The 72,089-nt window shown below is 41.5% G+C and overlaps 2 protein-coding genes and 1 long non-coding RNA gene across 3 annotated transcripts; 1 reads left to right on the forward strand and 2 right to left on the reverse strand.

Annotated features, from left to right (window-relative positions):
* Positions 1–25,496: 25,496 nt before the first annotated feature.
* On the reverse strand, positions 25,497–26,808 carry LOC148018421 (uncharacterized). Its single transcript, XR_015687688.1, has 2 exons — positions 26,534–26,808; positions 25,497–26,165 (listed from the first exon to the last, which is right to left on the reverse strand). It is a non-coding gene; the product is annotated as an uncharacterized LOC148018421 (long non-coding RNA).
* Positions 26,809–29,481: 2,673 nt separating this feature from the next.
* On the forward strand, positions 29,482–31,330 carry LOC148018422 (uncharacterized). Its single transcript, XM_087662068.1, has one exon. It carries the CDS (start codon positions 29,859–29,861, stop codon positions 31,239–31,241), a length of 1,383 nt encoding a protein of 460 aa, XP_087518194.1. The 5' UTR covers positions 29,482–29,858; the 3' UTR covers positions 31,242–31,330.
* Positions 31,331–60,466: 29,136 nt separating this feature from the next.
* On the reverse strand, positions 60,467–60,820 carry LOC148018423 (uncharacterized). The gene has a single exon (XM_087661571.1). The coding sequence runs from the start codon at positions 60,818–60,820 to the stop codon at positions 60,467–60,469; it is 354 nt and encodes a 117-aa protein (XP_087517697.1).
* Between the last annotated feature and the right edge of the window lie 11,269 nt (positions 60,821–72,089).

The raw sequence follows: 72,089 nt of genomic DNA on the forward strand, positions 1-72,089 counted from the left end.
CATGAAATCATTATGGAAACTTTTCAATGCAAATCCCACATCCTTCATGAATTGAGTCTGAGCATCAAATTGTGTACGTTTGCATGCACCTTTGAAACTAGAATGGCCACCAAGCACCGAAGATTTTCTAGGAAAGTCATTGGTGTTTGATAGGTCTACGAGACCAAGTAAGGTTGGGTACCTTGGACAAGCACAAATCCACGGCTTTTTGCCGTTGATGCCTGGGCTGCCTATCACCAGTAGCCCATTTATTTGATGAATGTGAAGTCAATCTCCTCCAATCAGCAATGGTGTTCTTAGAAGGAGAATTGTGGAGTAGACACCAAGTTTCAGGATCCTAGAAGTAACGGATCATGTCTAGTGCTTATAGAAGCCTGTTATCATTTATGGCATAAAGTACGTATTGTGAGCTTGGTAATAGAAAATATGACTGCTCCTTTCTTGGGCAATGGGTTTTCCTTACAAAGGTTAGGTATAACTTTCACTTCTACATAGTGGCAAATACTATGGTCACTTTCATAATACTTCATGTGAATGATTTGATCATCACGAGGAGTGAAAGTGAGCTCACAGCATACAATTAGAAAGTGTTTGAGCAGGGAGTTCAAGAGGACAAATCATGGCCATTTCATGAATTCAAGATGACGGATCATTTCATTTTTTCTTGAAGCTTGAGATATTTCAATGATTGAGGGACATTTTTCTCTTTTAAATAAGATAGAGAATAACTTTTAGCTTTTTGCATGGCCAATAGGGCTATTTCTTGCTCTACAGACTTAGTGCAAATTGTTCCGATGGGCACACAATGAGTTTGTAGATGCCCAACTTAACTTTCAAAGGCAATCCTAATGATTGGTTTACCTTGCAATAGACAATGTGAGGTGATCCGGATATTGATTCTCTTTTGCTGAGAGCGATGCGTGTTGATGCCTCTATCCATAAGTTAAAGTCTCAACTCTAACCCCTTGAAACGACATTGGTTGGATCGTAATGATGACGCACTAAGATAGTCAATGTTCGGCCCTTCCTAGCCTTGCCTAATCTAACGTTTGAGTTGTGATGGAAGCCTCTTGGCTAACCGTGACCACCGTGCCATTGGAAAGGCTCATCAAGGATCTCTAAACATCCACTTGTTGAGCTAACATAAGCATTACATTCTGAATTAGCCGTTTAAATAGCCCTAAAAATGCTTAATGAAAATCCTAAAATGATGCATGGGTTGAGAGAGTTTTAAAACGGTGCGCGGTACAAGGTCTCGAAACTTTCTATAAATATGTAGGCTTGACTCCATTCATTCCCATATCGTTTTTTCAAGTTTCAAGCCCTCCAGCTTCGCTGCCCACACCTTCTTTGTTGAGGACATCCCATTTGAAGTTGCGCATTGGTGTCTACATCAATTTGGCATTTGTTTCTAGTCTCCATCGCATAGTGCATTGATTTCAGCTACGTTTGCTGATTAGCCACATCGTTTATAGTTGTTGAATTACTAAACTTCAGTATTTATGATTGCCATGTCATCATACTTGCATTTTTGTTGCTGTCAGTCTGCTATGTCATCATACTTGCGTTTTTGCTACTCTCAGCTTGTCGTGCCATCATCAGCCTGTCGCAGTTTTTCTCTCCTCTGTTACTTGCCTTTTAGTATTTCTCTCTTCTCACTGCTCGTCTATATCAGAATCATCTTCCACAATTGTGTTTGCTAGTGTTCGATCCTTGGAGGTTGCCTTGCTGTGTTTTCGATTGGAGTAGAACACTCTTTCAACTCATTATCTTTGCTTTGGTCCTTAGACATTGGATTTCAAGGTTCAGTATTCATTCATTACATAGTGTGTTTGTTGCATGAGCATTGTATTTTCAATAGGCATTAACTTCAATATTCTCTGTGTTCATTGTCTCTCAGTTATCCTAACTCTATCCTGTGTTCTATGTTATTAGTATGTGCTTTGTTGTATGATTGGTTTTGTGTTTTTAATGTTTAGAGCATTTCTTCACATTGTGTAAGAGCCAAGTTCACTTTGAGATACCTAGGACTTTGATAGGAAAGCTCATTTGCAGAAATAGGAATAACATAAGGATTAGTAGATGACTTTGAACACTTCCACACCACATCAGTCTCCATAGCCAAACGTGTTCAAACACAATTAAGAGTGGGTCTCCTAGCTTGCCATTGATAGATCGGGTATGGCTATAGAGACTTCAGACTACAATGGAGTTCACCGACCATACGAGATTTCAACTGTGGACTATGATCTCATACTTATGTATAGGGCTCAATAGTAGATTGAAGGTAAGACAGTTTTGTCCTTTAGTTTCGATGCATAGAACTAATGACCATGTAGGAAAGACAAAATATCCATTGTAGATTGGCTATCCGCAAGTGGAAACTGGCATGGAGAGAGGAGTTTTGAGAGAAAAAGAGGGTGTGAAGCTTGAGAGAGAGAGGGAGAGAGAGGCTTGGGGGAGAGAGAAAGAAAGAAAGAAAGAAAGAAAGAAAGAAAGTTGTAGCCTTGGGGAAGAGTGGCCAAAAGCGCTAGTTTTTTTGTACTAAATCATACGAATAGGTACAACATGGTATCATACGGATAGTTTTTGTACTAAAACATATAGATAGGTACAGTACGGTATCGTACGGATTGTACCATACAAATCAATTTGCACGTACAAAGGTAACTATGCTAAGGGCAAACATAATGCATCAAGGCATGGCTAACGCCAAGCACATCCCGATGGATGGTTGGAACAACCAAGTCTCGAACCCTTGCATATCACGGTGCCAAATGCCTTATCAAGGGTTGACATACCTAATGAGAAAAATCATCCCTTAGAGCCTTGCACCATGAAGTAAGCCACAAAGAGAATCGATAAGTAGAGCCTCTATAGTAGGATACTTATAGCCCTCTATTGCACTTGCATAATCCACTTAGAAGATAGTCGCAAAACATAGGTATACATAGCATAAGCATGCTGGAAAATACAAAATCAGACAATAGTACAAGAGGCCCTCACGAGTTGTGAGGCTCATGAGCATCATGAGAATCAGTGATGGAATGTTCTTGTGCTTGTTGCTTATGTGATACAAAATGCATAACATCACCTTCATGAAGTCTAGCAAAGGTAAGTTCCCTTATCTTTACTTGCTTCTCACTGATATCCAGCATCACTTTATTAATATCAACTTTCAAAGCATCATAATGCGATGATTGATTTTCACCAAATCATGCTGCTTGATACTTTGCAACTTAGTAATCATACCCAAAAGTCTCATATTCAATCTGCATTCCTTGAAGCTTCTTCTTAAGAGCATCCTTCTCATGTATCAAGGTCTCCAAATTTTCTGAAATAAAAGACTTGCAAAATCACATATGGCCAAGAGATCACTTGAAACATTCTCCCTACAATGGCAATCCAGTGATTACACATAACTTTTACCAAGGCATTCTTCTTCATGGTGGTAACATCAATCTGCATAAACACTGATCTATCAAGATCTATATCCAAATCTAGTAACATTTGAACCTCTTCATCGATATGTTGACTTTATTATGTGGTAATAATGGTTACTTGCTCCAAATAGCTACTTTCTTGTATTAGGTCATTGTTCACCTATATCAGGTTAATTGTCACGTGTAATGGTGAACTTGCTGTCTATAGTGGTAAACTTGCCACTTGCAACGGTAACCTTGTTGTTTGTAGCAGTGAACTTGCCACTTGCAATGGTAACCTTATTTTTTGTTACAGTAACATTGTTTCTTACAGCAATAGCCCTTTTTCTTGCAACAATGTTGCGGTCTCCCATAGCAGGGTTGCAATTACCCCATAGCAAGGCTGCAATTACCTTCATTAGGATTGTGGTTTCCTATAACAGGAAAGACATTTGTTTTGCCCATTCAAGACAAATAATTACTAGTGCCAATACTAAAATGTCACCAACATAAGTGCAATGAAGTATTGTCAAAGTTTGAAAACTATTTATCTCAGAAAATTGGCAAATGATCATAATAGCCATAGAATTTTGCATTGCTGCTTCACACACTATAGCAATAACTTACACAAAATTGATTCCCACTACTTGCTGAACTAGTGAATCCTTCTGTGGCTCATTATAGTTAACTTGAATTAGTATTCAAAGCCTAATTTTATTAATTGTAGGTTTAATAATGCCTCCTTGCATTATAGCTAGAATGAAAGTGTCTTCAACTGCTCACAAGTAATGAGCCATAGTTGTATAGTACAATCATTTCAATGCAATATACCACGACTGAGAACTCATCATATACAATGGCATCCATGATATATCATAGAGAATGAAGATATAGAACCATAACAAAATAAATAGATTATCACTCAAACTGCAAAGAATAACCACATTGACTCGAAAATATGTTGATGATGCTCTAGCATTTTCAACATAATAAATGTATGGCAATGTACCACACAATTTGGGTCTTAAATAAGACATTGCATTTTAAGAAAAGTATGTAAGATAATCCACAATAACTTGTATCTACTAATTTTTAAGTTCTTGAAACCAGTGATCATCATGGTATTGTTATATTTGTTGTTTTTGAGGTTGCTACAGCACTTCTTTGTTGTTTTTTAGCTTGTTGTAGGTATAGGAAGAATGCCAAGTTGCTGCTGCAGGAAGTTTGGTTGCTGTTGTAGGAATTTAGAGTCTTGCTATAGGAATTGCTAAAATTTAGGTTCTTGTAGATCATTCTATAGAAATCTAGGTTCTTGCATTCCATTCTATAATCCTCTTGACATTTTCAGTAGACTTGAATACTCATGATATGCTGAAATCTCTTGCAAACTTGAAAAATCACTTTGCATGTAAAAGAATGGAGCACTTCTTGATATAGAAAATTATAACATACTCTTGCTACAAGCATCCACATCATATAGAATCAATACTTTCATGCAAATAACATCAACAATTACTGCTATAACATAAATTGCATAAATATCCAGTGTAGATAGTTGCATACTTTCAGATGCTTCAACTTCAATGATAGATTGATCAGAGTCCTCAAACACTTCAGAAATATTGGTCTAAAGAGAAACATCAATAACTTGATCATTCAATGCATAGAGATTCTGAAGAATAACATCTTGACTTAAAGTAGGAGAAAATGCCAATTGAGTATGCATACCAACAATTTCATTATCCTTTTGCAGAATAACTCCTCAATAGCATTACTTCAAAACAATGAGAAACTTAGAAATCCATCGCATTCTTCACTTGAGAAACCTCCTATTGTAGTAATGTTTTTTCTTCTTGAAGTTGATTAATAATAGACAAAGCTTTAATTGCTGCAACGTTTTGTCACATTTCTCTCCTTTTTAAGCTCAACAGAAAGCCAATGAATCATCTTAGTTGGAGATTGAATCATAGAGTGTACCTCATGTGGAACTTCGGAAAAATCATGCAGATTGACAACATTATTCGATTCTTGATATTCACCCAACTCTTGCAAAGGAAATGTAGTGCCAATCTTGCAATCCTACTCTTTCTGCAGAGGAATGACAGTGCTAAGCTTGTAATAATGTAAATCTTATAGCGGGCAATTGACTTATTCTTCAAATTGAGCAATGCAATGACTTGAAATATTATATTGCATGATGGAAACATCGGTATTCCGAATAAATACATCCAAAGATGGTGCATTTTACACTACGGTTAATTACACTTCACGTTCTTGCAAGCTTCCTTCATTGAAATCCAACTTAATAGCTACCAATCTTCCTTATTATCAACAAGAGAACCAAGAAAATCATCCACAATGACATTTTCATTATGAAAGCTATAATCCTCAAGACTTATCATCCATGACAACATCATCTTCTTGAATACATAATTGATCTTCTTGATGACCTATCCGATTCTCTTCATTGTTGGTAATTGTTGGCTTGTTTTTTTCTTGATTAAAGTTGATTGGAGATTGATTATGATAGTTTGAAAAATACCAAAATATGAAAAATACCTTGAGATTATTGATGCAAAGTGTGTAATGATCCACAATTCCATTGGCAAGCTGCTTTGTTGGGTTTGGGGCAGTCGAGGATTCTTGGCTTCTTTGGCTCTTGTCCTCCCTCGCTCCTTTTACCTCAATCTTTGGCAAGTCCATGGGTAAAGAGAACCAATCATCATCATCATCATCACTCGAACTTGAATTGAAATATGAATCCAAAACATCTTCATATCTTTTCTTGAGCTTTTCAATTGCTATAAGAAATCTACCAATATGCTTAACACTTCAATAAAACCTGATTGTCTTGCCTTCACGATCATCATGCCATTCATAAGCATGATGAAGGATATCCTCAAAAGAATCCAACTTCTCCTATCCTTTATCCATCTTTGAACTTGAACCCTTCTTTGCTGCTGATGAAAACTTCTTGTGGATACCATCAAACTCATTACATAAATCAAACATGTAGAAATACTTGGAGGATTTTTCTTCTTCACGGGGCCCATAAACATAAAAACAATTCTTTGAAGTATGTCCAGACTCAAAATAAACATTGCACCTCTTTTTCTTCTCCTTTGATTTACCTATCACAATTAATGAGATGGAAATTTTAAACTTCAAAACTAAGAATGAAATATAAATGCTCTCTTGTTAATCTTGTATAGGTTTCCTATAGTAGGCAAAATATATCAATTCCTCTTTCTCACTAGATTTAGCTAGAGTTTGTTATAGAGAGGGTATTCTTGCAATAGTTCTTGCATTTTGAAATATCTCTATGAACAATTTGACTCTATTTTCATCCAAGATTGAAAATCTCCATGCTTCTCTTGCATTTTCCTAAAACTTCTACTATTGTTGCTTTGCTATTAGCTTCTTCAATTCTTGAGGCTTGCTTCTAGACAAAATAATAGAGTAATGGTCTATCATACAACCAGAAATGCAAAATTAACCTTGTGAACTGCATCATCCTACTTCAACTAATATATCACCGCTTCAGGCAATATGTCATTGCTTTCAAGCTTTGACAAAAAATTTCAGATTTTGGACATTAAATAAATGCATTTTTTGGTTAGGTTGTAAAATTAGAGATATAAGAGGTAGCAATGATAGAATTACATCATCTTGCTGTATGAAATGTATCATTGCTTCACACAGAAAATTCAAAATTCTACCATCAAACAAGGTCGGTTTTGCTGGTGTTTCAAACCAAAGATATAGAGAAGTAATGGCAGATTATACACATAGAAACCCTTTGAACTGCATAGAGGAAATTCGTTTTTCTTCCATAAAACAAAGTTGTTTTTCATAGAGCTTGAAACCAGAGCTTTAGGATGGCAATGGCAGGATTGCCAAAGTGTTGCAATTCCTAATCTATGCAGAATGCATAATAGGATTGTAGTGTCTCATATAGGAATACAACAGACTACTATAGGTAACTCAAAGTTGCCCTCTCCTTTGAGTACGTAGCTAGAAGCACTTGGGTCCACTTTCTCTAGAGACCATTTAGCCCAGCACATTCTGGAGCCTTCCTTCGATTCAAATCCCTTTGATACTGATTGTGATCCCTTACCACTTCCCATCTACACATCACTTGATCCTTGCAGGACACACTCTAATTTGTCTTCCCTTTTCTGTTGCACATTTCTACTTTTACTTTCTTACATTCTTCACGTGCCTACCTTTAGGTAGTAGGACTCTTTTCATATTTGTATATCGTATCTAGTTGCACTTGCTATTGAAGTTAAGGTCTGTATGTTTTGTGATCTTATGTCATTTTTGCTTCCTTTTGCAGGTTGACATTTGTTTCTACATGATCTACAGCCTAGCTTGAAGCAAAGACTTGGATTGTCTGGCACTCCTCATGGTTGCATCTTTTGGTAGTGCTTCTTTCTCAAGATTTATCATTGTCTCTTTGAAGACCACCTTGGAGGCTCTTGATTTCACATGTTTTCAGCATTTTGCTTATATAAATATGCATCTATGCATATTTATCCCTTTTCGGTCACCTTGAAGTGGTCGACTTTGGATACCCCTTATTTGCAGCATTTCATGGTAGTCTCTAAAGGCAGTTCCCTTTGCTTGTCTTACTAGCTTACCGTCCTACTTTTTTACCTCTCCACATACTCACCATATTTTATACCCTCCACTAGCCTATTTCTTTGTCATCGATATCCAATGGTGGTAGGGATAGCTTGTTTATTTTGTGAAAGACTTTGGGTTTGGCTACTAGTCTCCCATTTGTTACCTAATCGAGTGCCACCTCCCCCTTTTTTGAAACAATCATTATCACAAAAAGAAAAAAAATTCATTGTGGCTCCATCCGCCTTTGCAAGACTTGGTGGGTCATTAGATAGTCAACGTGCACCCTTTGTATGATGCCCTGGCCTCTCTGGGGTTACCACTCGGACTCTCGTGGTAATATAACCATTGCATTTGTAGCCTTGGTAGACCACTAGGCAACCATCATGCACCCTTTGTTTTTTATGCCCTGGTTGCTTTGGGTGGGACACCTTGGGATAAACACACATACAAACTAAAACACTCAAAACTTTGGATTGGCCTTCCTTTCTAGCTTAGTTTTTTGGCTTGAGAGGGGGTGTTGAGCTAGCATAGGCATTACATACTGAAATAGTTAAATAGCTCTAAAAATGCTTAATTAATGAAAACCCTAAAATGGTGCGCAGTTCGACAGATTTTTAAAACAGTGCATGATATGAGATCCCAAAACTTTCTATAAATATGTAGGTTGCTCTCCATTCGTTCCAATCTCGGTTTTGCAAGACTCAACCCCCCTAGCTTTACTATCCACAACTCGTTTGCGGAGGACATCTCATTTGAAGCTACCCATTGCTGTCTACATCAATTTGGCGCCTCTTTCTAGCCTCCATCATGCAGTCTACGTTGATTTTTATTACGTTTGCTGATCAACCACATTGTCTGCAATTTGTGAATTGTTGAACTGTTGCGTTTGTGATCTATGGCTATTGTACAGACTACCACGTTATCAGACTTGCATTTTGCTGTCGTCAGTCTGCTACATCATCAGCTTGCAATAGTTTCTCTCTCCTTAATTAAGTGTGTTTTTAGTCTTTCTCTCTTTTCACTGTCCATTTGTATCACATCTAGATTCCATAGCTGTGTTTGTTGGTATTCAACCCTTGGAGGTTGCCTTGCTACATTTTGAGATTTGTTCCGAGTATGACACACCTCCAACTCATTACCTCTACCTTGGTCCTTGAGACACATGAGTTGGAGATTCAATATTCATTCACTACAGAGTGTGTTTACTGCATGAGCATTATATTTTTAGCACACATTCACTTCGATATTCTCTATGTTCGTTGTCTTTTGAGTTACCCTAACCCCATCTTTTGTGTTATCAATTTGTTCTTTGTCATATGATTGGTTTTGTGTTTTTTGTGTTTAGAGCATTTCTTTACACTGCTTTCCTTAAGGGTTTTCTTTAGTGTTCTAATTAATCTAGCACAATTCAATTAGACATATACAAATCAACTTCATTAATTAGCCCCTTTGAACAATGTTCATTTGTGTAATTTAGGCATGAATATGAATACAAAGAAAAATAATATTTTTGAAAAGAAAATATTTATTCAAATTTTATGGTTTGTATTTCAATAACTAGTTTAGTTTGTATTTGGACTTCGCCCAAAGGCCAAAATAAACCACCACATCCGCCCTCAACTAACATCAAGGCCTTTTGGGAGATCTACTTGAGCTCGTAGGGGGTATGTTATTCCTAGTACACCCAAGGAAGTACAACTAAAGCCCCCTAGCTCCTTGGCGCCTCCTAGCCTAGGACAAGTCCCTACAAAGAGACCTCTCGTATCTTGTGTCGATCATAGCAATCTGGATTGGTAAACCAACTTCCTTGGTATAGAGGGAGCACAATATCCTTAGGGAAGGCCTACTGCACTCAACCATAAGCTCAACATGTATTTAAGTATTCTTTTTAGAAATCACAAGCATTTTCAAACAATATTTTCAGTGTAACAAACAATATGATAAATACTCTTGTATATAAGTGCCCATATAGGCCCTAAGTTTGCAAACATATGTTCCATAGTTTCAAGCCATGATTTTTGGGTCTCTTACTATGTTAACCCACTTTATGAATGAGTGATGCCTCTATTCGAGCATCAAGATTTATTCCTAGATGATCAATCCTTATGTTTTAGTCTTAGTGAAATACTTGTTAACATTTGCCCTAGTGAGGTTAAGCTAATATCCTTCTCAATTCCTTCTATGAGGTGGCTAGGTTTAAATTTAAAGATTTCACAATGAATTATCTAAACCCATAATTCATCACTAGTATGGAAAAAAGCTTTGGATTTATTTAAGGATATTGTATATAAAGATTAACATTTGCCCTAGTGAGGTTAAGCTAATATCCTTCTCAATTCCTTCTATGAGGTGGCTAGGTTTAAATTTAAAGATTTCACAATGAATTATCTAAACCCATAATTCATCACTAGTATGGAAAAAAGCTTTGGATTTATTTAAGGATATTGTATATAAAGACGAGGTGCCATCATGGGAGGACAATTCTAGTCGAATATCCTCCTACCTACCCAGTGTTTTATCCTTCTACTCGGCAGCTTGGGTATCAACAAGAATCTTGGACTATCTAGTAGTTACGATTTTTTTAGATCAATGATGTAATGATCTAGGCTTTTCTACAATTATTTAGACAAGGTCCTTTTAAAATATGAAAACATAACTTGGACTTTTTGGTTGCAGAATGGGGATGTGCTCACGTGTGCTACCTCGTATAGCTCCAATATTTATTCGCTTAGGGGCCATCTTGTCAGTATGCTCTTTGCTTTCTTCTTCAATCTTTGTTGGTTTTGTAGCCTCAAACAGAGGTAAGTAGGAGAATAAGTTCGAAGGAAGTGTAGGCGGGGTTTGAGTTGCCTTATGGGGTAGGGGCTTAGTGATAAGATTATGATGGATTTTTGAAAGGGTTTTTTGATGTATTTCCCAAATAGAGAATAAGAGGGACAACAAGGGACCACCTTGTCGGTACGCTCTTTGCTTTCTTCTTCTTGTGTCGTCATTGATCTTATAGCCTCTGATGAGTAGGAGAATGCATTCGAAGGAAGTGTAGGTGGGGTTTGAGTAATGGGAAATTTGGCTTAGGAGGGTAGGCTTAGTGATAAGATTATGATAGATTTTTGGAAGGCATTTCTTATGTATTTCCTAGATAGAGAATAAGGGGAATGACAAGGGTAAAGTGATAATGATAGGGGATAAAGAGAGAGTGGTATAGATAAATTAGATATATGAGTTTACTTTAAAGTATGTGCATGGAGACGAAGAGAGTGGCAAGGTAATTTGGGTACGATGGTAGCGACAAGCGTGAATCAACACACGACCCTTGAGCATGAACCAATTACACAACCTTTGATCTCTCACTCACTCTATGCACACTTCTCGATTTCTCTTACTATTTTCCATACTCTCTCTCTCTCTCTCTCTCTCTCTCTCTATGTGTGTCCTCTATCTCCTCTTTTACACTTTCCCCCTCTCTCCCTTTCTACTACTACCCGTCTCACTCTCCCTCTCGCTAGCTCCTTCTCTATTAGTATCTCTTGCTCACTCCCTCTTATCATGCCTGCCCCCCCCTCTCTCGCATATTACTTAGCAACACAATGCTAAAAGAAAACATTCCATAGGCTTAAGCCTCCAAGGGTTATATAGCCTTTGCCTCTCTCCATTATCTAGCATGCTTGGAGTGCCACATTCGAGCTTTGCCCAAATTGCTTGCAACATCATGTTAATTCCTAGCAAAGGAGGTTGACCTTTCTGCACTGTTAATGGCCATGGAGATCACGTTCGTGCCTTTCACATTGAAGATGATGACGTCGATTATGATGGTGGTGTTGATGACGAAGACGACGTCAGCGACAGTTCGTTCTTTGTTTGTTTTTTGTTTTAAATTTAAAAATTTGATTAAGGTTGTTACATCAAGTATCAGTTTAATTTGAATAGAGAGCATATGAATAATTAGAATTGGAAACAAACTGCATTAGTGGATGCCTCTAGGTACTAGAGCTAGTTTGGCTCATTAATACCTAACTCGAATGAATCTCTTACAATTGCAATCCTAAGCTCTATTATGTGGAGACCCCAACTTTCCCGTTGTCAATCCGTATTGAAGGTTTTGTCCTATTTATATGCTTAAATCTAGAAAGAGGGTTACATTCACGCAAAGAAGCAATTAAGATGGAGTACATAACTAAGAGGTTGTATGATTGAGGAGATTGATTGTAGAGCTTGGCTCTCTAGAGTGACAACCAACCATTTTTTGATTAAAGCTGCTTGGCCACAGCCAAACTCCCATTGTTTTATGCACAAATTGTTAGCAGTCATGTGTGTCTTGTATGGTCATCTCTTGCTTGTGAGCATCAATTTGAGTTAGATGAGGACATTAGGAGCTTTGACATAGTATTTGTTTGTCATTTTATGTGCTTTAGGCAATTTAGATGGAGGGCACATTAGTGCATTTCTTTCTTGGGCACTTTAGGTTGTCATGGGTGCCCATAATTTGGGCTTGGCCACTTTATTACCAGTTGTGGCCCTAGTTTGCCTATATAGGTAGCTTGCCCTCTCACTCTCATTATCCACTATGGATCCTTCATGATCAGCCAGCTCTCCTCATTCTCTCATCCCTATGCTGCCATATGGTACCTAGATTGATACATAGAGCTGTGTGTTGGTGCTGGCCGTTGCAACCTTGTATCCTTCAACCATTGCTGTCAGATTCTTCCTTCTCTCACCTATGTTCTCTTTCTCTCTCCTCTTCGTGTTCACTTTCCTTTCTGGTGCACACTTTCACATGGTATCAAAGCCATGCGTGGGAGACTGGGTCTATGAAGAGGAGCACTCTATTCTAGGTACCAGCCTTTTGCTTGCCATATTGGGGGACTGCAGATCCATGTTTTTACATCAGGGTGGGTGGCCTGTTTCTCATCACATCAGCTGGAAACTTTGTGTTTACAGCAGGGTGGTGTCCTCTGCTAGGTGCCTCCATTTCTGCTGGACAGGCCCTTGTTTCAGCATAGTCAGCCCTTTATACGCCTGCATTTTGGTGTCTAGGTCCTTCTCCAGGTGGCATCATACAGGCTGGGCAAACTGATTTTCAGGTGGCAAGATCTCAATATCATCTGTCTTTTGGTTTCCAAGACCTCCTCCCTTGCTGGATGGCATCCTACAAGCTGGGTGACCTAGTCATAAGGTGGACTTTCATGCACAGGAGTGTTCTACAGGTCTCTGCCTTATCTGGCGGCTGTTCTCCTCCGCAGACCCGCATTTTTTGCAAGGTCATCAGGAGCAGACCTATTCCTACTTGCATTTTGCACCAGGGCTGTTTCTTCATTCCAGGGCAGCTGCCACACAAGTTGGACGACCAGAATTCGTTATTTGCAACGTTTTATGATGGGCTGGTTCTTTCTGACCAGGGAAACCTTCTCCATGTGATGGGTGGCCGGAGACGAGTGTTCTTCCCATCTCTTCTTGGCTGGTTATCTGCAATTATTGCAAATTACTACTTCAGTGGGTACTTTGATCATTCCTATACCTTCCAACAAGCTAGATCACCCTTTGTATATCTGCATTTAGCAACCAGCCATTTTGGCCCAACATTGTGTTCCTTTCGGCATCTGATATTCCCTGTCCATCTTGCTGATGTCAGTCTTCTTTTGAACTGCAGCGCGATTGACCCCAATTACTCCTAGGGCACCTCTTATTGGTTGCTTTTCATCCTAGTGGCAACATCTTCTTTGTTTTCTTGCTAGTACTCTTGAAGGACATCTATGGCCAACTTGTATGCTTTGGGGGATTGTGTGGTTTAGGAGCGTTCAGATTGACCACCATCCTATTATTCTTTCCCTCTATATTCTTTGAGGCTTTCAGTCCCTGATTGGCATTGATGGCATCTCATGAGCAATGCCTGTTCTACCCTTTCTACTCGTATTTGAGAAGCTGGATGGGATGAATCTATTAGTAGTCATGATTGTCGTGCTTTGTAATCTCTTGCCTGTGAGCCTCAATCTGAGTCGTTAGACGAGGACTCAAGGAGCTCCGACGTGTATGTCACTTGTTTTGATGGAGGAGGTAGCTCACTCTAGAGCAGCCATTTCATTGCCTTCTTGTGCATACACTCCTTTAGTCCGGTTTTTGCACGTATTCCCCAAGTAGTATTTGCATTTTCTGGTCTGCCATCACTTGTTGCATTTTGTGCATCCTTATTGGGATTTTTTTGCCTTGTAATGCCATGTCAATATATTGCGACTACATTTAATGCAGTGGGATTGTAGGCCCACATTTTGGGCCCCTAGGTGCAGGTCCACCAAAATTTAGGGATTTAAACTAATTATAGCCTCTAGTTGTTTGGTCATCTTCATCTTCTTATCTTTCACTTGGCATGTGCACACTTTGACTTCGGTATTCTCCTTCCTCTCTTGTGCTACCTTCATCAAGAGCGTGATCTGGTGCCCCCACTAACTCTGTGGGTTGCATGTAAGGACTGGTAAGTCCTCTTCTTGTATTCAACATTCCTTCCTTGTTCAGTGCAGATTTCTTTTATTCTTTTCTTGCAAAGTTGCTCTCTTTCTTTGTCTTTGTTCCTATTCCTTCTTCATTACACACTCTCAGATAATATCATCGCATAACGAGAAAAGAGAGTGGATATTGTTGCAGATTTGACCACCCTAGGCTGGAACGCAAGTGTTTGTATTTGCATTTGTTGCTGCAAATGCAGCATCCTTTGCATTAGGTGACCCCTTGTGGCTATAGGCAACAACACTTCTACACCAAGCGACAAGATTTCTGGGTTGGGCGACAACATATCTTGGCAAGGTGGAGCGTCTATCTGTCTAGTGATTGTAGCTGATCTCTCTTGTCTATTGCAGATTTTGGGCTTTGTGGGTGTCTTGGAGGATATTGAAGATGTCTTATAACTAGTTTCAAGGCTTTGATGATTCAAAGGAGGAGCATTCTCATCACTCCTCCAAATGGCAATGAGATTATTGCGAAGGGCATATGGAGATACCGCTCAACAATGATCGTGAAGAAAGATAGAGGTCACCTAGCTTGTTTGTACATGATCCCTCTCCTCCCCGTTCTCTCCATGTTTCACCAAAGGCGCGTTCTACTGGTCTCAAAATGCCACCTATGGCACCCTCTATACAGGTGCCTATATACCCTTCTTTGCCCAAAGAAGACCCGTTCGATGGTTCAAACTATTTGCTTTGGTCATGTAAGGTAGTGCATCCTTGATATCTTTGATCTTTGGGAGTTTGTTACCCAATTCCCAATGTAGTGGAGAATTCCAAAGTGGGATCATTGATGGATTGTGCAACCCTATGGGATCCGCTCAACGCTAGAGCTCAAACTTTCCTCTTTATGCACTTGTAGAATTCTATCCTAGTGCATGTGCCCAAGTTGTGGCAAGCAACAAAGGTGTGGACAAAGCTTGTTTCTTTGTACCATCCGAAGACATTTGCCCATTGGATTACTCTCGAGACGAAATTATGAATGCTTGCTCTTGATGAGTCTTCCATGAAGGACCACATCAACAGGTTGGAGGATATGAGGGATGAGCTTGCATCTCTTGGTAGGATGATATCTTTAGAGGATATGGCCATGATTTTCTTGACTCAGTTGCCGTCTCCACTATTTGATGTCTTCTACACCAACCTTCTTGCATTGAGGACCCGTGAGAAACTTCTATGGAAGGAGCTTGCCCCACATGTTTTAGCACATGATGAGCGAGTGAAAGAGGTGGCCAATGGATCCTTCTCCACCAAAGCTTTTCTTGCCGGTTCGGGATGGGGGAAGAAGAAGAAAGGAAAGTACAAGGCTAAACAATAGGAGAATTCTTTAGGCTTTGACTCCTATTGAGAGAAGCCTAAATGTCTCTATTGTGCAAAGGGGACACATCTAGAGGAGAAATGTTTGAAGAAGTACTCTCACCTTTGTTCGGGAGTGAAGGATGGAACTACATCATCCGAGCCTTTCTCTACCTCTACACCAGTTGTTACCCATGTATCCATATTCCTTTATATCCATGCGCTTGAGGATTCTTCTTCAATGGTTGACTTGTCTTCAAAGAGCCCTTGGCTCATTGACAATGGTGGTTCGAGTCATATGAATTGACAAGGTGCTATGCCACAAGATCTTCGTCCATATGTGGGTTTAATCACTCTTGGTGACATTTGCTCGATGCCTATTAGTGGTGTTGGCACTTTGCCGTTATTGCTTGAGCGTTCCTCTAGCTTCCCTTCAGAAGTCCTACATATTTCAGACTTGGGCTTTACCACTGACGGTGTGGGCTGTGTGCAGAGGCTGATCAATCCTCTTCTTGTATTCAACATTCTTTCCTTGTTCAATGTAAACTTCTTTTCTTCTTTTCTTGCAGAGTTGCTCTCTTTCTCTGTCCTTGTTCTTGTTCCTTCTTTCATTGCGTATCCTCACAAGACCACTCTCTATGGTGTGCCGAATCAAGTGTCTCCTTTGTTGAGAAAACACTTATTTAGCACAGTCACTTCATTTAGGGTTTTGCATTGATATCCCCAAAACGGGTTGGGTGTTCATATTATGGATACTTTTTAAGTAGGGCGCCCACACAGTGGGGAGGCGCCCTAGAGTGGCAAAGGCTATGTATAGGCCACCTCTCCACACATTCATACACTTCTTTAGCCGCTCATTCTCATTCTTTTTATGACATTTTGTCACTCTCTTCCATATTCTTCTCTCCTTTCTTCATCCTCTCCACTACCATTCACACCCTGCAAGGAGGACATTACGGTTCGTGGTTTTTGCATTCATCTCCACTTGGCATTTTATTGCAGCATTCTACTACTATGTTTTATTGCGGCGTTCTACTGCTATGTTCTACTGTGATGTTTTACTATTATGTTTGGTAGCTGGCACCTTGGCAACTTTGATTGGTTCCATCAGGCACTTCTGAACATACTAGAGACTGCATTCATCTCAGCTATTTTTCAGCCTTTAACTGGCGGCTCTTGCCAAGAAATTCATAGAGATGGATTGTTGTTGTTGATCTCCTTCCTTACCTCTAACAACATTAGAGAACTACGTTCCACTCCCTCGATAGCTATCCTTGACCTTCTAGTGATTACTTTGATAGCCCATTGCTCGGAGGACTGCCTTTTGATCCCTTCATTGTGTAGTTTCCCTATAGGTGCTACTGCTTGATTCAGATAGGACAATGCAGTCATCTTCTGAGCTTCACTTCCAGTATATCAACTTTTGTTTACTTAGCTTGATTCAGTGCTTCATCAACTTCTTCTTTTGTGTCTTCTGAGTTTGTCTTCTCTCTGAGTGTTTGCCATATGCACTCTATGTTTCTCCTCATAAACCCTATTCTCTCGCTGGTATCAAAGCATATGTGTTATCTTGACATGGTTTATTTTGCATTGGCTATCAGATTTTAATGCTCAAGGCAATAAGACACATCCAATGTGCACTAAATCCTCCCAAGCACAAGGAGAATCGACTGGTGCTACAACCTCCTGGAGACCATCGCAATGCTAGTGGAGGTTTCCCCTCACCTATTTTCAAGTACAATGGCTTCCACGGTCCTCGGATCTATAGTCCGCTCCACTAAGAAATAGTGATTGTTGGATACCATCTTCTCATCAGTTGGATCCTTCAAGAGACAGTGGCTGTTTGACACCTTCCATTACTTTAGCCCCGGAGTCCACTCCATTGAGAGATAGCGGTTGTCGCCCACCCTTGGCTCAACGTGAGTCTCTCTTTTCCCCACTGTCGCCTACTCCGGTTTGAGAGGCCGCATCTAGAGTTCTTTGAAATCTTTGGCACCCCAGATACCTTCTTTGGCACAGTTGGTCGCACTTTCTTCGTCATTAGTTGTTTTGAAGTTTATGATCCATGAGTTTTTAGATTCCCCATCTCTAGCAGAGGGATCTCTAGCCTTAGAAGGGGTGTCTCCTTCTTCACCTACCATTTTCTCTTTGGGTCTTCAAGCAATCATTTCTCTTAATGATACCCAAGATCTTCAGGTACCACCTAGATCGAGACCTTGGAGGTTCAATGTGACTTGGTGATGAGGCCTTCAAATTCCTTCTAGCAGAGTTGGGGAGCTAGTGGCCTCTCTCTTGAGGTGGAGTTAAATTCTACAGCTCATCTTGTTAATTGTTGTTTACTACAAGTTAGCTTTTTGGTGAAAATTCATCACTCCTCTTTCTTCATCCCTTTTTGGACTTGAGAGGGGGTGTTGAGAAACCAATTATTCAATATAGTCAGTTCATTTAGGATGTCGCACTGACAACCCCAAAAAGAGTTGGGCATCCATATTATGGGCACTTTTCCAATGGAACACCCACATAGTGGGGAGCCACCCTGGATTGGCTAAGGCCTATTTATAGGCCACCTCTCCACACATTTATACACTTGTTCAGTCACTCTTCCTCATTGTTCTTCTGACAATGTCACTCTCTTTCATATTTCTCTCTCCTTTCTCCATCCTCTGGAGTGCCATTTACACGCCATGAGGAGGACATTATGGTTCAAAGCTTCTACATCCATCTTTACTTGGCATTTTATTGCAGCGTTCTACTACGGCATTCTACTGTTGTGTGCGTTTTATTGCGGTGTTCTACTATTGCATTTGGCAGTTGGTACCTTCTCGGCTCCTTCTAGCCCTTCTCACCATATTGGAGGCTGCAATTCGCATCAACAAGGTTTTCTCAAGCTGTTTTTCAGCCTTCAGCTGGCCGCCCTCTTGCCAAGCACTTCATAGAGATCACGATCCCCTTCCTCATCTACGATGACATCAAGAGACCGCATTCCACTCCCTCAACAACTATCCTTCACCTTCCAGTGATTACTTCGATTGTCTAGTGCCTATAGGACTGCGTTTCACTCCCTTCATTGTATTGTTTACCTTCAAGTGCTACAACGTGATTCAGACAAGATAGTGCAGTCATTTCTTAGCTTTGGCTTTGTTGTATAAGCTTTTGTTCACTTAGCTTTGATTCAATGCATTAACTTCTTCTTTTGTGCTTTCTAAGTTTCTCTTGCATCTCAATGTTTGCCGTACACACTATGTTTCTCCCTGCAAACCCTACTCTCTTTAGTTCGCTGCATATTTTGACATGATATTAGGGCATACCTGTTATTTTGACATCCTTGATACCTACGACCTTTGGGATTTTGTTATTGTCCGTATACCTCGACCTATCATGGATCCTCGTGATGGTGTGACCTTGATTCCATAGCTTTACAAGATCGGTTGAATGTTAGGACTTGCCCTTTTCTCTTTTAGAGTTGTGCTGAATTTGTGTTGATACACACAAGTCGTATTCGCACTGTTGCAAAGGTTTGGAAGAGATTGGCATCTTTTTACTCAATCCAAACATTTGGGCATCAAATCTCTCTCAAGTTGAAGTTACGATAGCTTTCTATTTTCGCAAATTTCCCTACAACGAGGGATCACATTCTCAAGTGGAGGAGATTCGAGATGAGCTTGCATCCCTTGGTCAAGACATTTCTTTGGAAGACCTAGCTATGACACTTCTCTCACATCTGCCGTCGTTGACATATGATGTCCTCTATACTAGTGTTCTCACTTCTCATAGTCGAAAGACTCACTTGGAAGGAGCTAGTCCCAATGGTGCTTGAGTAGAATCACGGTGTTTTTTGTGGAGCCCATGTGCATAGTTGTGCTTTTGTGACCTTACCTATAAGTACAAGACAAAGCAAAAGAAAGGAAAGAAGAATAAGTCAGAGTCCCTTTTTGACTTTAATACAGATTTTGAGGGAAAGCATTGTGGTCCGTGGATATCCTACATGCCCTCATTATGGGAAGACATCACGCCCCAAGGAGAAGTATTGGAGGATATACCCTCACCTTCATTTAGGAGCGAAGGATGGATCTACATCAGAGCCTTTGTCTACCTCTACTTCATCACCTGCTATTACCATTGAGTCCTTGGTTCTACACATTCATAAGGTGTAGAATCCTTCTTCGATTGCCTTGACTTTTGAGTAGCCTTCACTCATTGACAGTGGTGCTTTGAGTCATATGACTCCCCAAGGTGATTTGTTGCAGGATCTTCGTCTGTCATAGGTATCGTCACTGTTAGTGACGTCTGTTCCATACCTATAGTAGTGTTAGCACCTTCTCCTTATTGTTTGACCGTCCCTTGAGCTCTGTTTTAAAGGCCCTACGTGTTCAGAACTTGCACTTTTATCTTCTTAGTTTATGGCCTTACTAGACTCAGGACCCGTGTTGTCTTCCCATAGTAGGTTGTCTCTGCTAAGGATTTTTCTACAAGAGCCCCTCTAGTGACACGTTGCCAAGAGGGGGCTATATATGCTCCATTCCTTTTCCATTGTGCAAGGCCATGCAAGGTAGATTTCCATTGCTGCACCTATTCGAGATCGTATACCATCTACCCCATAGGTTCCATCCCATCTTCCACCATCTCCTCTCATGGTGGTGCCTTCGTGCCTCATCCTTTGTGGCTGGGCCCTTGGTCCCTATTGTTTCTATGTTGCTTATTTTGTCTTTAATAGTTCCTCACCATCATCTCACAATTGGGTCAAAGGCTTGGCTCACCCATCGTTGACTCAAGTTTTGAGGAGTGATCTGTTTCAAGGCCTCTCCATTTTCATTGGCTTCTAGTGGCTGTCCATTTGATTGCATTTTTATTTGGAGAGGGGGTCTTGTTCCTTGTTGGCATTCTTCATCGACAAACTTCATTGGCTTTGGCACTCTTCCTACCACCTTCGGATTTGCATCTCCTTTGGTCTTCAACTACATCCAAGATCTGAGAGGGGGTGTTAGCAATCGTGTATCTTGTAAGGTCATTTCTTGCTTGTGAGCTTTAGTCTAAGTCAAAGAGGACATTAGGAGCTCTAACATAGTATTTGCCTAGTGCTTTAGGTACTCTAGATGGAGGGCACATTAGTGCATTTCTTTTTGGGCACTTTCGGCTGTTCTAGGTGCGCATATTTTGGGCTTGACCACTTTATTACTAGTTGTGGCCTCAATTTGTCTATATATAGGCAATTTTCTTTCTCACTCTCACTATCCACCATGATTGATCTTTCGTGATCAGCCAACCCTCCTTATTCTCTTATCCCCCTGCTATTTTCAGGCACCCACACTGACGCATAGAGCTACATGTTGGGGCTGACCATCGTAGCCTTTATCCTTTAGCCATTGCTATTAGATTGTTTCTTCTCTCATGTGCATTCTCTTTCTATCTCCTCTTGTCTATGCTTACTTTCCTTTCCGTTGTGCGCTCTTATACACATTGTCACGGAGACATGAAAATTTGATGCTTTGCTTAACATTTGATTAAGTGCTAATCAAGCTTGTGCAAGTTAGTTATTTCACGATATCGAACCAAGGACCTTGAGCTATCGGTTGGTGCCGAAGATAAAAGTTGTAATGAGTTGTGTTGGAAAGTACTATACCTAGTGATAGATTTGTCCTAGATCAATTTATCAGCCACTAATGTCAGTAATAGCATTAGAAACTCATCACTAAATAATTGATTAATGTAATTCAAGGGCTAAACACTCATGAATACTTGGATGATAAATTGGCGAGGCCAATTTAATTGTTGGCTAGTCTAATCATATTGCTCGGCAAGAAAGAATTATTATATTAGCTTTCAGAATTAATATTCTGAAAATTAATTTAATCAAGCTGATTAATTTTGAAAATCAATTTGATTAAGCTATTTAATTCTGAAAATTAATTTACTAAAGCTGGACATTGCTGAAAATTGGATTAGAAAGGCTGCCACTTAGCTAAACTTGCCAATGTAAGTGAGAAGAAGATTGTGGAAGGATGGGAAGATCTCATTCCAGCTCATCGAAGCTCACGGAGAGGGAGAGAAGGCTGTTCCAACAGGCGATAATAAGAGGGCAGTCATTCCATCCCTTGAGGAGAAGTCAGGTAGTAGGGGACAACTGCAAAAGAGTTCCCAATTGCTAGCGACAATATTCTTGGAGATCTCCAATAATTTGTGATAGCTTTCATGTGTCTAGACAAGACATTAGCTGATTTCTTTCATTTTCTCGCGATAGAAGGATGAGATTTCTGCCTCTTCAATGTTCTCTCACATCCTCTAGCCAATTCTCAACTTCTCAGCAAACTACAACAGCTCCAACCATTGGAGGTGGAGATTTGAAGAATCTCTATTGTAAACCCTCATTTACAGTGAGGATTAGGGTTTGACAACCCCCTCAAGAAGTGTGCTCAGATTTGTAGTTGTAGTACTTGAATTTAAAGGTTGAAATCGGGACATTTTAGTAGAAATTCAAGAGGCAAGCTAGCCAACTTCAGATTTGGGGCTGAATTTGTCATCCAAGAAGTGTTTCAAAGGCTAATGCCCAAGCAAAGCAAGGGGCAGATTGGTTTGAAGACATGCTAGTCATTATTGACAACAAGTGGCATTAGGCCAACAAAGGAGATTAAAGAAATCTCAGTGTACTTTGGACCATTTGCAATATAAAGAAATACTGCTAAGGGGCTTAAAAGCACATTTTTGTATGTGATTTGCATGACGAAATATATGTATTACAGTCTTGTGGTTTTGTTTAAAAAGGGCAAGAAAACAAAGTGTGCAGAAAGAAAGCATTGCATGGTCTAAAGCAAGCACCTTAGACCTGGTATACGAAAATACATGCATACTTGATTGCACATGGTTTTGAGAATAGTCCAACTAAGAGTACCTTGTATGTCAGACATGAGAATGATATGTCTCCAATGATTCTTGCAATGACATGTTGCTCATGGATACTACTAAAATATACATTGTTGATTTGAAGGATAATATAAACTTGGCTTTTGACATTATATTTGGACACATTATTTGGGCATTTAGTTTACGCAAAGCGATGGAGGCATGGCTCTGTCAAACAAAGCATGTCGAAAAACTATTGTAAAATTTGGTTTGACCATGCTTTGTGCCAAACAATGTTAAAACATTGTTACCAAAAATTGGTCTCAAGGACTGCAAGCCTATTGCTACTCCTATAGAGGCACGTGCCTACCTAACCTAAGACAGCTGGACTAGGACCTACTAATAGGTGAGGACTCCAATAGCCTAGTCTTTCATTTTTAGATACTTTTGATTGAGTATACTTGAGGATTTCATACTTGAATGTATAAAAAAGAGGAAGTTAAGCATATTGTGACCTAAGGAGAATAGGGCATTGGTATCAGGTCCTCTCTCAGTACCCAAGAACTTACCAAGCTCTCATAAGGTAACACTAGATCATTTTCTTTCCACTAACATTGTTACAAAAAATTGGTCTCAAGGACTACAAGCCTATTGCTACTCCTACAGAGGCAAGCTTGAAGTTGAGCCTTCATAATGCCATACATTGCTTTGATGTATTTCCAATTGGATACTTGATTAATGTATGCATCATGCAATTGGCAATCTCATAGATGAGTAGGTTTATGCATAGCTTAGGTACCAAGCATTGATAGACAATGAAACCATTCCCACTAGATTTGCATGCTTTCTCACATTTGATTGGGTTAGTTGTTATAATAATCTTGTGTATCCACAAGTGCTTTTGCTTCATGCTTGGCAATTGATGCATATATTATGGTTGAGCAAGGAGCCCATAGTGGTCACTTAAAGTTTTGAAGTTGAGTATAATACAACTTTCACAATTATAATTGAGCAAGGAGCCCATAGTGGTCACTTAAAGTTTTGAAGTGAGTACATTACAACTTTCACAACTATAATTGAGTGCATTTGGCTCAAATTTCTTTTAACTAATCTGGGTATTGGATAGCCATTTGACACCGCCATGTTTAGTAATAGTTGAGCATATTGGCAATTTAACTAATCTGGGTATTGGATGGCCATTTGACACTGCCATCTTTAGTAATAGTTGAGCATATTGGCAATTGCATAAAAACTATTGTTCCATGCTCACACCAAGCATACTAAAATGCATTATCATTCTCTTAGGTAGAGACTCCTATAGAGACTCTCTATAGGAGAGATCAACTTGGTCTATGTACCAACAGAAGACAACCTTGTAGATCTTTTCACAAGGGCTTTGCCTTGTGAGAAGTTCCAACCTTTTCTTAGAGCTTGGGGCTTACCTCCCTTTGTGGATTGATAAAATCCACCAAGCTTGGCACTTCTCTGTATGGGAGTACTAACTCTAGTTCATGGAAACAATCCCAAGAAGGATTTGTTATTATAGTTCAATAGTGAGATGACCGATGAGGCACTTTATCCCTTAGTAGGAGTCTTTCCCCTGGCCTTGTATATATGCCCCTTCACTCTAGACAAATTATCTTATAAATCTTCTACATTGATACCTATCAATACACTTTGTGTTGTGAGCTCTCAAGCTTCTTCCTCTTCAAGTTATGGGTGTGCATTATTGCAACTCTAAATCTAACAGAAACCCAAAGATATTGCCTTTGAGTATTCATAGCACTTTGTAAGACACTAAGTCCTAAATGCACAACTTAAGAAAATGATTTAAAAACCCAAAGGCAGAAATGATCCTCTAGTTCATATATGATAGCAGCAATATGGATCTGTACAAGTTGCGGTGTCTACAACATATCTGCATTATGCTCCGACCCTGTGCACTATCCAACAATATCCCACACTCTGTATCATAAGGCACTTCTCTAATCAATCAAGGACAATCCCTTGGTTAGCCATCATCAGCCTTCACTGGTATTTCTCAGCCAGAACACTTCAGCTTGTGCTCCTCGAACACATGCTCACTCTCATGCTGCCCCAGACTCTAGATCTTGCTGTAGACTTGTCAGAGTAGACCATGATCAGTCTAGAACACAGTCTTGCTAGAGCAGGAGAGAGGACAATGTTATCGATGAACAAAAAAATCACAATCATGATGATCACTATACACAACCATGATTGATGCAGCCAGTAGCCACAACACGAAATATGTCATGGGCAAATATTAATGTGTCACACCATTTAAAAAGTACATCCTTTTTTTAAAAAATGTGGTGATGAGTTTTTCCACGCCAGAGAAATTGCCAACTAAACATAATTGAACAGACAGAACACATGATGCTGCTGACATGACCAATCTTGTCGTAGGTAAATCGTGTGATCAGTTGCAGTACATCACCCACTAGAATTACAGTAGTCCTCAGCTGTGTTGCACCCATCCAAATCCATGAACATGCAAGACATCCTCTTGAAGAATACCACAAGGCTCTGGCCCATGAGAAGTGGCACCTGAACTAGTCACAGTAACCTTCTTTCTAGAAGTGCCCTTTAGTACCTATCTATCCCACCATAAGTATCCACCATGACCAAATTACGATTCGAAGAACCGAAGCATACCACCATGACCAAATTACGAGCCACAGAACCGAAGCATACCAAGTAGCGGGCCTTTCTTCTCAAACAAAGGCAATGCGTATAGCAAATGAGGTTCCTTTTGTACAGATAACAACACAGTAGCAAGCCTGAAGTCTTGTTATGTGACTTTTGGAGAATGTTGCTGCAGTTATAATGTCTCTCTCTTCAAAACAAGTGCCATAAAGGAAACAAGGAATCTTATTTCATGTAGGCTACAAAGGGGCAACCCAAAGAGAGCAAGTTCAGCGAGCCCAAGTCTTGTTATTAAAAAAGTGACAGTTAAAGAATCTTGCTGCAGCCATTATTATGGATGTTACTTCTCAAGAATGTTGCTGCAGTTGGCTGTGTAAGATTTCATTCGATGTCGTCCCAGTGTAAACTGGGATCAGCACTCTCTAGTCCAATTATTGTTACTATGTGCTCAAATTAACAGACATAAATCATGCTAGCTCAAGGCACATACGTTGAACACTAGTAGAGCCCAATGTTTACTGTTCAACTGTGCTCAAATAGACAGATAAATCATGCAATCTCAAAGCATAAAGGTTGCTACTAGATGGATGATTTTTCGGTCTGTTATGTGGAACACATCCTATTTCTATGAGCTACCACTGAGATCCTGATTTGTACTTATGTACATCACCATCTTATACAGTGAAGGTGACTCATATCTTCATGAGAAAGCTATATCTCCTCCAGTAAACCACTACATCCAAGCCTGGCCATTAGCCTTAGCCTGGATGAACCAATTATGGGGGGAGAAGGCTTGGGCGCTACCTTTGACATCTTCGATGGCCTGTCACAATGCTTGAAAAACATTATTCTGGAGGAATGTCTAATTATGAGTAGCATAAGCATATGACCTCTCAGAGTCTAGAGACATTGCATAACATGGGCATATCGACTCTTTAACACAATCATATGTTGGTCCTCTTGTATATTGAACAATCTGACAGGGTCATTCCGAAGGAAATAATTCGACCTAACCTCCCACACTGCAACCACTAGGGAATAATATTTGACGATATGTGGTATTGTCTCCAATCTAAGTATCGCCATTCAAGTTTGACATGCTCATAGTGACATAATAATGACAAACTATGGTGATTGCAACTATCTGTTCCTCCTGTACAAACTAAGTATTGCAGGAAACAGGAAACGGACCGAAAGTGACCGCTATTCCGGAACAGATTAGCGCAAGGTTTTCTGATGAGCAGTTATCCACGGGAGCTTCAGCAAAGCAAGATTTTGAGCGTCGTATGTTTCCTTTTGGAGCTCCGGGGACACGCCTGCATGCTATTTCTGTCTGTCTGTCTGTCAATCTCTCTCTCTCTCTCTCGATCCCTCTATACATAAGTCCAGAAAGGCTTTTCAGGTTGTGAGTAGTGGGATATCTCTCTCTCTCTCTCTCTCTGTGGACAAAGGTTATAAAGGTTGCGAGAGAGTCGGGCGGCCTCCCGTGCGCAGATCGAAAATGTATTAATATTTTTCTCGATTGTCAAATATCTTTTTCCAGAGGGCGGAATGATTGTGGCCCCTCATAATGGATTATGGGATTGTGAGCCGATCCATTAACCACGTGCATGCGGTAGCGAGCATTGAGGCTTGGCGTACAAGCAAAGTCTTGAACTTTGACTAAGGCTGGTTTCACAAGGACCGGCGGCAGCAGCTGCTGCTCGGATCCTGCGAACCAGAGCACGCCACGTGCATGCCCCCTTTCACAGTGGGCGGCGGCAGCAGTGGCTTGCTCATGCCACGTCCCGGCAGGCGCGCCGTGCAGTTGTACCGACCTCCCCCCCTCGCCCAAGAGTGCTGCCGCCTGACAAAGATGCCACGCAAGCGCTGATTTCGGCGTTCACAGCTCACTCATGAACGTTGAAAGTGACGAGTGACCACTGATTGGTCCCCCCCCTTCCAATTACGGTTAATTTTTATTGTGATTTGCTATTTTTTTGTTAGTTTTGACCTTCAAATTACCAAATCACTTTGTTTGCTTCCGCCGCCTCCTTGTGAATTCAAGGGGCGGCGGCAATGTGAATACCATTCTACCGCCGTCTCCGTGTGAATTGAAGGGCGGCGGCAGGAGAAAAATGTAAAGTCTTCCACCCGGACAAGGAGTTCCACATCACTCACTTCTGCTGGCCCATTGTGAATCCGCCCTAACTACGTCCCCTCCTGTGGGACTCCTTTGCGCAGGGTCCCACCTTGCAAAGATCTTATTTCCCATGGCAATCCGGAATCCGGATGGCAACAAGGATCTCAACTCGTGCACCCATATGCAATCAATCCTAGATTGCAGCAAACCAGTTCCTTGGTGATGCCAGGCCATCAAGATAAAGGGTCCAATAAGGTAGATTGGAGGAAGAGCTACCCAAGAGGTTTTCAGTCCAATTAGTAGAGCATTGCAAATGATAGGGCAAGGATGGCCACTTTCGTGGTACCTATCTTATGCCTTTGGTGATAAGGCCCATCCATCAAAATAAGTGCATTTTTGTTAAGATCAAGGGAAAACCTTAGTCATCTTGTCGTGCCCATTCTTGAACAACCATCTTTCCGAACATAGTTCAATGTGAGGTGATACTTGTAACTCCTTTTTTTTCTTGCTTTTTCCAACAATAATGGGTAATAATGGCATTTGACTTATTCCCATAACCTTTATAGATGCAATTCAAGTGTGAACCAAAAGTAGTTCACCATATTCTTTATTGCAAACTCGGTTGTTGCAAGCTCATATTGTCTAAGTAAGTCAAATATACCAATATTTACAAAAAATGTCTAGAGTCTAGAAAACACTATCCATTGTGTGCACAACTTTATTTCTTGTTCATTATGGAGAGCACATTTTTGAACTAAGCAAGTGATAAGTAAAGTTAATAAAGGGAAATTGAACATTTTATACACTTCGTTACTTAAAGTTAGCTATAAGTAGTGTCTACAACCTATCCTTAGATGTCTTGGTCCAGCCTATACTTCCAAATGATGGATTGTTATGTCAAAACCTTTATCAGATCCAACAATTTGAAATACTTACCATGTTGTTTGAGTAGCAAACAAGTGTTGGCTTTGCTTATAGACACTAGTGCTCAACTTTAGCACTTGATTGGTCATCCTCTTTAGGCTATATTATTTGTTTGGCTTGCAAGCTATCCTATCTACGATTGGACCAATACCACTATGCATAGGATCAATTCCAACAAGGCTCTCGCTTGTTACTTTCCATCATGTTAAGAGGGGATGTGTGTGGGCATTTGGAATTGTGTCTTGTTCGAAATAAGAATTTAGTAATGCATTTGTTCTTGGTTTATGTCGATGATGCATGAGACTTCGAATCCTCGAACTTGCACGACGAGCCTTCCAACCTATTAGCAATTGTGTCACTCTTTGTATTGGTTTTGAAGCGTTCCTAACCCTTTTGAAGAGGTATTACCCTTTAGAGAAGGGTGTGGAAAATTCCACCCATCAATGGAGGGATTACATTGGGGTACCTTTCTTAAGTTAGTGCAATGAGAAGTGTGTTCAGTTTTTTCCCTTCTAGAAGAATATAAGGTCACCCTTCAAAACCAAGGGCTGTAAATTTTCGTAAATCCACCCTTTGGGTGAAAGAGCACCGGGATGCCATAAGTCTATCTATTCTTTCCTTAAAATCGAAGGAACGAGACAAAGGGGCGAAGGTTGAACGTGGTAGGAAAAGATATTTTGTTTTTACCCACTTGGCACACAAGGCGCCTGGAGGGCGCCACGCCAGTGGGCCTATAAGAAATTTTCTCCTTTTCTTTTCTTTTCTTTTCCCGATGCCCTCTTTCTTTCTATTTTTTTCTCCGTCTTTGGGCCAATATGTGTAATTTCATTTCAATATTTAATAATAATGCCAAATATGAAGCTTCGCGAGAAGCTGCCTTGGACACACAGTTTTGTGTGCGCAATTGGGGCCGCGTGTTTCCAGATGCTTCTGTCCAGCTCCTGAATGACTCCAGAAATATGCTGCGTTATTATTAATATGAATATGAATTTGAATGAATTTTGTGCGTGCAGCCTGGACATCAAATAAAATCTTCCAAGTTCCCTTTTCTTTTGCTTCGCGCATCAATTACATCAGACCCATCGTCTCACCATACAGCATCATCAAAACCACCTATATATACCTCAGCCCTGTTTCCTTTTGTTCTGTTTCTGGTCTCTTCTCGGGAAAACAGGCTTTACTCCCAGGTTGAATAAGACTGGCGTAGAGTGATTCAATCATCAAGAATCGCGATTAGGGTTTGCGCGCAGACGGATTCTCTTCATCTCCGTTTCAGGGAAGACTACCTTTAGAAGGTCTATATTCACTCTGTTTTCGCAAGATTCATTGGACAGCTATAACAGAAGAGTTTACTTGCTCAGATTGACGGATTCTTCCTTCTCTTCATCAACTGCGTTACCACTGGCTCCATCCCCTGCTGCACCCTCGCCCACACCTGCACCAGCACAGGGGCTGAATAATGCAGGCAAGATGATTACACGCAGGCGTAGGCGTGCCACCAAGCCACGTCCCCATGGTTGTGCCACCGTCCCTGAGATTTTGGCCTGGTGGGCTGAGCAGAATCAAAAATCATTACAGGAAGAAGCCAGGGCTGGAAAAGTCAGGAAGGCGCCTGCAAAGGGCTCCAAGAAGGGCTGCATGAAAGGTAAAGGAGGGCCTGAGAATTCACATTGCAGTTATCGGGGCGTACGGCAGAGAACATGGGGGAAATGGGTTGCAGAAATCAGGGAGCCAAATAGAGGGGAGCGACTGTGGCTTGGCACATTTGCCACTGCCCGAGAGGCTGCACTTGCTTACGACGAGGCCGCTAGGATCTTGTATGGCTCGTGTGCTCGTTTGAACTTGCCAGAAGTGACAAACTGCAGGATTCTTATCCTTCCATCCTCATGCTATGACAAGGCTGAGAAGAAAGAGAAGGCTCAGCAGCATGCTGTTGCAAGCCCCTCTGATATCTCATCATCTTGTGTGACAACCAGCAAAGGGGAAGAGATGTATCCCTCGGATTCTGAGGATATTAAGCTTGCAGCTGAAGGAGAAGACACCATTGGCAGATTCACCATGGACTGTGAGGTTGAAGACAGAAAGCCATCAATTTCTGATTTTTTAGGCAATGGCTGGTCTGTAAATGGGAGTTGGAGCACTTCAACAACTGATACTGGTTCCACAAAAGCTTTAAATCGTTATCTTGAATTGAACCAAGCAGCTCCATCTCAGTCTTCAGCATTGAATATTAAATCTTGTGAAGAAGGTTCAAATCATTATCTGGATTTGAATCAAGCAGCGTTAGCTCAGACTTCAGCATTGAATATCAGATCTGAAGATCATGTTTCCAATCCCAGCACAGATATGCCCGTAATACCTTCAGAAGATCAGCTATTTTCAGCAGATGGTCTGCATGATTCTGAGTTTTTTGATGCAGATGAGTTCTTAAGATCATTGAATGACAACGGAGGAAATTATGATTGCCCAGAAGCAGGCATTTCTGAATTCCCCTGGGATGAACTAAAGTGTGATCCAGCTTGTCAACGGCTGCCTCATGGCTCTCCTGCTACCTTTGCAGGCACTACTCGTAAGTCTGCTGAATGCCAGGAGTATGAAGATGAATTGGCCGTATTCTCATCAATGGGTTGCTATGGTGATCCTCTAGCAATGAGTCTTGAAACATCTATTGGTGCAGCACCCAGTGTACCAAATAACTACATCGATGATCATTTTGATTTTGATGACTTTCTGTTTCAACACATTGATCCAGTGGAAGGGGAAAAGGTTTCAGAATACTCTTATCAACACAGTGAACACAAGTACTCTGGGCAACTCTTGCCTCTGCCAGAATTGCAACCTGGGCTTTATTAAGTTCAATGTGGATTGATTTTTGTATATTCTTTGTAGACAGTGCCATTCAAAATTAAATCTTAAGAGGCTAAGATAGCTCCAATCAGAAATCTTGTGTTGCCATGACATATTGCAATCTCCTGAGGGTCTATGCAATGTTTAGCCACACATATTGCAATCTTAATGGGCCCTGGGGGTATATGGAACGTCTATCAAGCATTGAGCATAGACGTGGGAATCATGAACCAACGCAGCAGTGAGGATGTCGTATTTGTTTTGAAAGAGATCAAGAATTTGGCAGAGAGAGTCAAGATAGCTTGACAGGTTGTAAGGAACCCGGTAGAGGCCTTCTATAGCCCCAATTATGGATTCAACCTGGTAAAAGTTATCTCTTTGTTAAGTGTGTCATCATATTAAACCAATTGAGCTGGATTTTGAATGGCATTTGGTAGGAACTGGTGTGAATAGTTCTATCAGAACCAGGCCCAGCCTTATCTGTTTAGTCACGTAAAGCCTTCCATTGCAAGCTATTGCATTCTGGAAGGTGGTATACTGTCAGGAAACTTGACTGGCTTGCTAATCGCAAGTGCTGTCATTTTTTGTAAAATGGTCTACAAATTAGAATTTATTCATTCTATACTTCTAACAGCTCTCTCCTACCTGTTTTGCTTTGCATTGCAAGTACTCTCTAGTATGAGTCATTAATTGATTTTGGTGGTTGATTTGTATTTACTTGCATTTGCAGATTTCAGCGTTTTTAATATTAATGATAGCATCTGTGTGTGTGTGTGTGTTTTTAAGTTTCTTGGTTCCTGCATTATTTGTGTCCCTATGGTTCGAGGCTAATCTTAAGTTATTAGATTCGTTTGAAAGTGAAGCTTGCTTCTCTTTTGGACTGTTCCTTTCTCATACTTGTTAAGTTCATGATTTTTGTGTGCCAAATGTAAAGCAATGAGAATTCGCATGGACATTCCTTATTTGAAGTGGGATATGATCTTAATAACTACTGTTGTGTATCCAGATGGAAATTTCTATTATCATGATTGCAATGCTCTAATTGTGAGGGGTATACCAAAATGGTAGTTCCAGTTAAAGTTTTATTTCTTGGGAAGTATGTATGCCAAGGGAGTCATTATATTCAACTTGAAATGGAGCATGCTTGTGTCTTTTTGGCTGTGCCTTGTCTTGTTTTTGTTATTAGCTGATGTGCTGGAAGTTTATGGTCCATTTTGTATTATTAGCTGATGAGCCGGAAGTTTATGGTCCATTTTGTAATTAGAATTCATACATGTTCAAACTGATATGCATCGTAGGCTGTGTGCTCGTGCACGTGTGTGTTGTGGGGGTTTCAGGAAAGCTCGCAACCATTTTGTATTATTAGCTGATGAGCCGGAAGTTTATGGTCCATTTTGTAATTAGAATTCATACATGTTCAAACTGATATGCATCGTAGGCTGTGTGCTCGTGCACGTGTGTGTTGTGGGGGTTTCAGGAAAGCTCGCAAATGGAACAGTGGCACTGTTACTATAATCATTAGTTTCACCTATAATCTTTGTGTGACCTTGTGTAAAGTGACCTTATGTAAATTACAAATACAATGGGAACATTGGCAGGTTGTGGGGGTTTCAGGAAAGCTCGCAAATGGAACAGTGGCACTGTTACTATAATCATTAGTTTCACCTATAATCTTCGTGTGACCTTATGTAAATTACAAATACAATGGGAACATTGGCAGGATATAATAAACTCAGAACAACTTGCTTTCTCTAATATGAGTTGAAATGGCCCATCTGTAGCTGTCCCAACCGTAAACAAACAACAAATGTATTCATAAGCTCATCATAAAACCTTTTAAGTTTATCCTCACAAAATTGCTGTATAATATTTATGAGTGTTTCCATGAGATTGTGTTGGCCCATAATAATGTGTATAGCCTCTAACATGATGAAGTATTATAAGTATGCACAGACCATGCTTTTGGAGACAGGTCAATTGAAAGTCCAAGGAATTTGTCAACGAGCCCAATAAGATTTGGTTTCCTTTCTACCAAAGTTCTAGTTTCATCACATTTTCCACAATGTAATGCAAAAATGTTAAGCTTATTTACTCGTGTTACTTGGACAAAAGTAGTGATTACATGAAAAAGTACAAGCATGAGCATTGGTGGTTCTATTTATGTATCTTGTACATGCCCCTTGATTAAGGAAGTTTTCGAGGAGGGTTACTGAAAGACTTCAAAAGATTGAGCTGAAATCTTTGTGCAATGTGACTCTCTTCTTTAAAGATGGGGCCTTGAATGTTGATCCAATTGGCTTTTTGCATAATGAAGGTAGGTGTTCAAGCAGATATCATCTAGTCTTGCATTACGCACAACTGTAAGCTGGAATCCTTCTTATAATCACTGACACATCCATTGTACAAGCTTATAGATCCTTTGAATCTCTTCTTTGCTAACCATCTCGCATGCATTGGCTCTGCTAGATTTGTAGTTGGTATGTAAGCAATGTCCTTCACCACCAGGACAAATACCAGCACAAGAGGGTATGGAGGATGAGAAAAGAATTGCACCGCACATCACATCCTACTATTACGAATTAGTCTTACCCTAGCAAAGTGTTGCATCCAATGTGGATATTTGATATGCTAAGTCAACAATCTATTGCTAGAATATTGCAATTCATAACCTTCCCTAAGGGCCACCAAGCTCGAATGAATTGATATTGCACTATTGCATCATCAATGTGGCTACACACCTCCACATGTAGCATAAACTATTATGCTCGTCTTGGAAACTCTTGTGCACATACTATGATGTATGTATTTGGAGGCTTTGTTTCCAATGAAATAAGCCAGTTCTGTCCTTCCTTGCATTATGTAGTTTGGACCACCATTAAATATTGTACAGATGGCCCTCTAATTGGCAGCTACCTCATCTACCATAAATCCTCAAAAATCAATGCTTCTGTGGACACACTTCATTCATCTTTGTCTAAAAGAGTGCATGTGCATCTATATTCACTTCTTTCATCTTATATATTGCCAAAGTCATCAACTCTTGTACACTATAGAAACACAAGGCAAGAATTGAAGACTAAGGAGAACTATGTTTGTTAAGTTCATGTTGTGCTGACAGAATCTGTAAGAAAAAATACCTTGGGTCATATGCATGTATTGCCATGGTGGTCTAATCATTAATGCGATGCACGTGGTCGAAGCATATGCAACTATTGTATAAGTCCCCAGTGCCATTCCTTTGCATATACAATTCACTAAGTCAACCCCTGAGGCTGGCCAAGTTGTTAACATTTTGAATTTTTAGTACATGCTATCATTGTTAATGGCTTGTCCAAGAAATAGGCTACTATGAAAAAAAAATGTATGCACAATGTTGCTTTAACTTTAGAAGACAAGATTCCATCCCCCGATTGCTCTTAACGCGTGCTACATAGACCATGTGTTTAAACCTACATGCATGAAATATTGATCTTCATATGCATGGGTTTTTAATGATATTTTTGGGATGCATTGTGAATGGAATAATATGTTATCTATTCTTCTGAATTGAGTGGTTAAAGTTCTTTGAGCATTGTCGAGAGTTGTGTGTTAGACATGGGAACAACTTGCTCATGAACTAGAGCACTTGTCACTAGTCTTCTGGCCACAATGATTTGCAAGTGTCGAGGTCCACTTGCGCTAAAGTCTATTACCATTTTCTCTACGGTCTTTCACACCTCTTTGATATTGACTCTGCACATGCCTCTTTGCACCTCATGGTTATGTGTGCCTTGATGGATGAGTAGTCTTGACATTGTACTTGTTGACATCACATAATACACTACACACTCGCACTTTGAGAGTAGGATGGGGGGGTTCTTTCAATAGAAGCATCCAAGGCTTCTGAGACCATTAGCTAACACTTTGATAACCAGTATGTTGGCATTAAGTTTTCATGTATAGCATGTAATTGGACTTAATTAGTACGATCTACTCATAATAGGGTACTAGAAACTAGGTCATGCTATCCACAATCATTTTAATGATAGTGGAGTAAATGAAGAGTCTTATATCTGTCCATGCCACAGGTCTTGGTGAGCCAGAAATTCATCGATCAACACAATTTCTATTCGGATACTCTAGTTCTTTGATGCATTTGATTTAGCAAATAGTATGAGGAAATGCCATCAATGTTAACACAAGCCTTGTCCAGTAATGGCCGTCGTACTTTTGCTCCATACCCTCTACTTCACGCATATTATCTGTTATCGATGGAAGCTACATATAAAGAATAATCTATAGAATGTGCATTCAAATGATATTAGAAAAATATAATTTCTTTACATGCTATAAGGCCATAAAATGACCCCTTTTACTTTACTAAACTTAATGAGTTTTTTTTCAAATTATAATTTGAAATTTTCTTTTGTAAATAAAATATTGTAAATTTTATTAAATAAAATACCCTTTTCTTTGAACTCACGTGGTATCTTACATGTTCTATAAGGTGGACTCCCCAGGAGTGGTGGTTATTCTCTTGATGAATTATCCATCGATAATCCACCTGGATCGAATGGAAATATGTTTTTGACTGGCTTTAAATCCTGTTGTACAAACTGATCATCATGGTCATGCACCTCTTCACAAGTAAGAGCTGCCTCATCTAGTATTTAACCCTCCTTATGGGGTTCATCTTTGTCTGAATCTTCTATGATCACCACATTAAACTTTGCATTGTTAGCTTTTGTTAACCCCAAGTCGAGATGGTGGAAAAAGAAAGGAAAAAGCAGAAAAAAACATGGAAAAAGAGCAAGGACACGCAGGCGACCTCCAAAGCTAAGCCGGGGAAAAAAGCACAATTTTAAATGAAAGGCGTCTTAAAAAACTTGAAAAACTCTTGTAAAAGAGTGCCAAGCTCCCTCCTGTGCTAATTGTAAAATATTAGACGGGTGTAGGCTAGAGACATAAGGCTAGAAGAGGAAAATGGAAAAAGGACCTTGCCACAATGGCCGGTCGTGTAAAAAAGGGATGGGTGCCCATGGGATTTTAAGGCTTGTATATAAATTTCAAAAAATGAATGGAAGCTCATTCTTTGGTGTGTGGCTAACAAGAGCTCTCTTCTTCTTCTCTTCTCATCTTCTTGCTTGTGTGTGCTCTTGAGAGAGGGAGTGTGAGAGTGCGAGGGAGTGTGTGTGAGAGTGAGGGATCAAGAGGGTGAAGCTCTTCACCATCTCCTCTCCTCTTCTTCTCTTCTCTTCTCTTTTCTCGCACGCACGGCTATGGAGGATGGAGCTTGGAGATGGAGGAGGCTTGAGGATGCTTGAGCTCGCATCTAGGATCGTGGAGCTACCGGGGAGTGAGAGAGAGGAGGCAACTTGTATCGGCATCAAGCTAAGCTCACTACACTCATAGGATCGACGGCACGTCGGCTAGGTGAGAGATAACCAATAGAGCTCACTTGAACGCTTGAAGCAGTAAGCGGTCCGTGGGTCTTGGCGGTTGAGCGTGAGCTCCCACTACATTTTGGTTCCGTTGCCGGGACCAATGGATTCAAGCTTGAGCACTTGCGAGCCTCATATCGAGCATCGAAGTAAGGAATTCATCCCCGAAACGGAGCTTGAGATAGGTAGGAAGTTTGGGTGTTTTTTATCTTCAAAACAAGTAAGTATTTTGGGATATTTTGTTTGTTTGATGATTGGAAAACATGGAGAAATTATTTCAGTTTTTTACTTTCGATTCTTGTTGCATTTAGCGTAGGTTAGGATTAGGAAATTGCATCGGAGAAGGGTAGGGTTTACTGTTACAAAATAGGGTAAAACAGGGTAACAATTGTGTAAAAAATGGTAAAAAGCTCGCTTTGATGCCTAAGATCGGCAAGTGAGTGATTGGGGGCATCAACACCATACCCGGGAAGGGGTATAAGAGCCAAGAGGCCAAGGGAGAGCTCATTTGTGACCATTTTAGTGAGAGAGAGAGAGAGCCATCGCACGATTCGATCCGATCACACCATCGACGAGCCTACCGCTCTATTCAGGTATATGAATCCCTTGCCCTATCCCCCTAGATAGAATTTGGAGGTTTATGCTTGCTATGATTAATTAAATCGCAAGAATCGAGCAAAATCGACCTCTCGTTGTCGTCGTCGCGCCGCATTCGGCCTGTCCGAGTAATCGCTTCTGAGCCGAATTCTAGAATTGGCCCTTGGCCCTCTTTCGTTCGGCCCACTCGGCTCGAAATCCTAATCGGCCCTCGGCCCACACCTACTCGGCCCATCCGAGTCGACCATTCGGACCATCGACTAATTCGGGGCCCTCGGCCCGTGCGAGCCATAGGATTCGGCCTTCGGCCACGTGTCATATTTGGCCCTCGGCCCGTCCGAGTGACCTCGTCTGAATTGACCTCGTCCGATTCTACCCTGTTCGAGTCACGAATTCGGCCCTCGGTCCGTCCGAGTGACCCACTCGAACCTGCAATTTGGACCAGCTGGGCCAAGTGTAAATTTTTATCAAATTCTCAAAAATTTGACATGACCTGGCTAGAGCTCAGTAGCGTAAATTGCCGAAAGTCCTTCTGACACTCAGAACTTAATTCTGGCACACGGAATAGACGAAATCGTAGGGAGCAGCCGCTTAGCAGCTTGAAGTAGATAGCAGTGAGACCCAGAGACCTAGACGCAAAGCGCTAAGCAGTTAAAACATGATCGGCCAAAAACAAACGAGGCAACATATTAGAAAAACCCTGAACCCTATCAAGGCGGCTAGAAAATTGACCAACAAGCCTATCATGCTCGAAACAAAGCGAGAGTGCATAAGACGCTTCAAGATTGGTTGCTGCACTCACCTTGAATTTTCGCACTTGAATCCACTTAAGGAAATCGAAATCTTGATTGAGCACAAGTGCATGAGAAGCGACACGCACACTGAGTGACCATAAATTGAGGATTGTATTCAATAACTGAAGGAACTCACTTAGAAACTCACTTAGATAAACCATTCAAGGAACCCACCAGTAGGAGAGGATCCAAGATGCAGACAAACCATTAATGCGTAAAGTAGGACCAAGCAAGTGGCGTCAAGGACGTGGATTTGGCAAATCTACTCAACCTGATCGACAGCTTGGTGGAGCACGACAACACGACTATGGCAAAAGGAGGCTCAGACTATAGGTCTAATGAGAAACTCGACTTGAACGTCTTTCCGGAGGCTATTCAGCAGAGCTGGTCAGCACCTACGATGCACACGCCCGGTACAAGCACCACGGCAAGATGACAGATACTATCATCGCAGACCTAGAGGAAGAGAAAAAACTAGCCCACAAGGCTTTGCAAAGCATACTCGAATACAATAGGGACCAGCAGGCTAGGAGCCAAAGGCAAAGCACGGAGTTGCGTGAGGTACAGCAAGTGTTGAACTTAGCAGGTAGAAACTCAACAGATCACGAGAGAGCCCTAGAAGGAGACTTGGCGTTGAGCGAGCTTCTCATGAAGCGACTGCTAGATAACACGGTAGCATAGCAAAGTGCCGCGGCACTAGCGACATCGTTGCTTGCAGGATTAGAAGTGAACCAAGACTCAAAGAGCCAGTCTAAAATCCCTATTGATACCAAGCTACTCGACAAATACCAACCCCACGACGATCCATACAACTTTGTAGAGCAGTTCGAGCAAGTCTGCGAAGCCAACGGCCTCAACGACCTGACTCAATGCTCTAAAGCGTTCGGGCTCTGCTTAGGTGACAAGGGAAGGACTTGGTATACAAGCCTAGATGCCGCAGAACGAGCCAACTTCAGTGACCTCAAGGATCTCTTCATTAAGAGATTTGCCGAGCCTGGATACTCCGATAATCTGCTAGTACGCTTGATGAACGTCAAGCAGAAAGAGGAGGACATTCGCGACTACGTAACCATGTGAGGAGTCTCTTCAAGAGAATCCCTATGGGCGAGCGACTGACTGAAAGCGCAGTTTCGATTGTATTCATCAGCGGAATTCGAGACGATGAGTTATATAAGACTTTGGCAGGCAATTCGAGCTTGCAGCGAGACGTGCTAGCTAGAGTGTTTGAGTAAGCCATTAAAGTCAATGATTAGCTGAAAGAGCGGAGCTCCAGGAGCTCGAACCTAGAAGAGACCAACTCGCGAAGCTTAGAGAGAGCGTCAACCTCTAGTGAGCGATCAGTTCCATCATCCCAAGATAAGGGGAAGGTCACCAAGATGAACCAAGACTTGGCTGATGTAAAGATAAAGTTAGCCAAGTTGCAAGTCATGTTGAGACGATCAACGCGCCCACACGTCCAATGCGTGTACTGTGGTGGAAACCACTTGCCAGCCAAGTGTCAAGACCCTAGGCCAAGACCTTGTGCCAACTATGATAGGTTCAGTCATGACGTCGTGCATTGTAAATTACCAAGAAGACTTCCGTACTCGCAACCCTACGGCCAACCTTACCTAGCGAACATGCCACAACCATTTTTCGGAAGGGGAGTCCCATTGGCCCTTCCTGCACCTAACGACATTAAGCCAGCTGTTCCTAGGATAGACATAAACCCTACTGGCATACCTAGACCACATGGTCCTTATATGATCCATCCACCAAGCAATGCTCCAGTCCACTACGTGGAAGAACCAAATGAGGAAGAAACTTACATATGTCCTTACGTCTCCCATGATGATGAGGGCAATGCTGTCCTCATGGATTATCGCCCCGTGCCGGTGATAGCGTTAGGAAGAAGATGAGGTAGAGGCCTAGGAGGGCAAATGCAGGATCCAATCACCTGTTGGACTTGTGGTCACCCAAGTCATGTCTCGTCACGCTGCCCTGAAAGGGAGCAGCAAAACAAAGACAAGGCTGACCAAAGATGTACTGAGTGCGGAATCACTCATCTCTTCATCGATTGGCCAAAGCGAAAGCCGTCTTCTAGTTCAGTCAACGTACCATCTGTCCCATTGGAGCTGTTTGGTGTCGAGAACCTCGATGGGAAGGCTACACCTATCCCATTATGAGTCCTGACCCATGCCCAAACAAAGCACGCCGGCATATCACTGCCAAGACCTAGCAACCTTGACGCAACTTCGATAGAAAAGAAAAATCGCAGGCGGAAGAAGAAGAGGTCGGAACCTAAAATCACACTAAAAACGGAGAGTGCTACAACTCTGCTTGCTAGAAAGAAGGTCTCTGACGCAGAGGCAGAGACTTCAGCCCCTAAGACGGCCAAAAAGGAAAGTGCTAAGGTAGGGGAATACCTCCATCTGAAGCGACAGTTAGAGACCATAGAAAAAGTGAAGGAATGGATGAAGGAGACTCAAGAGCATCTAAAAGACGTTGAGCCCATCATAGAGAACGTTGGTGACTATCCCTGTAACCCTTAGCTTGGGAGATCTGCTTAGGCAGTATCCCACCCTATGGCAAGATCTTAAGCAATGGGTTGAAGGGTCACGAGAGCAGGTCACGGCAGATCCTTATGACCATGATGTAGAGACGCAAATACCGAGTTTGACGCTACACTCTATGCCTAAATCCTTACACGTCAATGCCTTCTGGGAAGGTTCCAAGATGCATGCAGTCTTACCGGTTCTAGCCCTAGGCGATACAACAAGAAAGGGAATTGAGGACACGGGAGTTGGGGTTAGTATGCTTAGCCACGCGGTGCTTCAGACTTGGGAAAACCCGCGTGTCGAAACTTCTAGGTTTAATGTCACATTAGCAAACGGTATGAGAGTCAAGTCATTCGGGGTGCTTAAGAATTGGCTAGTGAAGATCGCAGGTGTCCAATTCTCCGTGGACTTTATAGTCATGAAGGAAGTGGACTAAGATATCCTATTAGGCTGACCGTGGATGCGCAACGCTAGAGTCATCAAAGATTGAGGTAACGGCTTGATCTTCCTTGGCAATAGAACGGATGCCTAAGAATAGAGATGGACACTTGGAAGATCTCACTAGTCGACTTAGATGCCATCTCTGCTATGCTCAAGGGTAACACCCAAGTTAAGAAGTCCTATAGACCCTTGACCAAGTATATCCCATGCCCGGGATTGGATGCACGTCCTTGCTACAATCAACCTGCCGTTCTCAGATCATGAGGCGTATGAGCAAGCCATCAAAACAGTCAACAAGTCTAACGACACACCCTCCGTACCAATCTATATGATGGCAGAAACCTTTCATGGAAAACCTTAGCATGTCAACTTCCAAGTCCCAACCAACAAAAGGGAACTCCAAGAGATACTGAAATACTTAACGGACAAGCTAGTTGGCAATCCAGCTGCAAACTTCAAACCACTCCAAGATCTCTTAGATGAATCCAAGTGACAATGGACCAGAGTGCATGACTTAAACCTCAGGTATAACTGGGCTCTAGTTCGTGACCAATGACAAGAGATATACCAAGCCCTAGGAGACGATGAGCAGTCTAATGAAGAGGATTCTAACGACGAATACGAAGACTGTCAATCCTTCAGTGACAAAAGTGAGGGTGAGGTAGATACCATGGAATACGACACTGAAGGACAAAAACTAGAGTAAATATGAATAGACTCTAAGCTGTAGAAAAAGAGTATCTTCAAGATAGAGTGAGGAGTCATGCGCATGGAATGTGATCGTGCCTGGTTGAAACATGTAGGAGCCAGACCTTGAGCAAGTAGGCCTAGCCTAGCCAGAAACGACATCAGTGCTTAGGATAGAGTCATCGTCCGAACTGTGCCCACCAAGGGAGACCACCTCTTCTAGCGAGGATGGGGAGTTCGACTCTGAGTCGGAGGTTAGTTCGGATAGTGATCCAGAAATCCGTAGGCCGCCCATGGCCAGATGCACCAAGGAGAACCTACCCATCCACCTGAGGCACAGACGATTAAGGTAAAAAAAGGCAAAACAACCCAAGGATACACGAACGGAAAAACAACGAAAACTACAGGACCTCCCTAAACGATTTACGAAATTCAAAAAAGAGGATAGGGTAGTAGTTTTGTTAGGTGCCAAGCGTCAAGGGCAAACGAGCGAACCAATCGAGGGACCAGCCAAGGTCAAGGAGGTGAACCTAGCCCAAGAAGGGGAAACACCCCGACCAGTCTTCATTGCCGATGACTTAACTGAGGAAAAAGAAACGAGTCTTGTCACTCTCTTGTAAGAGTACATAGGCGTGCTCGCTTGGTCCTTAGAAGAGCTTAAGGGGGTAGATCCAAGTGTCGTGACTCACAACATACCCATGATGCTAGACAAAATGCCGGTCAAGCAGTGATCGTACCCTATGAATCCAAAATACGCTCATGCTGTCAAAGAGGAGATTGATAAGCTGATAAGAGCGGAATTCATTTACGAAATTGAACACACATATTGGGTATCACCCATAGTCATTGTGATGAAGAATGATGGAAAAATCGGAGTGTGCGTCAATTACAAGAAGGTGAACGCTGCTACTAAGAGAGACAACTATCCATTGCCGTACACCGAGCACATGCTTGAGAGAGTGGCAAGCAAAGAAGCCTATAGTTTTTTGGACGGCTTCTCAGGGTATAACCAGGTGCAAATGCATCCTGCGGACAAGCACAAGACTGCATTCGCCACTGAAGTGGGGTGTCTTTGCTTACATAGTCATGCCCTTTGGATTGATTAATGCCCCTGCCACCTTCCAACGCCTCATGTGCACCATCTTTAAAGACATGTTTCGTAAGGAGTTGGAAGTCTTTGTCGACGACCTCTGTGTCCACTCGACCTGGATTGAACACTTAGACAAACTCCGCGCAGTCTTTAAGCGGTGTCGCTTATATTGTCTCTCGTTGAACCCCTTAAAGTGCCAGTTTTGGGTAAAGCATGGATGCATCTTAGGACACGTGGTGTCGAAGAACGGCATTGGCACTGACTTCTTGAAAGTCAGGGTTATTGTTGACCTTTCATCCCCAATCAACTACAAGGGAGTTCAATGCTTCCTAGGCCATACGGGGTACTATCGGTGGTTTGTATTGAACTATGCATTGATCACCAAACCTTTGTACAAGCTGCTGATCGTCTTCGAATGGACCGAGACATGCCAACGGGCATATGAAGAGTTGAAAAATGTACTATCGGTGGTTTGTATTGAACTATGCATTGATCACCAAACCTTTGTACAAGCTACTGATCGTCTTCGAATGGACCAAGACATGCCAACGAGCATATGAAGAGTTGAAAAAGGCTCTTACCACAGCACCAATTCTACGAGCCCCAGATTGGACCATTACTTTCCACGTGCATATCGATGCTTCTAAGTTTGCTGTGGAGGCAGTGTTGTACCAACCTGGCGAACACAACTTAGACTATCCAGTGAGCTTTGCTAGCAGACAACTCATTGAGATGAAAATGAACTACTCGATGACAGAAAGAGAAGGATTAGCCATGGTGTTTGCTGTAAAGAAATTCCGGCACTATCTATTGGCCACACCTTTTACCTTTTTTGTGGACCATCAAGCCCTGCTCTATCTAGTAAACAAACCTTGCGCTACAGGATGCATAGCTCGGTGGCTCCTGCTCTTGGAATTCGACTTCTCCGTGGTTGTACGAAAAGGAAAACAGCACTACATGGCTGACCATATGTCATGCATTCCCACGGGAGAAGCCGCTGGATAAGGCATTGTTGACGAATTACCCGATACTCATCTATTTAACCTGTCCAGCGAGAGAGATTTATTCAAGGCTAATCTAACACCATATTGGGCGGATGACATAGTCCAAGTGCTTAAATACGGACTGTCTGATCGACCGATAGAAAAAGCCTGACTTAGACGATTAATCCTTAAGATCCAGCCCTATCAGCTGATCGCAAGCCAACTCTATAGGCTGGGGCAAGACGGATTGCTACGCAAATGCGTATGCGAACATGAGATGCACGATGTGTTCTCAGAGGCACACAACGGCATTACTGGAGGGCACTTTAACAGAGATACGACAGCACGGAAGGTGTTGCAATCTCAACTGTGGTGGCCCATGCCTTTCTGCGATGCAGAGCGATTCCTTAAGCATTGTGACAAGTGCTAACGGACAAAAGTCCCGATTCGCAAGGATTAGATGGAGTTGACCCCAGTTATTGCACGACAACCCTTCGAAAAATGGAAAATTAACTTCATAGGACCCATCAGTCCTGCAACACAGTATTCACAGGCCAAGTACAACATTGTGGCCACGGTCTACCTCACGAAATGAACAAAGGCAAGAGCGACATGAAAAAACAACGCTAGGAGGACTGCCAAGTTCTTATGGGAGCAAGTAATCTCGTAATTCGGCTGCCCCATCGAACTGGTCAATGACCAAGGCACGCACTTCATCAACGAAGTGATAGCGCATCTCCTATCCATCTTTCTCATCATCCATCGCAAATCCTCACCATACTACCCTAAGGCAAATGGTCAGGCAGAATCCACGAATAAGATTCTTGTCAATGTCCTGACCAAGGTGGTCTCAGCCTCACGCAGCAACTGGGACAACAAGCTGATGGTAGCTTTGTGGGCTTACCGCACAGCTTATAAAACGGCTATCAGTCAAACCCCCTTCAGGCTGACCTATGGAACTGAAGCGGTTCTATCATTAGAATTATTCATTCCTAGCTTGAGAATAGCACTTCAAGAATGATGGGAAGAGGAGGCATGGACGCAACACCTGGTTGAACTCGAACGCCTCTCAGAGACTCGTCTTCTAGCCACCCATGCGCTTATATATGAGAAGGCCCGACGCAAGAGTTGGTTTGACAAGCATGTCAAGCACCACGACTTTGAACAGGGCGACTTAGTGCTCCTCTACTCAGTCAAGGAACATAAGCAGAAAATGAAATTTAGAGGTCTTGGACCTTTCAAAGTTCGTGCGATCAGCCACACAAGCAATGTTGAGCTCGCGACCTTAGACAATGAGGGCATAGGCTTCTTCAATGGTAGTCGTGTCAAGAAGTACTACCCTCCCATCCATCCTTTGCACAAGCCCCTGATGTTAGATCCGCCTGTCAAGATACGAGTGGCCACAATCATTGAGATTGATTATGAGAATGAGGAAGCCGTAGAGCCCGCATACCTCCATATCACAGTCACTGCAAAACAAACATGCACTTTCAACGCTTTGATCGACGAGGGAGCAGACTTCAATGTCTTAACTCATGATCATTTGACTTAACTTGACAAACCACCACTTTAACCCAGTAATGCAAAATTAAGCCCATATGGGACCCATTCCTACGCACTTCTCGGCAAGTGTAGAGCCGCCATTTCTATCGAGTTTGAGACTGTCCCAATGATTTTTTACGTGTTGCCAAATGCTAAAAACACAATCATGGAGTCGCTTCTGGGGCGAACTTTCAAAAAGCAGACTCACTGCAATGTTGATTATAAGTCGCAGTGCATCCACCTCGCAATAGGTAACGTTCGCATTCTCACAACTTTCAACAAGGACTGCGCGACCTCATCACTGTCCGCAATGCTACCAGTAGAAATATCCGTAACCAAGTCCAAGGAGGGGGGTAGTGCGTAGTCGCCATCTCCCAGATTTCATGAATCACAGGCCACAACAACAAAACCTAAGGCCTAACAGCCTAGATTTCAATGGCAGCCTAAGCAGCCGTAACCCCGCCTAGGAGTCGACACTCCTATCCTCATAAAACCAAAAACTCTAAACCTAGGAGGCCAAGACGCAGTCACAGAAAGCGCCACATGATCAAGCAAAGATGGATCCCTAAAGCCCTCTTGCATGCGCAAGGCTACTACGTGGGCAACACCTGGCTATGGATTCCTAAGGCCTACACGGCCAAAGGCACTACTCATACGCCGCCCTCAAGCTTGATCAACCCAAGTTCCATAAACCCTCCAAACCATAAGCCGCAGTGCTCTCCAAAACCATAGCCATCTGACTCATCCACGCCTAAACCCAAGAGAGTCACACAAGCCTATCGGCCCAAACAACAGACTCCGTCACAAGATTCATCACCCGACCAAGTCAATCCGACTCCCTAAATCCAACCTGAATGCAGCAGTCCATCCGTCGTGGCTGCTCTTAATCCATCCATAATCCAAGCAGCCCAACCGCAGACTCAAGAACACTCCCAACCGCAACTCTTCGTTGTCACAGGCTCTAGTTCTAGCAAACCTCGACCACCCGTCGGCCTTACGCCCTCCTATGAATGCAAATCCTTTTTAGCGTTGGCCACGGACCTCGCTAAGGACACCGGGGATGACGTAGTGGAATGCATTAAACGACTAGACACCACCTTCATGTCGCTAGCACTAAGCTACGACCGCTTGGACTTAGGAGGACTATTGGAGGAACCCTTTGCAACTGAAGTTAAAACGATGCCATGCTCCTGGGAGACCTTTGAATTCGCATTCGCAAAGGCTTCTCGCTCCACTGCAGAATTGCTCAATAGCGAAATCTCCGAGGAGCAAGCCATCAAACAGCGTCTCATCAAGTCATACGATCAGTGAACCACTTCTGCTATCACTAATCAAGAAATCACAGCGTTATCAAAGCTTGTTGATACTGACTCCCGGTTCTTGAGGCATTGGTACACTCTTAGGCTGCAATGGGAAGTTAAAGGGTGCCACATAATGACCAACACTGAGCAGCGCCGCACTATCAAAATAGCGGAATACGACTCCACATATGTTGCACCAACCTCATATAGAGTGTTAACCACTCTTCGGGGTCGACCCATGGAAGAACACATCAAAGGACACCCCTACCTCGACCGCTTGTTGACTGAGGAAGAGTTACACATTGCTAGCCATGTCAACTCTGATGACTTCCTAACAAATGTTCTCACATACATCACGAAGTGGAGATTCGACCCTTTGATCTGGACCGCGAAGCTCACTTAGAATACAATCCCCAGTTCTATGATTGGCTCCTTCACAAGTAACTCCTACATCACCATGCGGAACGTCCTTGCCCTTCTAACCCTAAATCCTAGGAAGGATTCTTGTCAAGCTGGAAAGGGAGGGGGTAAGGTGAATCAAATCATGCCAATCAAATCAAAATTAGTGAAATACATAAACATATATTATAAAAAACGGAGGGTAGAAAAAAGGGCATGGGAACTTTGAAGTAAAGGGCAAAAAGTCAAAGTCTGAAAAAGAAAATCTACATTGGTTCTTAATGAATTCATTCAAAAAGCATAGAGTTTTTCTTTTTCAGCAATCAACAAATTACTATGTGAAAAGCACTAATGAAAATTATGGTTTATGATAGGAACATAAAATGTCGCAACAAGACCGTGCCCACCGACTCCCGTTTATGGAGAAGGAAAAAGCGTAGTATGGCATATCCCTAGAAAACCGTGCCTACAATCAACTGAAGTTTCGAACCATCTAGAACATTGAAGTAGTGTCGAAGGAGGAAGTAGCCAAGAGAGTCATCGAGTAGTGCAACCTCACCAAGTACCTGGAGAAATTTGCGCAAGAGCCTGACCACACAAAGTGTATGGAGTTTCTCAGGACATACGACCCCGACCAGGAGTGTGGCACCATGACGGTGGGAAAGGGAGAAAATGCTAAATAGATACAGGCGCACTTGAACCTAGCCTTGGTGGAAAAGGCATTGGGATTGGAACCGAAGATAGAGAAAAAACAGAAAATGGATGTCTACACCATGCTAAAAATGAAAAGAGAGGAGGTGTTAACCAATGACGGTATCAGCATCCACGACATCCCTGATGCTGAAGCCAGGCTACAGGCAAAGCTATACACACGCTCTTCTCCATCCCCAGTGCTACGCCTTAATGCATTGAATCAGCGTGCTTGTGCTGGAGAATGTAGAAGCCCACACCTAAGATGAAGTCGACTGGAATGGGTATGTCCACAAAACCATCGACCAGGCAGCTAAAGCACTGGCTTTGGGAAGTACGCCGGTAGGTAGAGAGTCTCCAGCTTCCAAGGCCACAGAAAGGAAGAAGGCCTCGTCCAAGGCCTCATTTATCGGCTACGGAAGCATTTTGACTGCGCTCATCCAGGAGGTAGCAAAGGAGACAGAATGTAGAAGAAGGAGAAGGAGAAACACCGGATAGGTCGCCCCCTCACCAAGACAAAGAAGGGTCCACCAACAGAATCGAGACCGAGGAAGAAAGGGAAGAACAGAAAAGCAAGAAGACGACTAAGAAACCCAAGAAGAAAACAGCCCAAAGGAAGAAAAAGGATGACGAAGGCCACAAGAAGGAGAAAGAGGACTTGGAAAGGGCCAAAAAAGAATCCCTTAAGGAGGCCAAGAAGAGGGAGAAGAAGAAAAAGCAGGAAGAAGAAAAGGAAAAGGAGGAATTACAGAAGGCAAAGAAGGCGTCAAAACAGGAGGCTGAGGAGAAAAAAGAAGAAAAAGGAAGAAAAAGACAAAAATGAGAAAGAACGCCGAAAAACAGAAGCGAAAAGGCAAAGAAAAGCCGTTGAGGAAGAAGAGGAACTAAGAAGAAAGGAAGAAGAAGACCTGGCTGAGGCTATACGTCGGTCTATCGAACAATAAAGCAGGGCAGATGAATTGGGGAATCTGAGCCCGCAAATAGAAGAAGGGCCTGGTTTTAGCACACAAGTGCCGGAAATCGTGCCGCCTGCTGTCATTGAGGGCAAGGACAAAGCCCTAATTCACCCGATTCCTCCTCTCATGTTACCTCCCACCGAACCAACCACCATCACCCCCATCATCCCGACTAGTGGTGATGTTTCGAATTTCGTGGCATGGATGCAATACTTCATCAACAAAGAAATGGCCCAGGGACAAAGCACAGAAACTACGGCCACAGGGCAAAAGAGGCCAACCACTGATGCAGTATCAAGGCAAGACCCTAAACGGCAAGTGGAAGCCTCGACACCACCAATCCACACAATGAGGACGCCATCAGCGAACTACGAGTACATCGTCGAGCTACTCTCCCAATTGGAGAAAGCTAAGAAGGAACGAAAGATAGATGTGGCTGAGTTGGCGGCTGAAAAGGAGTCAGTAGCTGCCTTCCAACTCAACAAAACTAGAATGATGGCCATGCAGCAAAGGGAGATCTCGGATCTCAAGCAAGAAGTAAAGGCTAAGAACGATAGGGAAAAGCAGTGGAGACAGCTACTAGACAATGAAACACAGGAACTTGTGAAAATGCAGAGAGAACACAAGCTCCTAATCATGTAGTATGAGGAGCTCATTGCAAAAACCGCCAAAGTTGAAGCGCTTAGCTGAGCTCAATGCTAGGGACGAGGAAAGAGAACAGAACATGAAGCAGCAGCAGAATGAGATCGAGTCCGTGACCGATCAGCTGAACTCCAAAAAAGAAGAACAAGAAAAACTGGTCAAAGAACGGAAAGACCAAGAACAAAGTGGCTCACGACCCTGGCTCTAAGGCAAGGAGAGAGCCTAGAAGAGATGAACAAGAGAGCAGAGGAGTGGGCCGCGCAGAATGAAAAAAGGGTGAAGACACTAGTACGGCACCTTGCTCTGGTGGAAAAAGAGAAGATCATCGCATAGAACAAGGCAGAAGCCGCGCAGGTGGCCTTCGGTGCCCAACAAAAGGCCTTCCTCAATACAATCATGGACACCACCCGCCCAGAGGAGGGAGAATCGTTGGAGGTGGCACAAAAGAAGCTTAACATTGCACGTAGAGCCCTACATGCAGGACTGCAGATGCCACCCCAACCTGCGGAGGTTAGATTGAGCTTGGAAGAGCAAGGAAATACCTACTGCTGGCTGGCCTAACCCTCTAAGAAATAGATGCCATAGGATTTGAAGAGGGAGCACAAGGAGACCGGCAGGGGGAGGAAGCAGAACTCGAATTCGACATGGGTAGATTTAGAGGGGATGTGATCCCACAACCCCCGTCACTGCAGTCTCAAGAGCAACAGGAGAACCCATCTATGGAGAGACAAGCCGCACTTAAAGAGAGACGCAGGAAGTTAGTCGAAGAAGCTAGGAAACAGTTAAGGGCCAAACCAGCCGTGCAGCCGTCCGCACTCCTCCCACCTTGCCCTGATGACATCCCAACTGGATTCCACATAGAGCTAGTGGTTTGGAAGAGACAAGAAAAAAAAAAGATCCATTCACCTTTAGCTTTCTCCTGCCCAACAGCCTGCGGAGGGTCTTGCCGCTTAAGGTGATAGAGGAGGTGATCGCGATTGGTGGTGGCCAACTAGGGAAAAAGTGGCTAAAAGAGAGAGAGGACCCCACCTCTTGGGGAACTGAAGAGGCTGACTACTGGCAAAACAAAGTTTTTAAAGTTCCACATACAGTATAGGGCTATAAAAGCCAACCCCTGTGGAGGAGGCGAGTATGCCACATTAGTATGCTCGCCTGGATGGTGTTTTGTAACATGCTGCCCTTCGAGAGGAACAACCCCACATACATAACATACCCTCGAAGTGTAGGTGTGGATTTTTATGTCACCCTCCACGGGCGTTACGACTTTCCCATTATCTATAACTCCAATGTAGTATCCTTCGAACATGCCCTCCTCTTTAACTCAGAAAGCCTAGATGACTCTATGACACGCTTCCTCGCAGATTTCTCTTCATGCTCTGATCCAGCTTTTGTAACTACATGTAACTACCTTAGATTACTTAAGCTATTACTTAAGCAGGACCCGACTCCACAAGAGCGCGGCCTACCTCCCCTCTTCTTCAACCCTAATGCCATTGATAGCTGTGCCATGGCTCGTCTAATGATGATGGCTAGTCTCCTCCCCTCTTTTTACCTAGCCCTCTTAGAAGACATGAATGACAGCCAGTTTACTAGATGCAATCACCCTTTCCTCTCCACCACCTCTCTCCACGTCCGCATGAATCTTTTAGCAAATCCATCCGACCCCCTTCCCCTTCTCATTCAGATGAAGAGAATTAGGCCATGGCTGTCATTTCACTACTGTAACTTCAAAAAAGAAAAGAAAAGAAAAGAAAAGAAAATGCGAAGAAAAGAACAACATAAAAGGAAAAGCACGAAAAACACTCTCCACTGACTAGACAACATAGCCCACTTGCAGAAGCACTTACCACCACATAAAGCACGATCACTGCACCTAGGGATTCTCAAGTTAGGCGTGTCCAATGGTTTCAGTCGATCAGCTCCACTCCTAATCCCCTAGCCCTTTTGCTCCCCCACTTCATGCTTAGGGCACATCAAGGGCAGGACATACCTAGAAAGGTAACACTCGCCTATGGTTAGACCTGTCACCCTAAGCCACTTACACCGCACCTCTCTTGGCACAAACGGAGTTCTCAAGTGTGGGACATCACCCATGCTTGCCTGCGGTTAGACCCACCTCCCCATTCCACTAGCATGAGCACAATGCACTAACACAATGAGGTAAGCACTCCCCTTAGGAACAACACTGCGCCTTCTCCTTTCAAGCATCATAAAAAGCAACAAACCACCAACTTCAGAGGCCCCCGTCAACCACGCAATATCCATTTGGCTTCTCCAACAAAAATCATTTCACAGCTTCCACAAGCACCTGAGTCTCCAAGTGGCCCTCACCTTTACACCACTTGGCCAATTGCCTGCCAACCTACAACAACACAGAAGTACCATGGGACTGGCACCCGTCTAAGAGGGGGGTAATGTTAACCCCAAGTCGAGATGGCGAAAAAAGGAAGGAAAAAGCAAAAAAAAGAAAAGGAAAATGAGCAAGGACATGCAAGCGACATCCAAAGCTAAGGCGGGGGAAAAAGTGCAATTTTAAATGAAAGGCGCCTCAAAAAACTTAGAAAACTCTTGTAAAAGAGCGCCGGCTCCCTCCTGTGCCAATTGTAAAATATTAGACGGGTGTAGGCTAGAGGCATAAGGCTAGAAGAGGGAAATGAAAAAAGGACCTTGCCACAATGACCGGTCATGTAAAAAATGGATGGGTGCCCATGGGATTTTAGGGCTTGTATATAAAGTTCAAAAAATGAATGGAAGCTCATTCTTTGGTGTGTGGCTAACAAGAGCTCTCTTCTTCTTCTCTTCTCCTCATCTTCTTGCTTGTGTATGCTCTTGAGAGAGGAAATGTGAGTGTGAGGGAGTGAGTGTGTGAGAGTGAGGGATCAAGAGGGTGAAGCTCTTCACCATCTCCTCTTCTTTTCTTCTCTTCTCCTCTTTTCTCACACGCGCAGCTATGGAGGATGGAGCTTGGAGATGGAGGAGGCTTGAGGATGCTTGAGGATGCTTGAGCTCGCATCTAGGATCGTGGAGCTACCGGGGTGTGCAAGAGAGGAGGCAACTCGTATCAGCATCAAGGTAAGATCACTACACTCATAGGATCGACGGCGCGTCGGCTAAGTGAGAGATAGCCATTAGAGCTCACTTGAAACACTTAAAGCAATAAGCGGTCCGTGGGTCTTGGCGGTTGAGCGTGAGCTCCTACTACAGCTTTGCACTTTGTTTATGATTAAGAGACCATTTTTCTCCACATTTGAAACATAGTCCTTTCAACTTATCATTAGAGAAGGGCTTATTGCTAATGATATTGCATGATTGTTTTACTTCACTTTCAGCTATCTTGAAATCCCCTTTTGAATCAATATTATACTTAAAGTTGTTCCCTTGTTTGGAAATATATGTTGTAGGGTATGTAGGAATCTTGTTGAAAGTGTTTGAAGTCATGTTCTCATGTCTATAAGTCTCTCCTTGCATAAATTATTGCCTTGGCTTATTTAAATGATAAGTGGCTCCTATCTTGGGTTGAAAAGAGCTCACTTCTATTCTATATTTTTGGCTATAGTGTTCAACATATTGTATAGCTGGATATACATTCGCACGTTTTACTGCCCCCACCTCTACTGAAAGAGTTGGATCTAATCCAAAAATATACATATTCAACTTTGTTGAATCATAAATGTCCTCAATATACACGAAAAGGTTTAGGAACCGGCTAGAATACTCCCCAATCGTAGAGCCTCGCTGTCTAAGATTACGCCACTTCCTTTCCTATCTTTCTTTTTCCATTGGAGATACAAAAACCTATATCATGGCTAATTTAGAGTCCTCCCGTGTATGAAAATCTTGCCTGATTTTCATAATGTATCTCCACCATGTATGTGCATATCCCTCTAAGTATGAAGTTGCATGGCAAATCTTTGTCGCATCATGGCGTGGATAGAGGGTAAAATATATTTCTAATTTATTAATCCATTCTTCAAGCTCTATTGTTGAGGGATTGTCCCTTTTGAATTGTGGTATGCTGATTTTCTCTTTATACTCTCTATCATAATAGTAATGATGGCCGTTGTTGTTGTGTAAACTACTTAATTTTTACCTTGGAGAGAGATTATCCAATATTAGCTATCTATGGTTATTGTTAAAGGATTGTTGACATTCTTATTGTTGCCAAAAGAATAATAACCAAGTGAGTTCGTTCCACGTGGTTGATGATTATGAGGGGACTAAATAGGTGAAATCATTTCCTCAAGATCATCATCATGCTGAACTTTGTTATCTCTTCTTGAATCTTCATGAATGTATTGACCTTGTCTATTCCATGCATTAGGAATTTGTGAGTTTTGTGGATAAAGCTACTTATAAAAGAGCCATGTCCATGAATGTCTTCTTCTTTTCAACATGCTGAGCTTTTTCAAGCTATCCATGTTCCTTTGAAGAGTCAAAGTTTGGTCTTTCCCTATTCCAAGAGTTAGAAGACTAAAATGTTTCCTTAACTCTTGATGGATTACCTTGTTCATAGGTTGAATGTATAAACTAATGGGCTGCCCTTAACTTCACGTTGTCATTTGGAATTGATGCCAAATTATCATTGAAAGGTGGATTGCTTTGCTTCTTATTATCCAAGTTGTTGAGAATGGAGATAATTTGATCAAATTTAGTGTCCAAAAATTGATTATGGTGATGAAACTTGTCAAAGTGATTGATCATTTGTCCAAACTTATCATCAATTGTTTGGTTTAATTGAATGATGCCCTCATTCATGCAATCCTATGAGAAAGTTACTCGAATTCATTTGAATCATGTGATCCATTCACTTCAAACATATGTACCACATCAATATAGGATCTCTTGGCCGTTGTGATTCTTCATGTATATTGCCATCATTTGAATAGGGATAGAAGATAAGTCAGTGAATAGGGGCATATAAAAATGGCAAATGACATATGTACAACATTAAATATTTTTTCACAATAATACAACCTTGTTATTCACCTCTCAAGCTTCTTCCTGTCCTTTCATGGGCTACTAGCCATCCCTCTTCTTCTTTCCTATCATTCCCTCTCTATTTCTAGTCTTTCGCTCTCCTCGTCTAGACTTTCTTTCTCATCTACACTCATCTTCTCTTTCTTACATTCTTCTCTCTCCTCTTTCTTTATCCTTTCACATATATTCATGACAAGTGGTATCAGGGAGAGGACTAAGAGGTGAGAGAAAGAAGAGAGAGAAAAGAGGAGAGAGAATAAGTGGTGAGGAGAGAGAAAGTCTAGAAAGATAGGAAATAAGATAGAGAAGCTATGACAGCTGAGTACAAGCACGTGAGATGAGAGACAATAATTGTATTATGATAAAAATATATCAAATATTACATATCTCATATCTTTTATACCTATGTCAGTGTGACAAGGTATTATTTATAAATTTCTCACTAAAAAATGTCTTTCCAACTTCTTACAATCCATCCCTGCCCAAAGGTTTTTTCGCACAAAAATAATTTACAATGGCAAAGAAGGATGGATGAAATAGAGTATTACTTTAATTTCCGCTATACAAAAGATAATAAGGAAATCAAGTGATTAAGAGCTATTTGTTAAAATGAAGACATAAAGAAAAGCTCTACCATATACATAATCTGGATGTCTTCAAAAGAAATTGAAGCCTTTAAATCTTCAAGAAACAAACTTGTAAAGAATAGATAGCTTGCTGTAAGAAATTGGATATGCTAAACAAAACTGACATATCTTTTGATAGAAGTATCTAAAATAGACATGCCACATGTCAAAACGTAGCTATTGAAGAGTGCTTTGAGGTTATATGGGTGGCATATTCCAAAAATTTACGCAAAGAAAAATATTTTCTAAAAATAGATTGTTGTCTAGTCCCTATTTATAGTACAATTGGTTCCCATGGTGACTATGTCTCAACCACTAATGCATCCCGTAGATAGAGAAACTCATTTAAATTAGAATTTGGCCTCCAAGAAACTTCCTCGAGTGATAAATCCTTTCATTGGTTTAAATACTCAATGATAGAGTGAGAGCAAATCTTCTTTTCATGCTAATCTATGATCTCCTCACAAGAATATACTGAATAAATCCTTACTCATTTATAGAAAGCAACTCATCAACTATTTCCACCTAGGTACCATCAAAGAATTTGAGATGACTAACATGAAATACATTATGAATCTTAGTGAAAAGAAAAAGTTTCAATCTATATGCTAAGTCTCCATTACACTTCAAGATCCTGTAAGATCCATAGAACGAGTAAGTTTGTTATTGCATCCATTCTTTGAAGTTAAAAAATGAGACTTGGATACTTTCAACAAAACTAACTCTCCCTCTTGAAACTCCAAGGATCGCCTTTTCTCACAAGCATATATCTTCATTTGATCTTAAGCTTTTCTAAGATTTATCTTACATTGTTGAAAAAGGGTTTGCATCTTTTCAATTCTTCCATTTCATGAGAGTTAATCTTCTCACTGAAAATAACTGTGGGTAGAGGCACCCTGTAGCTGTATATAACCTCAAAGGATGAAACTCCAATGCTAGTATGAGTGGAGTTATTATAAGCAAACTCAGCCAAATGCAACCATGAATCCCACACGTGCTGTAAATCATGACAAAACTAGTGAAAGTAAGTCTCCAACCACGTATTTACCCTTTCTATCTAACCATTAGTGTGATAGGCTGTAAAAGGAGCCAATTTAGTACCCATGGAGTTGAATACCACCTGTTAGAAGTTACTCATGAACTTCGTATCCCTATCATACAAAATCGCTTGCGGCAATTTATGTAATTTAAATATTTTCTCCATAAATTGACTAGCCACATATGAAGTAGTGAATTGGGTCTTGGTAGGAATAAAATGAGCTACCTTAATGAGTTTGTCAACTACTACATAAATGCTATTCCAAACCTTTTTGATAGTAGGTAAGCTAGTAATGAAATCCATGGTAATATATGTCCATTTATCTTCAAGGATAGACAATGGTTGCAACAAACCACCTGACTTATGGGTGCTATCCTTATTCTGCTTTGATGACAAGGCATACATTTCATAATATAGTCCTTAACATCTTTTTACAATCATTTCTAGTGAAAGCTTTTGCTAATCTTACCATTAAGCCAAATTAAGCCATTTTAAGTTGATGATGTGAGTTTTCCTCTATAAGACATTGCTATAATTTTTGGCTGAGCTCATGATTCAAAAGATAAACCTCTTGCGACTCCTCAATCCAATCACCATGTAACTCAATCATAACTAAAACCCAACATGCCCATATTCTAAAAAGAGAATCAGCTACCACATTGTCTTTGCCCCTTATGAGTAAGAAAGTTTTGTAAAGAGAATCATAATTTTGCAAGATAGCTATCCACCTACACTACTTAGGAGTGAGATATGACTGAGTAAGAAAATACTTTAGGACACTGTGATCACTTTGAACTCTAAACCAACCGCCATATAAATAATGGTATCATTTTTTAATCACACGTAGAATAGCCAATGTCTCTTGGTCATAGACATTCATAGTCATCTTTTTATCTGTAAGCCTGCGACTTTCAAAGGCAATAACTCCATGCTCATGTAGTAGTATAGCCCTATGCCATGGCCACTGGCATCACACTATATGATAAACCCTCTAGAGAAATTTGAGCATACTAAAATAGGAGTAAAAGTAAGTAGTTCATTTAATTTATTGACGCTACTATTCGCAAGTACATCCCATAAGAAAGCTTTCTTCTTCAACCTATTAATCGAAGGAGCTGCTGCAACTACATAATGCTTAATGAATCTACGATAAAATGATAATAGACTAAGAAACCCTCTAAATAAAGTAGTGGTGGTAGGTGTTGGCCAATCTCTAAAACACCGTATCTTCTTAAGATCAGCATGTATCCTTTTTTCATTGACAATATAGCCCAAGTACTCCACCTTAATCTGCACTAAAGAGCACATTTTCTCCTTAGCAAGGAGTCTATGATGCTTCAATACATTGAAAATATTCCTCATATGTGATAAATGGTATGTAGGGTCTTATTGTAAATCAATATGCCATCAAAGAAAACAAGGACAAACTGAAAGAGGAAAGGCTGCAAAATCTTATTCATCAAGCTCTAAAAGATAGCTGGAGCATTAGTAAGCCCAAATGACATTATTAGAACACGATATAACCCACAATTAGTCCTAAATGCAATTTTAACTTCATCACCCTCTCGTATACATATCTGATGATAACTAGACCTGAAGTCAATCTTGGTAAAGAATCTAGCCCTCTTGAGCTCATCAAGCAAATAATCAACTCTAGAAATTGGATACATGTTTTTCACAATGATCTCGTTTAGATCCATATTTCTTTTTCACTAATAAGACCAAAGATGCATAAGGTGAAGGACTAGGCTCAATGAATCCCATTTGTGAAAGCTCTTTCATTTGCATGGCTACTTATTTACGTTCACATTTAGATAATCTATAAGGTGACTTATTGACTGGATTTAGATGAGGCTCCAAATCTATGGAATGATCCACTGATGTCTTAGGAGATAATGAAGTAGGCACTTCAAACAAGTCCCTATACTCCTCAAGTAGAGCTTTCAAAGGTGGATACTCAGATTAATTCTTGGATTGATTTTCTACCTCTTTATTTAAGTGTAAAACAAAAATCTATGATCGTCGTTTGTACTCAACTTATTTAATGGTGATTAGCTAAAAATTAGATTTTCTAAGGATTCCTTGTAGATAAATAAGCTACCTATCAATGGGAGACATGATCAAAAAATACATATAATTCTATATTTAAATCACACATGTGAAAAAAAGTATATACTTTAATAAAACGTGAAAAAATACCTATAATATTATCCACGGTGTTTAAGGGCACATGCACACGTATGCTCAATGGAATTCACCCACATCATATGCCCTCGGTTAAAACCTAAATTAGAAGGCTAGCTCTCTCTCTCTCTCTCTCTCTCTCTCTCTCTCTCTCTCTCTCTCTCTCTCTCTCTCACATTCATAAAAACCCTAGTAGTGCAAGGCCTTTAGACATGATATCAACACAAAGTGACACACACATGCACATTGTGTAAGCATGTGCGTAATGTGTTCAATATGTAATTGCGACCTTGAAATGGTGAACCCTTGAAGAGAAATACCAAACAAAGAGCTTAAAGGTGTCTAGTTGTCAAGGACAAACCATAGAAGCAATCTTACTACGGCTTTGGGATTCTCTCTCAACCTTTTGTTCGCTTGAAGATAAAAATCAAACAAAGATCCTAAAGGTGTCTAGTTGTCAAGGACAAACCATAGAAGCAATCTTACTACGGCTTTGGGATTCTCTCTCAACCTTTTGTTCGCTTGAAGATAAAAACCAAACAAAGATCCTAAAGGTGTCTAGTTGTCAAACAAAGATCTTAAAGTTGTCTAGTTATCAAGGACAAACCATAGAAGCAATCTTACTACGGGCTTTGGGATTCTCTCTCAACCTCTTGTTCACTTGAAGATAAAGACCAAACAAAGATCTTAAAGGTGTCTAGTTGTCAAGGACAAACCATAGAAGCAATCTTACTATGGGCTTTGGGATTCTCTCTCAATCTCTTGTTCACTTGATTCTAAATCACCAACATGATCCATCTTGTACTCCAACCTTGCCCTACGCTTTGATGTAACCAAGTAATTTACTTGAAGGACCACGTAGATGCTACAAGGACTGCAATGGCACCCTCCATATAGCACAATGATCATGGCTTTAGCTTTTGGCATGTTTCAAGTGATAGAAGGCAAATCACATCCAAGTGTCCTTTGCAATCTCCTCTTATTATTTATCAGTTTGTAATGGGCTTTCTTCACAATGTTCTTGAAATCATTCTGAAGTAATCTACATAAGTCAAGGGATGTTAGTGCTTTAAGTATGGAGGGATTCTTCAAATTTCGGTGGAATTATCATAGATTGAACCTGCATAAGCCAAAACTCAAGGGATCTTAGGGGTCCAAATTGGGACGGATTATCCAGTTCTACATGGGATTGTCATAGATTGAACCACCTATCCCCAGAAGCAGGCCCTTTTAAGTATCTCCAAAAGGAGACATTTCGGCTGTAATCCTAGGGCTTTGGTTTAATCGCACCAACTCCTAGGCAGCCTTAATACTCGAGCATAACAATTTCTCAAGCTTCACAAGTCGACTTAATACTTTTTAAGTTTGAACTTTTTTTTTCTAGGCTCCCAGAACTTCCTGTGAGGATTATTTCAGTCTACTTTTATGTACCAAACGCATCGATGATGGATTTTCCTGATCCACAGTGATAGGAAACTACCAACAGAGGGTTTTCGTCTACAAAAGATGAAATTCTCTTCATTCATCTATTACTCTTAATGTTAAGAGGTTACTGTTTAAAGTGTAGAACTTAATAAAAACAATCTAGCAGAAGACCAACCTGATCCAGACAACGAGGGGTGGGCGTTGTTGAAAAGTGTGAGAAACTCCATCTTCTTGCAGACCCACATTCACCAAAGAAGAGAGAGGTTGGTACCAAATGAGATTGGCCCTCTCCTCCAACCTCTCAGTCATATATTCTCAAGATTCATTTGTTGCGTGATCTAGCACCTCCTCGATTGATAACTGATCACTTTCATCCTAAAAGACCGTTTGGTGTAGTACACTTCGTGTTTTAATTGGGCGAGATATCAAACTTGTGAGTTAAAGATGGTACACGGTCTAAGATTTGATATTTCAAGTTAAGCAATCACATGATCATTACATGAATATTTTGATAGTTAAGTGTGCTCCAGCTCAGCATGTTATTTCCACATCTGATGAGCTATCCAATACTGCTGAAGTGTGGCAATTACACAGCCATTATAACAATTATCTTTCATTCGAATTATTAGCTTGACTCTTCGACCAGCATCAAAGGCGCAAGTTCCAAGGGAGGTTGTGGGTTCACAAATCACTTTGCGCTGCAGAAAGAAACATACCACACGACATTTCCTCGAATGACAGATTTTATTAGAACTTTGTAATGTTTTGAAACAACATGACAGATTTTATTAGAACTTTGTAATGTTTTGAAACAACCAAACCTTAACAACACACAACATTTCCTCGAATGACAGATTTTGTACGTCTCATGGTTACCAGCTGCTAGGGTTTTGTCCGTTTTTCAAAGCTCTTGCTTGGAGCCACACTCGGGGCAGAACTTGAAGGACGGGTGGAGGGGGCGGGAGCAGGAGCAGCAAACACGGCCCTCGGTCTGCGATGGCCACGATGGCGGTGGTGTTGGTGACGAAGAAGACGCTGATGGTAATGAGGAAGCAGGCATAAAGAAGCCGCAGCTCTCGCAGTGGATCGCTGTCCCCTTGCCCGGCCATCTCCAAACAGGCACGAAGAACAGCTCGAGCGCGTTGTCATAGCTGACGAGGGAGGCCGGCTCGCCGCAGCGCAGGCACCGGGCTACATCCTTCTGCAGCACGTCCCTCACCCGCTGCTTCACCCCGCCTACCAGGAAGAAGAACATTGAGGCCGCAAACCAAAAGCTCCTGCTCACAAAATGAATCCACCGACACGAGAGATCCAAGCAACCCACCCCACCCCACCCCGCTTTTACGTTTACAGAGAGCGCTCTTCCGCTCATCAACCCCCCGGACGCAAACGACAATAAGCAACCGCGACCGAGAAGCATCCGCACGAGCGCTTCCAGTTCCGAAGCCCGCGCCCGCAGTTTCTAGCCTCTTCTTCTTTTAGGATGTGTCGTTAATTCATGCGAACGGTGTAATATGTCCTAACCTGCTCTATTAGGATCTGTCGTTAATTCATGCGAACGGTATAATATGTCCTAACCTGCTCTATGCAACACTAATAGTTGAGGGTGAGGGCAATCTGGTATGGTATGCACGGAATAGTACTTAAGGGTATTTACACAACGCTCCGAATACTCCCTCCCCCACTTCATAATTTTGAGTTTCAAGGGGGTGTTACTACTATTCACACTGCAAACAGTGTTCACGAAAAACATTTTTCGTAGCAGATACAAAAACATCTAACTCAAATTTTTGTAGGGATTTTTGAATCAAATTACATGTATTTGCCATTATTATAACTAAAACTTTTCAAAAGTTTGAGGTTTTAATTAAACCTTCTTCCTTCAATTTTGAAAGTTATTTTACAAATTTTACAATTCACTTTACATTAAACCTCATTTGTTTTTTGTGAACACTGACCGCAAATAATGCCCACATGCAAAGCATGTAGACAATATTTATTTTGTCTTAGCAGCTCAGGGATTGGGAATGGTTGGCCACCTAAAGTTATTCATGGGCCAAAGCTAGTTAAGGGCGTTAAAACTCATTGACTACGCCCATGGCTACATCACTCCCCATGAGCTGCATGCATGTAGGACTCCTCAAGAGGCAAATGCCCTTCTGATCCAACATGCAAAAACCAATGGACAAGGGAAAAAGGTAGAGAGGGAGAATGCAACATCTATGGAGCTTGACTATATGCGTATAAGCAACTAAAGGGAATGGACTAATAGGGCGAAGATGGAAAAATCTATTTGTGCAGTGCAAGCAGCATACAATGAAAGAAGAAGATTGGAGGCTAATGATGATGGATGGTGCTCCCTTGAGGCACTTAACAATCAATATTTCCTTTGAAAGAGTTCAAAGGCAATTCACAAACTTTGGAATCATAGTAGTCTTATTTTATTTCAAGGGAAAGCCCCCCTCAAAAGAGGAGATTCACTCATGGTTTCATGCAGCTTAGCAAGATAAATCCATGTTTCTCCAATATAGATTTATCGGGAAGGGTTTTTCATGCAATATCGTGCATAATTAGCTAATGGGATGCACATTGGATTAAAAGGAAACCTAGATAAAGATCCTAGAATTGCTTTGGAAGAGAGGAATGAGATGAAGCTTGTTAACAACTAATGATGGGGTATTGATGGTTTTGGAGGCAACAACAAATTTGTATACTCGTGTCCAATCAATATAACTTATTCCAAAATCACAAGACACAAGCATATGTCCCTTCTAGTTTCTCCTATTATTGTAGTGAAGAGATTCCGTAGAGAACCTTCCATCTCAAAACTTAGAAGTATCTATATTAACTTATTATTTTGGTTGTAGCTCTGGGAGGTCCTAAACCTCCAAAAACCTTCTGCAGCTTAGAAGAGTCTCGAAGCAAATTCAAAAGTTTAAATAGTTGTCCATTTTATCCCCCCTTCCTCCAAAAAAACAAAAAGGTCATATTTGTGTGTGTACGCGTGCACATACATGCCATGTCGCTAGTGGACTAAGCCTCCTCCCTCTCTTACATAGAGTGTTTGCAAGCACGTGACCTGTGTTACCTAGAGGCCTTCTCTCTCTCTCTCTCTCTCTCTCTCTCTCTCTCCACCTAGCATAGGTCCACAAGATTGTAGTGCAGGTAGGGAACTCCTTTCTATTGTAGAGTAGGATGTGCCAACTAAAAGGCCAAGAGTGTACATCATCAGAGGAGGCCTAGGCACTCATGGGGCAGCATCGTGCTCTCGCTCTCTCTCTCTCTCTCTTTCTCTCTCTCTCTATGTGTGTATATGTGTGCACGCGTGCACATACACACCATGTCACTAGTGGACTAAGCCTCCCTCTCTTACATAGAGTGTTTGCAAGCACGTGACCTGTGTTACTTGGAGGCCTTCTCTCTCTCTCCTCTCTCTCCACCTAGCATAGGTCCACAAGATTGTAGCGCAAGTAGGGAACTCCTTTTTATTGCAGAGCATCGTTCTCTCTCTATCTCTCTCTCTCTCTCTCTCTATGTGCACCATGTTGCCGGTGGACTAATTCCCCCTCTCCTACATAGAGTATTTGTAGGCAACCGACCTATGTTACCTATAGGCGTTCTTCCCTTTCCCACTCTCTCTCTCAACATAGGTCCACAGGATTGTAGCGCAAGTAGGGAACTCCTTTCTATTGCAAAGTAGGATGTGCCAACTGAAAGACTAGAGCCTAGGAGTGCGCATCGTCAGAGGAGGCCCACGCACTTATGGGGTAGCATCGTGCTCTCTCTCTCTCTCTCTCTCTCTCTCTCTCACACAGCAACACCATGGGCTAGCAACTCTCTCTCTCATAGCAGCACCTCCGTCCCTCTCTCTCTCTAGCATCATGGGTCGGGGCAAGTGACAAAGCGCAAGCGGTGATTTTCGCGACAGGTAGCAATGGCAAGTGGCAGTGGCAGCACTCGACAATGCGACAATGGCACTGGCGACGTTCACTTGCAAAAATGGCAATAGTCAACAATGCAACAAGTGGTAGTGGTGGCATTCGCAATTGGGCAATCGTCATGCAGACAAAAGAGTCGGCAAGGGGAGAGAGAGAGAGAGAGAGAGAGAGAGTGTGTGTGTGTGTGTTTCAATGTAGCTTTTTAAAAATTGCTCTTTTAAATGTTCACTTTAAAACGCTTTTGAAACTGCAAAGAGAGAAAGAGAGAGTGAGAGAATGAAAATAGAGAGGGGAGGGAGAAGAAATTGAGAGAGAGAGAGAGAGTGAGAGTGAGAGAATGAAAATAGAGAGGGGAGGGAGAAGAAATTGAGAGAGAGAGAGAGAGAGAGAGAGAATGAAAAGAGAGCGTGTGTGAATTTAAAACAAGAGAGAATGAAAAGAGAGAGAGAGAGAAAGAGAGGGAATCAAAATAGAGAGAATGAAAAAAGAGAGGGGGGAGGAGTGAAAGAGAAAGAAAAGAGGGAGGGAGAGGAAATTTGAAGAGAGAGAGAGAGAGAGAGAGGAAAAGAAAAAAGAGGGGAGACTAAGAGAAAGAGAATAAAAAAGAATAGAGAGAATAAAAGAAAAAGGAGAAAAAAGCAGAGAGCAAGAGATAAAAGAAAAGAAAAAAAGGAGTGAAGACAAGAAGCAGAGAGAGAAAGAAAAGAGAGAGAGAGAGAGAGGAGAGGGAGGAAAAAGAGGAGAGAGACAAGAGAAAGAGAGAGGAGGCGAAAGAGAAATGAGAAAAAATGAAAAAACCAAAGAGAGAGAGGGAAGGAGGGAGAGAAAAAAAATAGAGATAGAAAAAATAAGAAAGAGAGGAGAAAAAACGAAAAAGAGGAGAGAGGGAGAGAGAGGAGAAAAGAGAGAGAGAAAAAGTGATGTTGCCATGCGATGGAAAGTCACACAACTTTGCTTCCCTCACACTTGCAAGATAGTATTCCTTATCCATGAAGGAACCTTATTATAATCTTATAAAACATAAGTTTTCTTTGTGCATTGTGCTTGAGAGAGAGAGAGAGAGAGAGAGAGAGAGAGAGAGAGAGAGAGAGAGAGATGTTGGAACTAGGTATTTAAAGGGAGGGAGGCAGAGGGAAAGAGAGAGAGGGGAAAGGGAGATGAATGGGGAGAGGGTGTGAAATAATTATTAATTTTTGTTTATAAAAAAAGGGAAGAGGGAAAGAGAATGAAAAGTAACAGAGAGAAAAAGAGAGAGGGGAAAGAAGATAGAGATGGAGAGGGAAAATTATTAATTTTTTTGTTAATTAACAAAGAGAAGAAAGAACAAGAATGATAATTAAAAAACTGAAGAGAAAAAAGGAAATGAAAGGTAGAGGAGAGAGGAAATGAGATGGAGATGGAGAGAGAAAACCTTTTGTGCATTAAAAAGGGATGAGGGGGAGAGAATGAAAGGTGGAGGAGAGAGAAAGAGAGATGGAAAGAAACCAAGAGGGGGGAAAGGACATAGAGATGCACGGAAAGAAATAAAGAGAGAGGGGAAAGGAGATGGAGATGGAGAATGAAAATTATTAAAATGGTAATGATTAAAAACGGAGAGAGAGAGAGAGAGAGAGAGAGAGAGAGAGAGAGAGAGAGAGAGAGAGAGAGAGAGAGAGAGAGAGAGAGAGAGAGAGAGTGTGTGTGTGTGTGTGTTTGTTTGTTTTGAAAGTAGTGAAAGAGGGGAACAACGAGGGAAGGAGAGGGAGATAGAAGGGGTGAGAGTGGGAGAAAATTATTATTATTTGTTAACAAGGAGAGGGAGGGGAAAATAATAAAATATGAGGAGAGAGTAAAGTTTAAAATAAATTTTGGAAGAGAGAGAGATGCTTACTTTCAACTTTGGAGAACACAAGAGAAGGACTTAACTACTCATGCATGAGCTTTCAGAGGTGGGGAGTGTGGAACTAGGAAGTTAGTGATCAATGGGATCGACAAAGCTTAGGAGCTCACACAAATCACCTCGATGATAGGTTAGGCAAGTAAGATAGGCATGGCATACATAGAGTAGTTCTGTGGTGGATAAGCTAGGCAAGCAAGCACGTCATGGACGCTTACAATGTGAGAGGGTATGAGATATTGAAGGGTTGGGAGTACATGAACCGGATTGGGAAATAATCAATGCATAGTTGGCAAAAGATTTGAGAATAGAAGTTTGGTTGGCTGAATTGGATTTAGATTGGAGATTTTGGATTTCTTTCAATCCAAAAGATAATATAACAAAAATTAAAAACACATGCTTGCCTGTAAATAGAAACACCCGCTTGCTTGTTACTAAATTTTTGAGTTTTTGCTAAAAAGCTATTGGATCTTTTGCTTTCTAATTGGTTTAGGATGGGCAACTTGATCATTTAAATGATGTATTGGCTGTACTATAGCAATATTGACCAACAATGATGATTGAAATGCTAGAGATTGAGATACATATCTCAATTAGCGTGTTCCATATCGTTGTACTTAGTGCAAGTTTGCAATTCATTGAAAATGTCATTTGTCCATAGACCATGTGTGATGTTATGCAGGCTTTAGCCAAAAATAATAAATAAAGTGATCTTGGACTTCGAGTTAGTGGTAAGCAACGTGTATACTAATTGTGCTTTATAGTCAAACTTCAATTGAAATAATTTTCAATAATATTATTCATCTATGAAAATGTCCATAGGGGGATACCAATACATTGCAACAAGCAATGGATGTTTTGTACTTGATAAGAAGATTTCGTGGGTGTATAATACAATAATTGATAAACCCTCTAGAAGACGCTTCATCTAGTGCACCCTCTATTGGAGAAGATATTGGGGACAACCAAACCTTCCTCAGATATTGGAGCTTGAGATAGAAGCGATGATTGAGGTATTATTACCCCTGGATGTGGAGTCACCTAATCCATTGAGAGAGGAGGTATCCCTACCATTATATGATGGGCGTTGGGTATCTTGCTCAAAGATGCTTCTTGCACTCCTGAGTATACAAGAAAAGTATGGATGGAGCGATGTAACTATGAACGTTGCTCATGTAAATAGTACACTCATTTTTTATTGTATAAAAAAGGCTTTTGATTTCTTTAATATTTTTGGGATTTTTGAGAGTGCTGAAATTTCACATATTTTCATCCAATGTATACTAGCATACTTGAGAGCATAGCATCACATTGATTCGAGCTTACTTGTATTTGTATGAGAGGTAAGAAATCTTTAGCTTGGTTTTGCTATGGATGATGTGAATCCATTGAGATTGTGCTCGACCTCTTATAGTGTGTGGCAGGCAATTGTTGTTAATTACAATACTTTGATATAGCTTTCTATGAAGAAAGGACACTTGATCCTTAGCTTGCTCATGCCTAGACACTCTAAAGCCAAGAATATGGATGTCTATCTCCATCAATTAGTTGAGGAGCTTAAGATGTTGTGGGAGAAGAGGATTACTATGGAAGACATGAGCAAGCATGTTGGGAGACGGTCCGCTAATGTAAGGGTCATTCTTATGTAGACCATGCACGACTTTCTAGGTTTTGAGGAGTGTTGAGGTAAATGAGTTTCCCTTCTCATTGCTTTCTCTAATATTACATGTTTTTTTTCATGTTGACTAGATACAGACGTTGCAGCAAACCGCGTCACCTTAAGTTACCATGCATGTCCCTTATGTGGTAGATTCTCAAAGGTCATGGATGATGAAGAAGATAGTTTATTAGGGGCATGCATCATTCTTAAAGGTCATGGATGATGAAGAAGATAGTTTATTAGGGGCATGCATCATTCTTACTAGAGAGAGCCATGATTTGAGAGAAGGAATTCTTGGGCAACCTCTACAAGGATGAATGCCCAAAGCTAGTATGAGTGGAAGATGATCCACAAAGATTTGCTTCCAAGAGTTCTACAAGTTTCCATATTGGACTCATTTATAGATCAATCATATTTTGGATCCCACACATTTTCAAAAATATTGGCAACTTATTATGGGACCATATCATGGGAAAGAGAGACACTTTGGGGGCAAGGATGGACTAGAAAGAGATAGGTAAGATGGAGGCATATTGGCCAACAAACAAGTTCTAATGGTTGTGTATAGCTACCTTGTGCTCCTTGGGTCTTATCCATTAAAGACGAGTGCGAGTAAAGCAAATTATCATGTCTATTTGCATGTTGATGGGTGTGATACTCTCTCTTAGGTCCATGTTTTCTAAATATGAGTAGCTAACATGACTCAAATCTCATGATTGGCATACAATATGCTAGGTTTGTATCAGCCAAGATAGTCATTGACTTGATTAAGTACTCCTTGCATTTTCTATTTTGCATTGATCTGTAGTACATAATGCATTAAATTTGTGGCAATTCATACTATCGATTGCAATCACGGGTTGCCTCAGTCATGAGATATGTTTAGTGATTTATAAGTTGTCAAACTTAGTGCAATGGGTCTCATAAAAGGAGATAAGGGCATCCTTAATTAAATCCACAAGGCAAGAAGCAATGGAGACAATCTATCTCTTTGAGAGGTATTTACCTACAAGCATACTCATGATACAAACCCAGCTTCTAGTACATCTTATGGATGAAATGAAGATTGCATGACCTATACATACCCAATGGATGTTCTTTTTGGAGTGTTTTATGAAAATCCTAAAAAGCTTCACGTGATAGAAGGCTTGTCCAAAGAGCAGCATGACTAAAGACTAGCTAGTGTTGGAGGCATTGGTACATATTTTTGAGTGGCTTATGACTATGTATACAAATAATAGACTGCTATGGAGGTTGAAGGATAATGAAAAACTAACTGGAGATGTGGTAGTTGAAAATGGGATAGAGAAGCGGACGGACGAAACCATAGAGGAGAAGGTGAATCTTTTTTGCATATTGCACCATGCATCCATGGAGAAGTGGTTGAATAAGTATGAGGTTGCCAAAAGGCAATGAAGGCTAGTGTGATTGGAATATCAACAAAGTACACATTGTCAACTTGTTCGATACCTCAAGGACTTGGAGGAGTTTCTATGGTTTATGCTCGTAATGTAGTTGCATGATGCACTAAGCATTATGTGAAGGTGTGGAAGTCATTAGAGAGGAGTTGGAATTCTCCAAGGGATGTGGTCCAAAGATAAACATGTAATTTTGTCATTATTGTATCTAGCAATTGTAAGTGACAACTAACCCAAAAGTTTCAATGTATAGTACAAGTCTATACTACAACGTGATTGCATGGGCAATATTTTTAAGTAACTGATTGTAGCGTCATGGCGAAGTTTGAGCAAGAAAGTTGATGGCGGGCCGAATGTTGTGGTGGATGAGATGGAATATATTGCAACTTGCAAAATGTGATTTCAATCAATTATTATAGCTTCTCCACTATGATCATATTTGATGTGTAGTGGCTCAAAGTGGTATTGGAAGGAGCGGGTTCAATAAGGGTCGTTTGGGTTATTTGAGATAGATTCTTAGAAAAAGTTGAATGATTTGTGAGATATATTTGTCTTGTTGAGTCATTGTGAGCATATGCATATCCATTTTTTCTTTCAATTTAGCAAAATGAAGGGTACACACATTTTATTTTATTAAAAGTTCTTAATTGATTCCATACAAGTGATCTTCTACCCTAGCCCACAATAACCTCGTTGGTTGTATGCTATGCTTATAATCCCTTGGATGGCTCGAGTAGTGTATGATGAAAGAAATGTCCCTAATGTGGATATGGAGAGGATATGTAGGTAGGTCAAAATGACTTGCAAGATTCAGAGGATGAGAAGGGCTTGTGGCATGTGGAGGACACAAGTATAGGCGATCCAATAGAAGAGACAAGTGTACAAGATTTCTTCAAGAGTGAAATAGACTCTTCTTTTTATGGAGAACCTTTGTATAGACCTTCCAGTGTATACCAAGCTATGCCAAGATAAAGTTATGGAGTTGTAGAATTGATTGTATTTATGTTTACTTGTTATTAGATTCATTAACTATTCACTTATTTTGATACTTTATTGAATGTTTTTAAACTTATTTACAAGCCCACATATAGATGTTGTTATTTGCTTCACTTTCACCTTTGTACTGAATGTCTTGATATCTATTTTTGGTTGTGTAAATCACTACAAATGGTCCAAAGAGTAGGATAAGCCAATAATACATAGATGAGGAATTGAGGAGATTTTCATATCTATGTCTCCAAATTAGATGGCATACTTCACAGACATAGTAGATGCAGAGTTGTCTCGATTGACATCTAGGTGTTCTGCCTAGGCATGCTCTAATGCATTGATCTGTAGTAGGTCAAGTCGATGCTACAGGTTGTGGCAAGGCAAGGAGATGGCTCAAGTATGTCTCGCTTGACTGATGGAGATGGTGGCTATGGGGGATGCTTTGGGGAGCCACAAATTTCCTTTCCTCATCATACCAAAATTGGTTCTAGGGGGTGCTGCAAAGATACACATGCTATGATCCCACAACTGATTGATACTCCTATCATAATTCTTGAGAGGGTGGCTCTATTGCTTGTTGCAAAGACACTGATGTAGTGTCTCCCCCACATCAATCTAAAAGGTGAGAAGGATCGAAACTTGCACGAGAGAGCTATGGCTGGAGAGAGAGAGAGAGAGAGAGAGAGAGAGAGAGAGAGAGACAGAGAGAGAGAGAGAGAGAGAGAGAGAGAGAGAGAGAGAGAGTCACAATGTGGAAACTCCAATAGTCACAATGTGTGACCGGCCTTCCCTTTACTCATATGTCACTAAAAGAAAAAGAATAAAGTGATGATGACAGGCCTCCACCGCCTATAGTGTGCAGGTGCGGATATTGTTAGTGTAGTAATACACACGTGGATAGGAGGAGGCACCTTTACCCCAAACTACCTCCCACTTAAAGGCAAATCCACCCCAGTGAGGAGTGAAAAAGAAAAAGAAAAGGAAATACATGTACACATGTAAAACAAGATAAGGAAATACGTCACCTCATCCCACACCCATCAATCTTCTGAGGAAGGTAAAGCACTCCGTAGAGAGGCTTTTGGTGAGCAGATCTGCAGGATTTTGGTCAGTCGTGATCTTGACAAGGTCAATAGACTTGTCCTCAACGACCCCACATATGAAGTGATACCTCACCTCAATGTGTTTCATCTTCGCATGGAAGTTTGGATCCTTGGCTAATTGAATAGCACTCATAGAATCCAAATGCAGTGTAGGGATAGCATCAATACTAAGGCCATGAACCAAACGACCTAACCATATGACCTCCTTGCAAGCCTCAGTGGCTACAACATGCTCTGTCTCAATGGTGGAAAGAGTCGTACCATCTACACCCTGGACATCCAAGAGACAACACCTCCAGCATAGATGAACACATAGCCAGAAGTGGACTTCCTACTATCTACATGTCCTACATAATCAGAGTCACTGTATCCCACGACTCTTGTATCTTTGCTATCATAGTATATGCACATATCTGCAGTGCCCTTCACGTACCTCATGATAGCCTTCATGGCATCCCAACTCTTCTTGCTAGGTGTAGACATATAGCGTGCCACAACACCAACTGCAAAGGCAACATAAGGATGAGTGGTTATCATGGTATACATAAGATTGCCCCACTGCGGATGCATAGGGAATTTTTGCCATCTTGGCCCTTTACTCATCTATCTGCAGACAATTGGCCTGTGATACCTTCTGTTAACCCTCAAAGGAATGAAGGTGGAAAATCCGGAAAATCTAAAGCAGAAGATAAAGACAAAGGCCAAGGAAAAGAGAAACAGAAGACAAAGACGCACAAGGAGAAGAGTCCTAAATAAGGAAGAAAGGCGCACAAGGAAAAGCGCAAGTCAAAACTTTTATAAAAGAGCGCAAGCGCATCATGGTTTGATTCAAGGAGTGCCGGGCTCTCACTCGTGCAATTTGTAAATGTAGATGGGCGATGGAAAGGAAGCTAGGAAGATAGAAGGACAATGGGAAAAAGGGCCTATGCTACGGCCAGCCATGTAAAAAAGGAAAAAGGGGATGACCGCCCAAAAGGGATTTAGGGTTTTGTATATAAAGTTGAAAAGTGAATGAGAAGCTCATTCTTGTGTGTGGCCAAAAGTAGCTCTCCTCTTCTTCTTCTGCTTTTTGTTCTTGCTTGCTTGAGCTTGTGCTTGAGAGAGGGAGTGTGAGAGTGTGAGGGAGTGAGTGTGTGAGGGTGAGGGACCAAGGAGGAGAAGCTCTCTATCTTCTCCTCTCTTCTTCTCTTCTCTTCTCTTCTCTTCTCTTGCTCACAGCAATGGAGCTTGGAGCTCGGAGTGGGAGGATCGAGCTTGCTTGAAGCTTGCACTTGGATCGTGGAGCTACCAGAGTGCGCGGGAGAGGAGGTGACTCGAACGGCACAGAGGTAAGCTCACTACACCCGTAGATATGGATGGCGCGTCGGTTATGTGAGAGGTAGCCATTAGTGCTCGGCTTGGAATGCTTGAAGAAATAAGTGATCCGTGGGTCTTAGCGGTTGAGCGAAAGCTCCCACACCTTCACATAAGAAGGCAATGGAAAACCAATAGGCTTCATGTCCTACATGTAGAAGCGCTCAAGGACTTTATGAATGTATT

Source organism: Lygodium microphyllum, chromosome 21, assembly GCF_053477565.2.
Source record: "Lygodium microphyllum isolate KBCC chromosome 21, Lygodium_microphyllum_v1.1.10, whole genome shotgun sequence".
NCBI classification, from domain to species: Eukaryota; Viridiplantae; Streptophyta; class Polypodiopsida; order Schizaeales; family Lygodiaceae; genus Lygodium; species Lygodium microphyllum.

What these genes read in the sequence shown, in the direction of transcription:
- LOC148018423 (XM_087661571.1), bottom strand. Translation starts at nt 60,820, where the DNA reads ATGTTCTTCTTCCTGGTAGGCGGGGTGAAGCAGCGGGTGAGGGACGTG.
- LOC148018422 (XM_087662068.1), top strand. Translation starts at nt 29,859, where the DNA reads ATGATTACACGCAGGCGTAGGCGTGCCACCAAGCCACGTCCCCATGGT.